General features: G+C 40.9%; 3 protein-coding genes, 1 long non-coding RNA gene, 4 other non-coding genes and 1 pseudogene across 10 annotated transcripts; 2 read left to right on the top strand and 7 right to left on the bottom strand.

Annotated features, from left to right (window-relative positions):
• Positions 1–7480: 7480 nt before the first annotated feature.
• LOC147924383 (uncharacterized) lies at positions 7481–10855 on the bottom strand. Its single transcript, XM_087496749.1, has 5 exons — positions 10166–10855; positions 9316–10105; positions 8636–9144; positions 7733–8377; positions 7481–7666 (listed from the first exon to the last, which is right to left on the bottom strand). Exons 1-5 carry the CDS (start codon positions 10853–10855, stop codon positions 7481–7483), a joined length of 2820 nt encoding a protein of 939 aa, XP_087352875.1.
• A 3885-nt stretch (positions 10856–14740) lies between these two features.
• On the top strand, positions 14741–14847 carry LOC147924384 (small nucleolar RNA R71). The gene has a single exon (XR_015587887.1). It is a non-coding gene; the product is annotated as a small nucleolar RNA R71 (small nucleolar RNA).
• A 3537-nt stretch (positions 14848–18384) lies between these two features.
• On the bottom strand, positions 18385–19851 carry LOC104773187 (uncharacterized). 2 transcript variants are annotated; one of them, XR_015585870.1, is made up of 6 exons: positions 19720–19851; positions 19494–19586; positions 19296–19407; positions 18978–19046; positions 18799–18889; positions 18385–18699 (listed from the first exon to the last, which is right to left on the bottom strand). It is a non-coding gene; the product is annotated as an uncharacterized LOC104773187 (long non-coding RNA). The 2 variants fall into 2 exon arrangements; XR_015585869.1 differs by lacking the exon at positions 19720–19851 and having other exon boundaries at positions 19494–19692.
• Positions 19852–28302: 8451 nt separating this feature from the next.
• On the top strand, positions 28303–30083 carry LOC104773186 (ethylene-responsive transcription factor ERF055 pseudogene; annotated as a pseudogene). Its single transcript, XR_015585751.1, has one exon. The product of XR_015585751.1 is annotated as an ethylene-responsive transcription factor ERF055 pseudogene (transcript).
• A 1159-nt stretch (positions 30084–31242) lies between these two features.
• LOC104773185 (uncharacterized) lies at positions 31243–34461 on the bottom strand. The gene is made up of 13 exons (XM_010497762.3): positions 33906–34461; positions 33738–33811; positions 33577–33660; positions 33398–33478; positions 33095–33175; positions 32760–32852; positions 32384–32563; positions 32230–32297; positions 32101–32152; positions 31958–32011; positions 31781–31873; positions 31630–31696; positions 31243–31521 (listed from the first exon to the last, which is right to left on the bottom strand). Exons 1-13 carry the CDS (start codon positions 34045–34047, stop codon positions 31430–31432), a joined length of 1161 nt encoding a protein of 386 aa, XP_010496064.2. The 5' UTR covers positions 34048–34461; the 3' UTR covers positions 31243–31429.
• Positions 34462–46246: 11785 nt separating this feature from the next.
• Positions 46247–46705, bottom strand: LOC147924385 (uncharacterized). The gene has a single exon (XM_087496750.1). The coding sequence runs from the start codon at positions 46703–46705 to the stop codon at positions 46247–46249; it is 459 nt and encodes a 152-aa protein (XP_087352876.1).
• A 6892-nt stretch (positions 46706–53597) lies between these two features.
• On the bottom strand, positions 53598–53704 carry LOC147924386 (small nucleolar RNA R71). Its single transcript, XR_015587892.1, has one exon. It is a non-coding gene; the product is annotated as a small nucleolar RNA R71 (small nucleolar RNA).
• Positions 53705–61101: 7397 nt separating this feature from the next.
• On the bottom strand, positions 61102–61208 carry LOC147924387 (small nucleolar RNA R71). The gene has a single exon (XR_015587893.1). It is a non-coding gene; the product is annotated as a small nucleolar RNA R71 (small nucleolar RNA).
• Positions 61209–68605: 7397 nt separating this feature from the next.
• Positions 68606–68712, bottom strand: LOC147924388 (small nucleolar RNA R71). The gene has a single exon (XR_015587894.1). It is a non-coding gene; the product is annotated as a small nucleolar RNA R71 (small nucleolar RNA).
• Between the last annotated feature and the right edge of the window lie 2474 nt (positions 68713–71186).

The raw sequence follows: 71186 nt of genomic DNA on the forward strand, positions 1-71186 counted from the left end.
CACTGTCGGGGGTGACGGTCTTGGTGCGCAACAAGGACGTTGCGATCTGTTAGTGGCGGTTAATTGTGACACCCCGGTTTCAGATACTTGCGGAGAGGTTTAAAAGAATTGATTTGGCCACCTATGTCACCAAAGTGCACTTATCTTTTTTGTCAAGGGTCCTGAGAAAACTCCACAGTTAAGCGTGCTTATGCTGGAGTAGTCTCATGATAGGTGACCTTCCGCGAAGTGACTGTCAGAACTGTGCGAGTGAGGACAAAACATAGGGAAAGATCATGTGGTGGTTTGTAGGGACGGTAACAAGTCTTTAAAATCTCTTGGACGTAGCAAACCGGCCGTCGGATATTAATGGGCTCACAGGCTTAGTGAGAGGACGTGAGGCCCATTAAGAAAGGTGGGCCCATGGACTGGGATTGGACATAGGGCCCACTAAGAGGTGGTGGTTGGGGCATTACAATTAGCTGCACACTTCAAGTTGCCATTAGTTCAGAATGACGATGAGTGCGTTGATACAAGTAAAGTAAGGTTCCTTACTCTAGTGCAATTGGTAGTAATACGTATGCTATGGTGAGAACCATGTTTGATGTGGCTCAGGCAGTTGGATTACTGAGTCGGTTTATGAGTAGACTAGGGAAGTTTCATTGGACAGCTGTAAAATGGTTGCTAAGGTATCTAAAGGGTACTAAGGATTTAACAGTGGTTTACACTAAGTCAAAGGAGTTTGATGCTCAGGGTTACAACGATTCTGATTATGCATGAGATCTTGATAGAAGAAGGTCACATCAGATTATGTTTTCACTGTAGGAGTGATAACAGGATTTTCACCCAGGGTATCAATTCGCTATGCAGTTGTAGTACAAAGGGTTATCAATCCAAATAGTTGTTATGCTAGCAGATGAGATATGATCAGAACTATGCAAGTCAAGCCAAGCAAGAAATGGTTTTGATCTAATAATCCTAAAATAAATAAAAGAAATCAAATAAACAAGAACCACACGACCTAAGCACTCGATGCAAGCATTCGAGTACAGGATCGGGTGGGGTGATCAAGTAAACAAAGAAAGTATGAACAACTCGAGGGTGTACATGAAGCTGGTGATCGAGTACCAGTTCGGGTATAGGGTCGAGTGATGTATAAAAATATAAACAATCAAGATGCGAAAGCTCCTAAGGATGGGGTAATCGACTCCTAAGTGTTCCTGACCAGTATGGATGTCCTACATGCCTCAAGCAAATATTCCTTTGACAATGAATCTCTAAAATCTTGTTAAAACACTCTCGTGATAGAAACAATCAACCTTGATGACTTCCCTACCCAACTCTCGTTGGAGAAACATGACCAAGCAGGCAATACAAACATGACCAAGCATTTGGCGAATTCTTGCAAATGGAAGGTGAATCAAGCTCAATCGGTTTCAAGGGTAAGACTTTTTTTGGTAAGGTGGTTTCAAACGATATCTTTGGGTGGTTTTCTCTCAAAAGAAGGAATGCTAGACAGTTGTGAAAACTATCTAAGATTGAGAACAATTAGGGCATACAAAGCTTAACTCTTCATAATCTACCCTTTTCTCATTCATCTCTTTTTTTTTTATCAAACTCCCTAGAATAAAACTACCCACAACCTTGATTTTAACTCTTCTTTTTTTTTTTATAATCTCTAAGGTCTAAACTTTAAACATCTAGCTCTCTCTCTTTTTTTTTTCTTTTTCTTTCTTTGCTAAATTCCTAATAATATTTCTATATATATATATTTTTTTTCTTTTTCTAGGAGACTATAGCAAGATATTTTTCTCTTTTTTTTTTACTAAGAGACTTAGAGCTACTTGATTTGAACCTTAGGGACTTTTTTTTTTTTTTTTAATCTCAACCCAATCCCAAATAAACATGCTAACCACCTATCTTTCAAAACCGATTCTATTAGCTAGTCCAAATGATTCTAACTTAGCTAAATCAAGAGCCAGTTCTTTGTCGTTCTCAATACTCTCAAGGTTTCACAACCTATAGCACAATGAAAAGGCCTTACTCAACAATTCACAACAAGGTTTGAAAGAAAGGTTTGGGTTCATGGGTAGGGAAAAACAAATCGGGTTAAACAAAAAGATTGGCAAAAATAGAGTGCTAATCCGAGTTTAGAATTACCATGAGCAGATATTCAAATTCCATAAGCAAGACAATTTAAGTTCAAGTCAATTCCAATAATATAGAGATGATTCAATGTTCAAACAAGTGGAGGAAGCATTCAAAAGACACAAGGTTTTAAACAAAGATTTTTCATTTTTTTCCAAAGATTGATCTAGCAACAATGAACTGTGATTAAGGGCTATAACTTTAATCCTAAGGTTTGACTTTAAACAAGGTGGTTTTACTCATTGTCCCCTAAGATGCATATACAACAATCCTATATGAAGCAAACTAGACTCAATCCTAATATGTAAATGCAACTACATGAACACTCTTTTTTTTTTTTTTTTTTGATTTTTCAATTTTTTTGGGTTTTTTTCAATGCAAATAGATGCAGACTCAAATGAATAAAACTAGCATGCAAAATTTTGAAATAAGAAAATAAGAAAATAAAACACAATGTTATATACATTCTAGGACCCTCCCCCAAACTTAAATTATACAGTCTTTGTGTAAATAAAAGTCTGCAAAAGAATCCAAGAATCACACAAAAAGAAATAACACTAAATGCAATGTTATTTACAAAGTTTGGATGAAAGTGGTACCTCATGGGTTGGTGAAGAAGGAGGTTGTAGCAGCCTCCATGCTCGTCACCGGCTTCAGCAGGCACCAGGATTCGCTCATCAGAGAGCTCGGTTATGTGCATTGACGACTTGCTCGGACCAACATCCGAGGGGTTGATCGGGTATGGCATCGCGTAGCTCATCGGGTAAGGCATCGGGTAGTACGATGGGTATGGTGGGAGAGGTCCGGAATGATCACCCGTATAGCCGCTCGCAGGGTGCATCGAATATGGCATCGGATAAAGCATCTGATACGTCGGAGGGAATGGACCTGAGTGTTCATCCACATGTGTGCTCGATGGGGCCATCGGATAAGGCATCGTGTACCCCATCGGGTTAGGCGTCGGATAGGCGTCTGAGTGGCTTCTCCGCTATCTGTCGGGTTTGGTGGCATCCTCCTCTGCTTGGGGCTCGTAGGATGATTCTCTGTGAGGCTCTGGAGGTGCTAGTCCTCGAATTCCTCCTAGTGGTCCGCTCCTCCCCATCCATGTGGGTGCATAAGCCGAAGTGGAAGCTGAGGAACAGCTTGCCTTGTCTTGCAGCTCCCTTATCTGACGTCCCATCACCTTCACTGAGCCGGTAAGGTCCCTCACTTTCCTAGCCAGGTACTTGTTCATCCTCTTCAGCCATATGATCCTCTTGTGAGCTTCCCTCACCCCAACAGGTTGCTTTTGAGAGCAAACATACTCCTCAAAATCATAGTCTTCCGAGCTGTCTCCCTGTCCTTGCCCAGTCGGTTCCTTCTCTTTTTCCTTGGACTCTCCCTCCAGGTCGTACAGCTCCTCCAAAGGTGGTGTGAAGTCTATGTTATCCCCTAGCCGGATTTTGGTGCACACGACGTTGGGCAGGATCATCTGGGTGGCTCTAGCAGCTGGATGGACAAACTTGAAGAGCAACATGTCATTTGGCCTCTCATAGGCCAATAATCTGGCCAGTGTCAGATACTCGATGTCTAGCAATCTCGGGTCATGCACCACTCCCTTTAAAGGCACATCACAGGCCACCAAACTTGGTGTGACCAATGCTCCTATGGAGATCTCTCCATCCCCCTCTCTTCTCTCAGTTTTCATTGCCCATGACTTTAGTTAAAGGAAGTGATTGAGCAGCACAAAGACCATACTAGTGTCCGCAGTATCTCCAACTAGCAGTGTACTATCCCTAGCATTGTCTAACACTCCACACAAGGCAATGTCTAACAGCTGGAGCTCATGGTCATTCATATTCCCAGTCTCCTTTCTAGTAAAAAGGGTGCAAGCTAGGGACTTGTGAAAATACCTCAAAACAGGGCTCCTTATTTGAGCAGACTTGGAGCTTGTAGACTTGTAAGGGAGCTTGTCGCCTATTGTCAGCCATAGGGACTTCATCTCCTCCTTGCTCACCTCCATGTTCTCTCCACTCCCAGCCTTGAATGCATACAGCTTCTCCATCTCCTTGAAGGTAAGCCGGTACTCCTTGTTACGCACGGAGAAAGTAATGAACCTGATCCCCCCCATCGGGTAGTAGGGTCGGGTGATCTTTAAAATAGTGTAACCGCAGCATGGATAGGAAGTGAACCGTCTCCTCATCATAAGCCTCGAGGTTGGCTTGCATAATCTGGCCCAGGTGGCACATGTCAAACAGGAACTCGACATCTCTAGCGATGCCCAACTGCTTCATCGTTTCTTGGTGAGGGTAGCGGGTACCAACGAAGTTCATCTTGCGGAGGACCTTGAAGAGCTTGGTCGGAGTCTCCACCTCTTTCTGCTTCAGCCTCGGCGAAACAAGGCGTGTGCGTTCTCTCTGCTCCTCCTCTCGATCACAGCTCTCCTCCTCCATGTCTTGATCTTCTTCTTCAGCTGCCCTCTCAGCCTTTTCAGAAGCTGGTATCTTCCCCCTCGCAACCGCAGCTCTGCCCCTCAATCGTGATGTTTGGATTTCCTCCGGTTATCCTCCATCAGCATCAGAATCGACCTCCATAGGATCGGTAACGGTTCTCTCTGACGTAGACAAGTCCCTACGTCGAGGAGATCGGCGAACAGCACTCGCCACCAGGCTTGGTGAGCGAACTCGGGGGTCTGCACGATCGGTTGCTCGAGCACCAGATCTGGTGACGGATCGGGTTGAGCATCGGGTTGGAGATGCGAAACGTCCATCCAACGGTTGGGAATGCGGAACGTATCTTCTTCCCTGTGATTCGCAAGGTTTGACGGTATCACCTGCGGTTATAGCAGCGGTGGAGGTCGATCTGCTCCCCTTCTTTTGGTAAGTCTTCATCTTCGGAGCCATTGTTGAATCCTTGAAAAGAGAAGAAGCTAAACTTAGAGATTAATAGGGTTACTTTCCAAGAGATTAAAGAGCCTCGATTCCCTTGAGAGAAAAATAGAAAGTAGGAAGGCAAAAAGCTTGTAGGGTTGAGAGACTTATCGATTTGTGCTGCTGAGGGAGAAGGGTTCTAGTCCCTTTAAATAGAAGAGGGTTAGTCACTTGGGCTTCGCTGAGAGTGGGCTTGGGTTTGTGGAATTTGGACTCTACTCGCCACCCGAGTAGGAACACGACCAGGTGTGATGTGACCGTCGGACGCGGTCGTCTACGTTCGCGGTACGGACGCGGCTTAAGCTCTCGGCCAACTTTCAATCGGTGAAACTGTTCACGGCCGAGGTTCTTGGCTTTGGATCTAGGGGAGAATCAAACGATGGAAACGGAGTTTGAAGGAATTCAAACGAGCCATTCGGGAGATACTCCGGGAAGCCACGAACGGTTCAATCAGACAGTACGGATGCGGGACGAGCGGGTGGACGTCTTCGAGGGAAACGATAGCGGGAATAATTTGAGATGGTTCGAGGGGACTCGAGAAAGATGAAAGAGGACAGATGGAAACGAGATGAGGGGAAGTACGGATGGATCGATTGACGACACAAGAGGTTTGGCTCTCCTCTTGATACGGTCGCTAACAAGGGCGAACCCGGTTCGTGTCTTGTTAGGGTTTTCTCAAGGTTCAATCCCGGATTGAAGAAAGAGAAGAGTGAGACAAGTTTCAAGAATCTCTCTTGAGGAAAAGTTTTATTTTCATACAAGTCTAAGGAGGAACAAGGGCTTAAAGAGAGTTTAAATAGCTAGGTCTAGATAGGAGCTTAAGGACACGCGGATTCATCTTGATCCGCACATCGTCCTTTTGACGTGTCCCCTTTACAAAGAGAACACATCGCCACCTTTTGACTAACACGCTTAGCCACAAACACTCTCCAACGTTCACAAACATAGGATCAAAAGAGAATATTCTCAAGTTCAAAATTAAACCAAAAATAAGAGGGAAAGAGAGATAACCGCCTTGGCTTTGCGCATGAAGCAACTTAGCCTTTAGGCGTTTTGCGTTTAGCTCCATGCCTCGTTAAAACCTCCTCCGGTAAACCCATTGGGACAAACCCGGAGTGAGGAAAAAGAGTACACTTCCTCGCTTAACGACTTGACCGTCTTCACTCTTGGGTAAGAGTGAAGACTAAGCGGACTGAGCCCTCGGAGTCTTCGTTGGGTGGCTGGTGTTGGACGTAGGTTCGGACAAATAGGTTGAGCCGTTGTTTGGCCGCCTTTGCTGAGCTCTTGGAACGTGTGGTGGCTCCGCGAAGGATCGTTGGAGCCTTGGCCACGTTTGTAGAGGTTGCCCTGGTCGCGTCTGATGCGTCTTGGTCAGGCGTCTCGGTCGCGTCCGGCGTGTCTTGGTCTTCTTGGCTGAGGTCGCGTCCTGCGATCACATCATTCCCTCCCCCTTGAAAAGGTTTTGTCCCCAAAACATCTTCGTCTTCACCTACATCAAACGGAACGAGGTCAGTGACATTGAATGAGGTGGATGTACCAAACTCACCTGGAAGCTCAAGTCGGTAGGCGTTATCGTTGATCTTCTCGATGACTCGGAATGGGCCATCTCCTCGCGGGCTGAGCTTGTCCTTGTGTTTCTGCTGGAACCTCTCCGGCCTGAAGTGTAACCAGACCCAATCACCAGGTTTGAACAGCATCGGTTTTCGTCCTCGGTTGAGGAAGCGTGCATACTGCTCGTTTCTTCGCTCTATGTTGGCTCGGACCTCCTCGTGCAAAACCTTGACCATTTCTGCTCGTGCGACTCCGTCCTGATTCTCGACTTCATTCGGTGGTATAGGGAGGAGATCCAGGGGCGTCAAAGGCTTGAATCCGTATGCGACCTCGAATGGCGACCTTTTCGTAGTTGAATGCACCGCTTGGTTGTATGCAAACTCGATGATCGGAATGCACTCGAGCCAGGAGCCTTTGTTGCTGGCGATAGCTGTGCGGAGTAAGGCGCCTATTGATCTGTTGACGACCTCCGTTTGGCCGTCGGTCTGAGGGTGAGCCGCGGTGGAGTACAGTAACTTCGTCCCGAGCTTGCGCCAAATAGTTCGCCAGAAATGACCAAGGAACTTGGGATCCCGATCGGATATGATGGTGCGCGGAACGCCATGAAGCCTTACGACCTGACTAAAGAACAAGTTCGCCAATTGCACAGCATCATTGTTCTTATTGCATGGAATGAAGTGAGCCATCTTCGAGAACCTATTAACAACCACCATGATACTATCTTTATGCGCCAAGAGGGGTAGGCCGAGGATGAAATCCATGGAGAGATCGATCCATGGTGCGGTGGACACGGGCAAAGGCATGTAGAGGCCATGCGGGTGAGTTGTCGACTTGGAGGTGCGACAAGCTATGCAACGGCCGACGTGCTTTTCTACCATACTTCGCATCTTTGGCTAGTAAAAATGCTTCTTGAGCACGGCCAAGGTCTTGGTGATGCCAAAATGACCCGCTAAACCTCCACTATGGGCTTCACGAACTAGCAACTCCCGGATAGAACCATTTGGTATACACAGCCTTCGACCTCTGAACAGGAAACCCTCGTGAATGTAGAACTCGGTGTAGATTCCTTTCCCATGGTTCTGGAAGCAATCTCCAAACTCAGCATCTCCAGCATAAGCATCCTTGATGCTTTCAAAACCCAATACGCGCGCGTCCATTGTGGTGATTAGTGCATGCCGTCTTGACAAGGCGTCGGCGACTACGTTCTCCTTGCCCTTCTTGTACTTAATGACGTATGGAAACGACTCAATGAACTCCAACCATTTCGCATGACGTCTCTTGAGGTTGGTCTGGCCGCGGAGATGCTTGAGAGTTTTGTGATCAGTGTGAATCACAAACTCTCTCGCCAGTAGATAATGTTGCCAAACCTCCATGGCACGAACAAGGGCGTATAACTCCTTGTCATACGTAGGGTAATTAAGCGTAGCTCCACTAAGCTTCTCACTAAAGTACGCCACCGGTTTGCCTCCTTGAGTCAGGACAGCTCCGACTCCAACTCCCGACGCATCGCACTCAACCTCAAAAGTTTTGTTGAAGTCGGGCAATGTAAGCAAGGGTGCTTGCGTGAGGCGTTTCTTGAGCTCGGTGAACGCCTTGTTTTGTGCCTCTCCCCATTGAAACTCGCTGTTCTTCTTGATCACGGAGGTGAGAGGCGCGACGATCGTACTGAAATCTCGCACGAAGCTCCGGTAAAAACTGGCTAGGCCGTGGAACGACCGGACTTGAGTGATGCTCGTGGGCGTGGGCCACTCCTCTATTGCGCGTATCTTCTCTCCATCGACCTTGAGGCCCTGCGAACTCACAACAAAGCCTAAAAAGACCAATTCATCAGCAGCAAACACGCACTTTTTCAAGTTTGCGTAGAGTTGCTCTTCGCGGAGGGTAAACAAGACAGCCTCTAAGTGTTTCACATGATCAGTCAAACTAGAGCTATATACCAATATATCATCAAAATAAACCACTACGAATATATTGATAAACGACCTCAAAACATGGTTCATAAGACGCATAAAGGTAGAAGGGGCGTTAGAAAGACCGAATGGCATTACCAGCCATTCGTACAAACCCTGTTTTGTCTTGAAGGCCGTTTTCCACTCGTCAACCTCCTTCATCCGGACTTGATGGTAGCCGCTCTTCAGATCGATCTTTGAGAAGACACTGGCGCCGCTAAGCTCGTCTAGCATGTCATCGAGGCGTGGAATGGGGTGGCGGTATTTGATGGTGATGTTGTTGACGGCTCGACAGTCAACGCACATCCTCCATGATCCGTCTTTCTTCGGGACTAGTAGCACTGGTACGGCACACGGACTCAAACTCTCTCGGACGTAACCTTGCGCCATGAGCTCTTTGACTTGTCGCTCAAGCTCCTTCGCCTCTTCGGGGTTGTCACGGTAGGCCGGCCGGTTGGGAAGCTGCGCTCCTGGAACTAGATCGATCTGATGTTCGATGCCTCTGATTGGTGGTAGACCTTCGGGGAGTTCTTCGGGGAACACATCGGCGAATCGCTTGAGGACGCAGCGTATGACCTCCGGTAAGGCTTCTAGTGAACCATCAAGACCTGAAAGCAATGCATCTCGAAACAACATCAAAATCACTTGGGCTGAGTCCTTAAGGGACTTTCTAACATCACCATATTGAATCAAGAAATTCTTTTTATCGTTCGAGTCTTTAGACAACTTGTCTTGCATTTCATGTACTTGCGTGGGGCTCAAGGGTCTCAAGCAAATACGTTTGTTGTCATGAACGAAAAAGTATTGGTTAGTATGGCCGCAGTGTGTGGTACGCTTATCAAACTGCCATGGGTGCCCCAATAAGAGGTGGCTAGCCTGCATAGGCACCACATCACAAAGAACTTGATCCTTATACGGACCGATACTGAATGGGACCGTGACTTGTTCCTTTACTTGGATCACGGTCTTATCATTTAACCATCTCAAGCGATAAGGGCGAGGGTGGTTTGTGGTTTCAAGAGAAAGTTTCTTGACAAGACTGGAACTTGCCACATTAGTGCAAGAACCTCCGTCTATGATCAAGCCACAAACGCGACCACTTACAGTGCATCTCGTGTGGAAGATGTTGTCACGTTGGTTGGCGTCATCCGTGGCTACACCGGCGTTCAGGATGCAGCGTATCATGAGCAGTTCTCCGTCCTCGGGTTCCGCAACAGCTTCTTCCAGCTCGGTTTCTCCTCGCACCATTTCTTCCTCGGCCTCATCGTCGGTCTCGATCTCGCCAGCCTCGGTCAGTATCATTGTCCGTGCGTTCGGACAATCACGTGCGTAATGGCCTCTCCCTTGACACTTGAAGCATATAATGTCGCGGCTCCGGACGTCGGTGGTGTTGCGTCGCGGATCTTGGCGCTCACTGGTGGCCGGCTCCCTAGGTTTGAACCTTGAGTCCGCGCTGGTCGCCTCTGGTTTTTCCGGCAATCGGTTTGATGGCGACGCGCTAGGAGTCCAATTGGTAGCTCCTTGAGTTCGGCCACGAGGCGCAGAGGCGCTCTTCTTCTTGATTTGAGTCTCAATTTGCACCGAGAGATGCAACAACTCTTCAAAGGTTTGATAGGGTTGGCGCTCGACCTTGCGCGCAATGCGCTCTTGCAATCCATCCAAGAACTGAGCCATGAGTGACTCTTCGGAGTCATCGACTTGCAACCGGTTGCGCAAGTGCTCAAATTCTTCGTAATACTCCTCCACGTTCCGTGCGCCTTGCGTTAGTCGCCGAAACTTCTTCTGGAGCTCGCGGTGGTAGTAGGGAGGCACGTAGCGCCTTCGCATCTCGGCTTTCAAGACCTCCCAAACAGTGATAGGTCGGTCGCGGTTGCGTCGTTGTTCAGCTTCCAGTCGATCCCACCAGGTAAGGGCGTGATCGGTGAATTGCGCCACCGCATATTGGACCTTTCGTAGCTCCGGATAGGCGTGGCATGAGTATAAGTGGTCCATGCGACTCTCCCATTCAAGATAGGCCTCGGGGTCTGACTTGCCTGCGAACGTTGGTGGGACCATCTTGTGGTGCGGTTCATAACGTCTCGGACCTTCGTCGTCTTGATCCTCATAGCGGTGTCGTTGTCTAGGCCTCGGTTCAAAGTCCTCATCGGACTGATCACTCGCCGGCTCGCGTCGTGGTCGCCTCGCGGGTAACGGGTCTTCGCGAGGAGGGTTCATAAGTTCAATCCTCGTGAGGCGATCAGCTAGTTGCTCTAGGCCGGTTCGTAATGCGGCGAGGGTGACACCAATCTCTGGCGGTGCTGGTGGAGTTTCTTCGGCCATCGTATGGACTGGTTGTTGGTGACGTGGCGTGGCTACGCGGTATAGGTTTGAAATTAAACCTCGCAAAAAGAAAACCACACGTGAGTCTCACACGCTCAAGAGGACCACACAAAGATTCGTTCCTCTAACAATGATTGAGGACAGCTATGACACATGCAATCCTATGACTAAAAAATAAAGCAAAAGCAAAAGTAAAAGTGCTACACGACAAGAATTGCTTTATGCCTAAGAGCGGAAACACAAAAACTAATCGCGAAACTAGCTTTATGGATCTAAAAGTGAACTCACAAGAACACAAAGGAACAGAGATATGAACACGAAGAACAAATGCAAATTCTAATAACCTAGGCGGACGAAAAACAATCTTAAGCATGCACCAAATTAAACCAAAGGAACAAGCGAGTCTTATGGAGCTAAAAGATGCAAGCTTTAAACTTAAAGATTGAAACTTTAAAAGGAACAGAGAGTTCTGGAAAGAAACAACCTCGTAGGAGCTTTGAAGCTCTGATACCAAGCTGATGTGACCGCCGGACGCGGTCGTTTACGTTCGCGGTACGGACGCGGCTTAAGCTCTCGGCCAACTTTCAATCGGTGAAACTGTTCACGGCCGAGGTTCTTGGCTTTGGATCTAGGGGAGAATCAAACGATGGAAACGGAGTTTGAAGGAATTCAAACGAGCCATTCGGGAGATACTCCGGGAAGCCACGAACGGTTCAATCAGACAGTACGGATGCGGGACGAGCGGGTGGACGTCTTCGAGGGAAACGATAGCGGGAATGATTTGAGATGGTTCGAGGGGACTCGAGAAAGATGAAAGAGGACAGATGGAAACGAGATGAGGGGAAGTACGGATGGATCGATTGACGACACAAGAGGTTTGGCTCTCCTCTTGATACGGTCGCTAACAAGGGCGAACCCGGTTCGTGTCTTGTTAGGGTTTTCTCAAGGTTCAATCCCGGATTGAAGAAAGAGAAGAGTGAGACAAGTTTCAAGAATCTCTCTTGAGGAAAAGTTTTATTTTCATACAAGTCTAAGGAGGAACAAGGGCTTAAAGAGAGTTTAAATAGCTAGGTCTAGATAGGAGCTTAAGGACACGCGGATTCATCTTGATCCGCACATCGTCCTTTTGACGTGTCCCCTTTACAAAGAGAACACATCGCCACCTTTTGACTAACACGCTTAGCCACAAACACTCTCCAACGTTCACAAACATAGGATCAAAAGAGAATATTCTCAAGTTCAAAATTAAACCAAAAATAAGAGGGAAAGAGAGATAACCGCCTTGGCTTTGCGCATGAAGCAACTTAGCCTTTAGGCGTTTTGCGTTTAGCTCCATGCCTCGTTAAAACCTCCTCCGGTAAACCCATTGGGACAAACCCGGAGTGAGGAAAAAGAGTACACTTCCTCGCTTAACGACTTGACCGTCTTCACTCTTGGGTAAGAGTGAAGACTAAGCGGACTGAGCCCTCGGAGTCTTCGTTGGGTGGCTGGTGTTGGACGTAGGTTCGGACAAATAGGTTGAGCCGTTGTTTGGCCGCCTTTGCTGAGCTCTTGGAACGTGTGGTGGCTCCGCGAAGGATCGTTGGAGCCTTGGCCACGTTTGAAGAGGTTGCCCTGGTCGCGTCCGATGCGTCTTGGTCAGGCGTCTCGGTCGCGTCCGGCGTGTCTTGGTCTTCTTGGCTGAGGTCGCGTCCTGCGATCACATCAAGGTGCGTCGGGTACGGATTCGGGTAGAGCCTCGGGTTCTCCAAAATTTCCTTTTTCCCTTTTTTTTTATAAACAAATGTAAATATGCAAAAGTCGAAAATAAGACAAAATAAATAAATAAAATTAAGAGAAAATAAATGATAGCTTTGGGACTTCCTCCTAAGTGAGCATGTTTTAAGTCACTAAGCTTAACTCTTCATGCTCTTCAAGCATGGGTTTTAGGAGGGAGAGGTTTTGGAACCTTCTCCATTGTAGTAGGCTGATTCAATGGATTTTCCAGGTCTTGTCCAGGTTCCACAACAAATGTAGTGTTAACTTCTTTGAGATGCTTGACTCTTCTTTGCTTTGTCTTGGTGGAAAAGACTTGACCATCAATGGTTGGCCTTTTAATTCCTTTCTTGATGCCAAATTCCATTTTGAAATGCTCCCCATGCTCAATTCTGATCTTGCCTTGTTTCACATCAATCACTGCTCCTACTATTTCCAAGAATGGTCTTCCTAGGATCAGTGGATCGTCTGGTTCCTTATCCATATCAAGGATCATGAAATCAGTAGGAACTTCCACTCTTCCATCCTTGAGAAGCAAGTTTTCCAAGATACCAATGGGATGTCTGATTGTTCTATCAGTTAGAACCAAATACAGACTACTCGGTTTAAAACTGCTGAAACTCATCTTGTTGGCAACTGACAGTGGCATGATGCTGACTGAAGCTCCAAAATCACACAAGCATTTGTCAAAAAATTTGAAGTCCTATCGAACATGGCAAAGTAAAAGAGTCGGGATCCTCCAATTTCTCCTCGATTCGCAGTTCAGGATCTAGGCACACTCCACTCCTCAATATTGCATTTCCAATTTCCTTGATAGTATCCTTAACCTCAGTCTCCAGCTGAGCTGTCTCCTTGATGATTTTCTCTCGAAGTTCGTGTGGTGGCAAGAGCTTAGGAGGTGGAGCTTTTCGCTTGGCCATACGCTCTGCAAGCGCCTCTAATTGGATGTCAAGAGCAGCATTGAACCTTTCCTCTAATCCCCCTTCCTCTGCTACAGGCAGTTGAGGTTGATCTGTCATTTGAACGTCTACTCGATGTATCATCCGATCACCATCATCGGGTGTGTCATCGGGTTCTGCCTCGGGTAGTTCTTTGGTTTGTGATTCTCAAACCAGTGCTCGATCATCAACTTGATCAGTCTCCTCGGGTGAAGGCTCGGGTTCATACTTGGATATGTAGTAATGGGACTCATTCATTCCATAATGATCCATATTCTCTCCATCTTGAACATTGCTGTTCTCAGTGAGGTAGTCCTCATAATCATCATCAAGGAAAATGGCTTGGGCAGTGGCAACCTTTAGGTTCTGAACAGCTTTACCTGGAAGCTGATTGATTTTTTGAGGTGGTTGGTTGTTGTGGTGGCCCTCTAGGTACCTCAGCTTAGTGTTGAGGGAATCATACTTGGCATTCAAGTCATTATATCCAGAATCGATTTTGTTGCTCATCTCCGCGAACCCTTTTGCATTCTCCATAGCAGCCGATGCTTGGTTTTGTATCATCTGCTGAATTAGGCCGCGTAGGTCAGCTTCTTGGGATTGGTTCTGCGATCCTTGCTGTTGTTGGAATCCAGGTGGTGCAATTGGTTGGTTGTAATTGCTAGAATATTGCTGCTTAGGAGCATAACCTTGATTGTATTGGACAAAAGGCTTTTGCTGGACCTGGTTCCCTTGAACTGCTGATGGGTAGATTTGGTCTTGAGGATTTGCAACATTCGGGTTACGGTATGACAGATTTGGGTTCGGTTTGTAGTTGTTATACCCTTTGTTGTAATCTCCTTGGTTGTTGATGTAGTTCACATCCTCTAGCTGAGCATTCTCCCCATCTTGTTGCAGAAACTGCTCTTCCTCTGAGATTGCATGGACATGCTGCTGCTGGTTGAGGAGCCTATCGAGCTTGTCATTGAGGGCATTCATGTCTCTCTTGTACTTGGCATCTTCCTCTCCTGTAGATCGCACAGTGCGATCATATTCCTCATTGTAATGCCCATCAGATTGAGCCAAGTTTTCCACTAGATCCCAACCTTCATCAACATCTTTGTTGAGGAAGTTACCATTGCTTGCGGTGTCCAGCAACATCCGTATCTTAGGGACCACTCCTCGGTATAGTGTACTCAGCAATGATGCATTGCTGAATCCATGATGAGGGCATCTGCTTGTGTATCCCTAGAAACGTTCCCAAGCTTCACTGAACGTCTCATTGTTCTTCTGAACAAAGCTGGAGATGTCATTTCGCAGCCTTGCGGTTCTGGAGTTGGAGAAGAATTTGGCTAGAAACGCCTTCTTGCATGCTTCCCAAGTGGTGATTTCTCCCAGATATGTGCCTTGTCTCCCAAAGAAAATGGGAACAGCCGGAGTTTGAATCCATCTTCACTAACTCCATTAATCTTGGTTAGGCTACAGAGCCTATCAAACTCATCCAGATGGTCCAATGGGTCCTCCATTGGAAATCCATGAAACTTGTTGCTTTGTATCATCTGGATGAGACTACTCTTTATCTCAAAGTTGTTGTTCTGAACAGCAGGTGGCACAATGCCATGTCTTTGAGTGTGAGTAGATGGAGCATCTCTTGCTCCTATGTTGGTCCTCTCTTGAGGAGCTCGTGGACTATTCTGATTGTTCATTGTCTCCTCAATTGGTGTTGGTTGTGATTGCTAGACTTGTTGTTGTCAGAGTAACCTTGGTCTGTCGATGTTATCGATGAAAGGACTCAAGTGTTGGCTACCCTTGGATCGTGTTTGCATGCACAAGCAGGTGACCGAGTGAGTACACGAAGGTCAACCCCATCCAGGTGATCGAGTGACGGGTCGGGTGGGTGCTCGGGTTGTTCCTGAAATGCAAAACAAACAAATACAAAGGTAAAAAAGTCAGTACCGACCCAAATTGTATAATAGAACTTGATCTAGCAAGTGCTGAAATCTTAAAAGTAGCAAATTAAATTCAACCAAATGGCAACAACGCCAAATTGATAACAGGATTTTCACCCAGGGTATCAATTCCCTATGCAGTTGTAGTACAAAAGGTTATCAATCCAAATGGTTGTTATGCTAGCAGATGATATATGATTAGAATATGCAAGCCAAGCCAAGCAAGAAATGTTTTTGATCTAACAATCCTAACATAAATAAAAGAAATCAAATAAACAAGAACCACACGACATAAGCACTCGATGCAAGCATTCGAGTACAGGATCAGGTGGGGTGATCGAGTAAACAAAGAAAGTATGAACAACTCGAGGGTGTACACGAAGCTGGTGATCGAGTACCAGTTCGGAAATAGGGTCGAGTGATGTATAAAAATGTAAACAATCAAGATGCAAAAGCTCCTAAGGATGGGGTAATCGACTCCTAAGTGTTCCTGACCAGTATGGATGTCCTACATGCCTCAAGCAAATATTCCTTAGACAATGAATCTCTAAAATCTTGTTAAAACACTCTCGTGATAGAAACAATCAACCTTGATCACTTTCCTACCCAACTCTCGTTGGAGAAACATGACCAAGCAGGCAATACAAACCGATTCATTATTGTCAATAAACTCCTTACACATCTAATCTCTTAGGCTAAGTGAGTAAATCTCTAGCATTGATTGATTTAAGCATTTCATCTACATCTCTCGATGGTAAAACACCCTAGATCTAATCTCAACCTCTCGGTCTGTTGATTTCATTAAGAACACCAATCTAGAAAGGAATTTATAAAACATAAACAACCAAGCTAAGACATCCTAACCGATCAAGAACACCTATTTGTCTATTCCATCCCTAGAAACTTTATTTCACTACTCAGATTTCATTGCATAAAACACAAAAGCATAGATAAACGAAAATTGCATTGTATTGAAATATAAAAATAGAAGTGAAGAGTACAGAGTAAAAATCTAAAAGAATAGCAAAAAGAAGTAAAATAAATCCTAACAAAATGGAAAAAGAGTTTCAGTCGCTCAAGATCTCTCTCAGAAGCTCTCGCTCTCTGGTTTGAGGGTCTGCGGCGTGCTAGGGCGAGAGGAAGAAGAGGGGGGATTTATATATGGAAACCCCTTTGACCTAGCTTCCCAGTCCTGCCCGAGGGTCTGCTCGATGGGGTGCACAAGGATGAGGTCGGGTTACTCCTCGGGTAGGTCTTCAGGTTGTTCTTCCTTCTCTTGGATCCTCCTCGATCGGGTAGGGGTTCGGACTGTTCTTCCTGCTCAATAGCTCCTTCGGGTACATGCTCGGATTTGTCCTTGTTTCTCCCCATTTTAGGCTCTAAAGCACCTGTTTCATCCAAAGTATGCAAATGCAAGAATGCAACACCCTAAATGGCCTAAATGCGAATTCCTACAGTTAATGGCCTAAAAATGCTAAGGTAAGGATATAAATAATGCTAAATATGGACAAAAAAGGATGCTTAAAACATGTAAATTAGAGAGTTATCAAGGAGAAAACACAATGAGTTGGAGATCGTGTCTCCAGAGTATTGCCACACTGTCTTCAACTGAAGCAGAGTTTGTTGCTCTAACTGAAGCAGTAAAAGAAGCCTTGTGGATTCATGGACTGCTGAAGGAGATGTATTTTGAGCAAGACAAATTTTTAGTGTGGTGTGATTCAAAATCTGCTATCAACTTGTCCAGGAATTATACCTTTCATGGTAGGACTAAACATGTGGCAATCAAGTTCAAATTTATCAGAGATGTGGTAGAGGAAGGTAATGTGGAAGTGCTCAAGATCGACACTTATGAAAATCCTGCGGATTTGCTTACTAAAGGCATACCAATGCAGAAGTTCGAAACAACTTTAGAGTTTCTAAAGTTGCTTGACTGAGGCGATAAGTTCGTCATAGCTGAAAGTTAAATCCATGTAAGTGTAGGTCCATGAAAGGAAAAGATAAATAGAATCAAAGTGGAGTGTTGTGGTTATTGGTTCTGATTTCAATTTCAGTGGTTCAGTTAGTTTGATTAGGTTATAAAGAATTGAAAAGCAAACAGTTATCTCCAGTATGGGATTACTGAATAAACCGAAAATAAGAAGCTAAAGTCAGAGACTCTATCTGCAGTAGAGGCTTTGCTGTTATAACATAAAACAAATCGTTTCTTATTATCATCTTCTTCATTCTTTAATTTTTGCTCAAAGTTTTGTATCATGAGTGAGAGACGAATAGCGAAATCCGCCATTGTTGTAATCTCGGATTTGTGCTGGTTATTGTGTCTCATGTTCTTAGTTTCTTTCATCGTTACGATTATTTCATTCTTGTCGAGTGATTCCGCATATGTTCTGCAGAGATTGATCGAAGTCTGAGATTAATCAAGGCTCGATTCGTAACATTGAGGGATGTTCAGTTTTGGATCAAGAGCTTTGATTTGGTAAAATTCAGTTGGATATCGAAAGAAAGCAATAGATACGCATATACTTTGGCAAAATTTTCTCTTCCGACGAATGTTCCTTTGATTCTTTACAATCATGTTCCCAGCTTTTTAATTTCAGACTTGTAGTGTGATTACATGCATCAATAAAAGTTTTGTGAGTTAGAAAAAAAAAAAAAAAAAAAAGTTTACATCTAAAACTCCACTTAAAAAATTTAACTTCTTAGGTCATCTCCAATGGAAGGTTGTTATTTTTAGCCACGTATAATTTTTTAACAATAAATTTTATACTTTAAACAAAAAAATAAAAACCTTTATAAGGTTAATTACAATTATCCTCCTCCAATGGTAAAAGTGTAAGTGGTTTTATTTTATTTTAATTTAACTTCTTATTGATCAAAAGATTTTATTTTCAAAATATAAATATTGGAACTTAACTTGTTTAAATGTTGTGATCCAAATTTTATGTTAAAGATTTGGTGAAAGTGTTTGATGTTGTATAGAATACAAGAATTGGATAAAGATTTGGATACATAGACATTGAGCTATCACCAAAAGCATTGATCATAGATTCATAGGTTTAGAACCATGCCTCTGACTTGTTTTGCTCTCTTGTTGCCTTGAAGAGTCATTGCAATGTCATTACAGCAACTAGACACGAAGTGATAAAGTATTCAAGAACCAATGGCCACCAGTACACAGATTATCTCCATTCCAGTACACAGGGAAACAATGCCTCCACACCAAGTCCACCTGCAGCATTCCAGTTCCTTCGTCATAATCATGGTAAGTCAAAGACGTCAATACCATTTAATTTTAGCTGGAAACAACTCCTAGCATTGAACAGTTAACTGCATTCGTCTGCTCATCATTCTGGTTTCTTCAGTTTGGATAACTCCACCAATGCATCTTCTAGGGGTTGATTGATCACCTATTTTTTAGCCTGCATTGGATAAAATTTCCCCAAGTCCATTCAGATTTCAAAGAACAACAACACACACATGAGACTCTGGTAGCTCTAAAGGCCTCACCTTCAGCGATGGAATAAAGGCAAGAACTTCATCTACGGTATCTGGAGAAGCATTTGCAATAAGACATATCTGCAGATAACAACACAACATTAGAAAGAATGATTTAGTAGAGCTTGTTATACCTCGCCATCAGAGATATAATATGTTTTCAGAGGTCTACAAATATCTAAGTTTGAAAGCAACACAATAAAGAAAAAACACAGAGAATGATAAAACGAGTCTAATCTTAATGGGGAATATATGGAGATTAAAAACTATAATGTTAGAGAACTAGAGACTCATTCAGCATGGAGAAATGTTGTGAGTAGAGATACTAACACATGAATTATAATGGAAAGGTCTTCAGACAACCCAACCAAGTGTCTCTTAATTCCATCTAATATCTGAAAAGCTTCACAACCCATCATGCATTCAACATTCTCAGGAAGATCTACAAATACCAATCATCACAAATCAAAAGGTGAAATCACAGAACCAGGAAAAATCACAAGCAAAGTGGGAAGAGTTTTTACAAACCTTCGAGGTTCTCAATTCAAAGGATTTCGAAAGTTATGAAAGGAGATGATCCAATCAATCAAATCCTCAATTCGAATTTACAATTGAATCAATCTGTTTCCAAATCAAAAACAGAGGATGAGTATGAATCAATCGACGATCGAAGAAATGTGAGAGAGAGAGAGAGAGAGAACAGAGACGAAGAAAAAATATTTTCTTTTTTTTAATATTAAAATCTACACCTAACCTATTCGTGACACGTGACTAACAAGAGTCGGTTCTTTGGAGCACTAAATAAGAGTTGATTCTAAAAGAAAGAGTTATTTTTTTCATGCTAAATTCTGACAATGGAGATGCCCTTAGTTTTGCGAAAACGAACATACACCAAATAATGTCGTTTGCTCTACCGTAAGGCCGAGTCGCAAATATGAGCACACGGATTAAAATAAAAAAAATTAACAAAAAGAAAAAAAAAATTACGAATAAATCCACATAATGATTGATTTGGGGCAACGTGTGATTTTATTTAAGTAATGGGGAATCTTGTTTTATTATACACCAAATTGTCATGTGACCACCACACTCACGTAATTTTGTTGACCTAATAGTTATATCTTCTCTGCATGTATTCTCGAGAAAGTTAGCTTTGAAGTATTTTGAATATATAAGTAGTAGTTTATATAGCTATGATAACGTTGACGCAAATAAATAATACCGTATTGTAATGTTTAATTAGTTCCTCGACTAAACATCTCGTGCTGTCATGCATTTTCTAACGTAGAAATCTGTGCAGTTGTATAAGGTTCAACGTACCAAACTTATTCTTATTTCCTACAAACTCGACTCGAATTTCATAAATGCAAACCCACTGAATTGATTTTTTTCTTCTTCTAATTGTTATTCTTATTTCTTACAAACTCGACTCGAATTTCATAAATGCATTTATGAATTGATTTTGAATTGAATATATAGATTTAAAATCTTAACCAAAATATAAAATAAATGTCAACAAAACTAATAAAATAAAAATAAATAAATAAAAACAAAGTTGATGGAGTAAAAAATTCAGCGTATATATTACGATCATATTTTTATATAGTAGATATTTTAGGAGAATAATTATTAGGTTAACGTCTTTTCCACAGTATATATACTCTTTTCCATAGTATATACTACTCTCTGTTTCACAAAAAAAAAAATATATATATATATATATATATATATATATTTTAAGTGTTTCTTTGTTATACGAAAAATGTTATGTTGTTTTCATAATTTGAATCATTAATTACTTAATAAAATAAGGATATACATGTCTAATTTAAAGTTTCTTTAATTTATGTGAAACATATTAAAATGACATATTCTGTAAAATGGAGGGAGTTTATATAAACATGAAACATTGCTAGTTCATTGAGCTGACTTAGAATTTGTTACATTTCCTCTAAAAGAAAGAATTATTTTTTTCTGTTTCCTATCTTTTAAATTTTAATTTTGGATAAAAATTGTAAGAACTCAACTAATATTGTAAAGAAAATGATTTACCAATAAAACTTGTAAAAAATGATGAAGTAGTGGCGGATGTTCGCTAGACGGTGAACGAGTATCTGCACCTCCTAACATATGGTTAAAAGTTTAAACTTAGACGGACACGATTTCTAAGTATACATGTTTTATAAGACCAACACAATTTTTAAATTTAGAAAAAACTCGAGTATTAAGTTAATAAGCTCTTAAGTGGGCAAGTAAGAAGATTGGTTTTATATATAAGTAATTCTATTTGATTAAAAAAACAAAATAAAACCTCAAAACAACGTAAAGATGCATAAAATGTTTTGAAGAGATGCCTCGATCAAAAGATAATGAGCAACTTAAACAATACGATACAATCATACAACTACTAAAAAAATTACTAATCAAGTAAAATGATCATGATTTTATTGGATTTGATTGTTAGTGAGCTTGTTGGTAATAATTTTGAGTGAAAGTTAATTGTGTGTTTACTTGTTTTGTAGAAAAAACCCCGTAAAATTCATAAGAAACCACATGGTTCATGAACAGAATATCTTCATGCTCATTACTAATGTGAGTGGTAAAATTTGTGTCGTGTGAATACAGTTGGCTTGTAAATTGAATACCAAAATAACGCGTTTTTGGTCTTCTACAATTTACCACCCAGCCCAAGAAAAAAAAGACAAAGAGTAAAGAGTAAAGAAGATGACAGACAGAAGTGTCGACATTAAAATTCTAAATACTACTATTTAATTACAGACGTATTTCTTTAAATTATAGTACTACTGTCATATTCTTATCAAACGCTATACTCATATTAAAGGAAACTGATGGATTTGCCTCTCGAATATTGAAAGTCAAATAAGCGTAAATTGTTATACTAATTGCAATTAGCAATGAATAGACGTTAGTTATAAGCGTATCTCCATTAATTAGTAAATAATGAAGAATAAGTCCTCTGATCAGTACAATAATAGAAATTGGTGTTGGGGCCTCCCCGTCTACCAGACTACTACGGTCAAGTAAAACGACCCAACCCGTTTTTTTTCTTTTTATAATAATAATAATAATAATAATAATAATAATAATAATAAATACTTTACAACTAGTGGTCCGATACTATTAGCCACCTAGCCATAATTAAACCAAACAGTAGAAAATATCAATATCATTAACCAATAAATATCCAATAATTAAATAACCAATATTTAAAGCATAGCAAATATCCAAAAACCAAACAACAGAAAACATAGAACCAGCAACCTAGCAATGTTCTAATGACCCAACTCTAGCAACCTAGCAATGCCAGACAACAATTAATCGAGTCCCTAGAACATCCTCCTCTTCATTGCCTTGATTCTACGATCACACTTTGTCTTTACCTGCACTACAAACACAAATTAAGATGCATGAGTATTTTATAAACACTCAGTGAGATAATCCTCTCATCTACTGGACTATACACACAAGCAACTGAGATATCAATGTCCAAAACAATCAACAAACAAAGCAAACAAACCAGGAAGCAAACATAGTCTCGCTGGAAGGGAGGTGTCGACCGACACCAGCCAAGTGTCGACCGACACTGGCTCTTGGTGTCGACCGACACTACCCCACAGTGTCGACCGATGCTGCTAACTAGTGTCGATCGATGCTGCTAACTGGTGTCGACTGACACCCACTTGGTGTCGATCAATATTGACTCTGCATTCGCGAACCGCTCAAAGCTGAGAGTCGAATTCCACTTCCCATCACCTCCAATCCGTCCAATACTCAATCCCAAAGCCATATGAATCCGTAGGAACCCTATAGCAACCATAACAAGCAAGAAAACACCACAAACAACACCAAACAAGCAAGACAAATGAAATCTCAGGCTTAGATCAGCCATGGTCATGCACTCACCTCTTTGCAGGAAGTTTCTGACCAACAGCAACAAATCCAACCTTCCTAGCAAGCTTCTAGCACCTTCCTAGCTTCAGATCTCTCAAGAACAGCCAAGAATCTCACCAATCTCTCCCAAAATCTCAAGAACAACTCTTTTCTCTCAAAAACTCTAAACGGAGACAATACAACCTTCCAAAATCCTTTTCTGTCGACAAAACACTTAAATATCACGGTTCAATGGTTTTCCCTAAACCAAACCGATCCAAATCAATAATTAAATCGAACTGGTCGAACCAGAAATTAATGGTGTCGATCGACACTACTCTTGGTGTCGATCGACACCCATCCCCAAAATGCAGAGTTTTGGTTCGCGGATGTTACACCAAGAATCATGTTTATTTCTTCTTCTACTACTACTTTTTTTCTTCTCTTTATAATAACTAACAAGTTCTAGGTCTATATGTGACAACCCATCCCGTGGACCCCACTAGCCTCCAGCTAGCTGCCCCAACGGACCGTCTGTGGACCCCGCTAGCTCCCCACTAGCCGGCCCAACAGACCCCAAGCTGGCCCTACAGGGCATCGATTCTAACCCATCACTGTGGATATCTCAATCCACCAGTAGGTTATTGGTGCGCCAGGCGTTCCTCGAACCCTGGCGTTCCTCGAACCCTGGTCCCCACCCTTTAACAACCTTCCTACAGGACAAGCTGTCACCAATTGATCTGCAGGTCAATTGGTGACAGCTTGTCCTGTGGGAAGGTTGTTAAAGGGTGGGGACAAGGGTTCGAGGAATGTCTGGCGCACCAATAACCTACTAATGGATTTGGATATCCACAGTGAGGGGTTAGGATCGATGCCCTGTAGGACCAGCTTGGGGTCCGTTGGGCTGGCTAGCGGGGGGTAGCAGGGTCTACGGACGGTCCGTTGGGGCAGCTAGCGGAGGGCTAGTGGGATCCACAGGACGGGTTGTCATACTATACATTTTTCTGAATCAGACGCCAATGCATTTTTACATGACTTTTTCTCAAGTACCATTCGGACCAGCAATCTCTACGTTTTTATATAAAATACTTAACCAATTAATTTAATTTATTGCCATTTGGTCGTCTTTATCTTATCATTGCTTGTTTTTTCCGCTTTAAATTATTTTTGCCCCTCTCAGTCAACAAATATCATTATATGTATAAAAACCAATTTATACTAGAAAGGGTTCCTAGATTTTGTGTAGCAATTTAAACTACAAAAGACTTTCTATTCAAAAATTTAGGACAGCGATTATTCTCAAGAACAAAACAGATTTATATTTTATTTTTGTACAATTTAATTTGATTATAGTTACTCGAAACAGGTTTTGGTTTTTATATAATATTTTCGATATCAAACTAAGGATAATGATGGACATGTTAAGCTTGTGGTATGCATGCATTAGATGCTTTATATAAAGAGAAAGAATTTCAATCCCTTCATATACATAATATTATGTAAATCTATATTAACATTTTCACAGCAGTTTTAACAAAGAAGTTTTGGAGTTGAGATATTTTTAAAAATAAAATTATAAAACAAAATATTGATTCAGCTGTTTTCCATTAACAAAAACAAAGATTTCCTAATTTACCTCCCTATTAAATCTGAAATAAAATTTTCCATTTTCATCCTCTTAATAAATCTCTATAAAATCTTTATAATAATCGATTTCAAAATAAAAATTTATGAGGAGCTTATAAATCAGCTACATTCGATTTTCTATCTTCCTAATTAATCACCACATTCAATTCTAAAATATAATTTTGTTCCGAATTTCTATATACAAAATCGTATAAAGAAACAAATTAATGGCTCAAAATTAATCAAAATTAATCTCATAATATAAACTTGGCATATTCCCATATATATATTATGCGAATATGAAATCCTTAATTAGTTGCTAATGCGTTCAATCTGTTGCTTGAAAAGGTGGGGACATATTCAACTTAATTTCTCGCCTATAAATACTATTCTCAAGTTAGCATCACCAACGACATAAAAAAATGCACTTATTTGCTATGCTCATTTGGCAGCTGCACATATACAACTGTGATGAAATATGTAGAGATGTCATGGAGGGATCACCGAATCTGGGGCAGTCCCTGTGCCTCCCATGCGGCCATGCCACAACTGAATGATAATGTTGGGACCTCTATGTTCTTTTGCTGATGGAAAACAGTCTACAGTAGCTGACTTTTTAAAGTTTTTATGCTTTATAAATGTCTCTCCCACTCTTTTTGTTTATTCTTCTCTAGGTTCAATACCTCTTATTTTATTTTTGCTCTATCTTTCAAATTCACGGGTTATAGCTTCATGAGTTTGAATTAGTATTAATATAAATTTGAAATATCATTATTTTGGTGCTGCAAAATTATTCATTAATATACATATCTTGATTAAATTACGATTATGTAATTATTTCTTTGTATATTACGGGTTAAATCCTAATATTAACTATCAAAATACACTTATACAATTTTAAACACTAAATAAAACAAAGAAAAATTAACAAACAAATGCAGCTTGTAATTTTTATATTTTAGTTTAAATGTATTGTCTCGCGGTGTACCACGATTTAAAATCTAGTATTGTTATAAAATTTGAGCAAAATACTTTAACAAAATCTAGTTTCACGTTTTCTTCTCAACATGCACTTTATAACAAGATTGGACTTATTGGTGTGTCTGGCATTTATAGGTTCTATAGAAAAAATTTGTGGGAGTTTCTCGTGCCTTTGTTTAATTATAAACTTATAGGGTTTTAGTTTGGGAAAAATGTCATTAAAATCCCCAAGTCTACATTTTTGTTGATTTAAAGCCCGAACTCTGCTTTTGGAGGAAAAAACACCAATTATTTGTTGACTTCTAAATAAATCGCAAACTCTCGTTGACTTAGCCTTTTGAGGCACAACTTTAAGTGATCAAACGGAGAAATTAAACGGAGTTAATTATCCGTTAACGAGATCCGTTAATAGCAAAACGACGCTGTTTATAACACCCTAAAAATCCCAAATTGAGAAATCGATTTTCAATTTTCCCAATTCACAAACCCTAATCAATCTAACCCTAATCAAACATGATATCTTCGATGACGAGAAGATTCTAGATTTCTTTTTGTTATACACTGGAAGAATGGTCGACCAATGTTCTCTTCAGTTCTCGATGTAAAGATCGTTACACCGGCTCCACAAACAAACTTCAATTGCACTCCACGGTCGAACGAAGCTACCACCGATGTCTCTGAGCTAGAACTCATCTCGTCAACTCGAAGAAGAAGAGAGAAATCGAAGAAGAAAAGAGAAATTGAACAAGAAAAGATAAATTGAGATCGATTAGAGTTTGTGAATTGGGGAAATTGAGAATCGATTTCTTAATTTGGGGGGTTTTAGGATGTTATAAACAGTGTCGTTTTGCTATTAACGGATATCGTTAACGGATAATTAACCCCGTTTAATTTCTCCGTTTGACCACTTAACGTTGTGTCTCAAAAGGCTAAGTCAACGAGAGTTTGCGATTTATTTAGAAGTCAACAAAGAATTGGTGTTTTTTTCCTCCAAAAGCAGAATTCAGGCTTTAAATCAATGAAAATGTAGACTTAGAGATTTTAATGACATTTTTCCTGTTTTAGTTTCTATAACGTTTGTTTCTTTTTAGAATTTTGTTTCTTTTTAGAATTTTGTCTTTTTTTTTAGTTAGTTTCTATGTATTTAGTTAAGAGCTTAATTTGTTTCCCTCTTTTAGGCTATGTCACTGGGAAAGGCTTTGCTTTCCTCTTTTAGGCTATATTTCTGGAAAAATTAGTTAGTTAGCCAACTTATTTAATTTTAACTTGTATTCTTTTTTGGTTTCACAATAAAATTCAGATGACAGGCAAAAAAAATGTGAGAGAATGGGAAAAATAAAACAAACACGCGCCGGGGCAGACGCGTGAGTCTTCTTCATTTCGAGACGACGCCAACGTAAAAAGTACAGTTTTCCCACTTGCAGCAAATTGCGCCTGAGATCACGTGATGCTTTCATTCCCACGTGACTCCTCAACTTAATTATCACTTAAATCATTATTAACTTAAATGATTTAGTATTAACTTAAATGATTTAGTATTACTTCCATTATTAACTTAAATGATCACTTAATTATCACCGTTGTTGTTCCAACGGTATTTGTTGACGGTTGGAGTCTACCAAAAAAAAAATTATGGAATTGGAAGAAGAAAAAAAAAAAATTTTAAAAGTTTAGTGGTATATTGAAAGATCGAAAAACAAAGTAGTATTAGTAATACTGTATTACTAACGATGAAGCCAAATAAAAATACAACAATAAGTTAATAACTACTCTTTCATCTAGCTCATTAATTACATTACATCCATACAAAATGCAAAATGTTTAGTTAGGTGTATATACTGTATCATTCCCAACCTTTTCTTTGAAACGCGCGTTATCTTTAAGGCTAATTAAGACTTCCAAAATGAACCACTAGAAACAAATCAACAATACTATATCAATCGCATCTCACTCACAAACCAAATTTAAGTAAATCTAAAAGAGAGAGTATACTAAATTAAGAACCTCCACGAATTAAGTATGTGAAAAGAGTTGTATATATTTTACTAATCCGAAAATTCTTGCACAAAAACAGTCTTATAGAAGAAGTACTAATCTATCCCACAAGGTAGTACTTTACTGCAAAAGTGGCAGATAAATGAGAATAGATGCCAAATAGAAGAGAATGATGAGGCCAAGTGGCCGCACTAAAGAGATGCGACCTCGTTTTATTGGCTATGTGCTTCCGCTTCTGTTCTGCATGGAATCTTCAATCTCAAGACTCCAAGTTCGGTGAGAATATTAAAACTTTTAGCATACTATATTAATTATCATCAAAAGATTACAAAACTTAGTCACGTTAATATCACGGATTCTTCAATATAGCTAGTCACAACTTAATTGTGGAACTCAAAAACTTTATCATAACTGTCCTTTTAAACATATCAATATTTAAGAATTTTATGATTCTTCAGTTTTATTTATTTCAAATTATTTAAATATTTCAATTTTAAATAGGTAAAAATGTTTTAGAAAGGTTATTAAAATATGCCAAATTTTCTATGGATGCATTAAAACTTTAACTTCTACGGACGATACTAATTTGGTTCAGTTAATAAAAATTAAGAATCAAAATACTTATTTAATATATATTAAAATTTTATGCGTCAATTGAAAATTGTGTTGTTTACCATCTAAAGCTACATTATTCTTGAATTTTTCTCATGTAAATATATATTTGATTATATGTTTCTAATATAGCGTGAGTCAAATACATTATTTTAGGATTGATATATGAAATATTTTAATATATTTTTCACTGGAGGAGGCTCTATATAAACGCTGAGAGTTGGTTGGGTATCACCAAGGTGAGCTTGAGAGCATCTTCCAAAAGAGAGAGAGAGAGAGAAGAGTGAGTGTGAGAAAGAGTGAGAGAAAAAAAAAAAAAAAAAAAAAGATTGAGAGGTTAACTTTTGAGTGAAACTTAGGGTTTATTTCTCATCTTCTTGTTTTCTTTGCTTCGTTTCATCTTCAAAAAAAAAAACTCTTCCCTGGTCTTGTTTTCGTCTTTCATAAATCAGAAATCACGATTTTCTTATGAAGTGTTGCTTTATGAGTTTATATTTTGCCAAAACTCATCTAAACGACAAATTTTTGTAAAAGAAAAAACAGTTCAGGTGTTTTTAAGAAAACGAGATCCATCTTTGTTTTCTAAAAAATTATTATGAACTTCTCTTAATATTCTTTTTATTTTTTCATTCTTTATAGAGTTGATCAAACTTCATGGGCATTTTTTAGTTCCCCTCAAGATTTGATCCTCTTATTATTTATTTTTTGTTCATATATTTCTTTTAGTTTTGATCTATGGAGGTTGCTTATTTCAAACCTCGTTGATCAAAATTTATTTATTTAGAAAAAGAAAAAAAACCAGTCTTTGATTTTTTTTTCTAAAAAGACAAAGGTTTTTTAATCTAATTTTTTATATAATCATTTTTCTTTGTAGTATATTTTTTTTTCTATATTTCAGGAAACTCCAATGGCGGATTTCTTCGGCGGCAGCGGCGGCGAGCTTATGGAAGCACTTCAACCTTTTTACAAAAGTGCTTCCACGTCTGCCTCAGATTCTGCGTTTGGATCTTCAAACGCTGCGTTTGTGTCTGCACCAAACGACCCATATTCTTCTTCCTCCTACTATAACCCTCATGCATCTTTCACAACCCCTTACCCGGATCTTTATGCCGGTTCCATGACCTATCCATCTTCATTCGGGTTGGATCTCCAACAACCCGATTCTCTAGAACAAAACTACCAATCTCAGTTCCATTACCAAAACAATATCACTTACCTTCACCAAGACAACACCTGCATGCTCAACTTCATCGACCCGAGTCAACCGGTTTCTATGACCCAACCGGGTCCGGTTTCAGGTTCGGGTTTGGTTTCAAAGCCTGCCAAGCTCTATCGTGGAGTGAGGCAAAGGCATTGGGGAAAATGGGTCGCAGAGATCCGTTTACCCAGGAACCGAACCCGACTCTGGCTCGGAACATTCGACACGGCTGAAGAAGCCGCGTTGGCTTATGATCGTGCCGCGTTCAAGCTTCGTGGCGACTCGGCTCGGCTTAACTTTCCAGCTCTCCGATACCAAACCGGCTCATCTCCGTCTGACTCGGGCGAATATGGTCCTATTCAAGCTGCCGTAGACGCTAAGCTTGAAGCCATATTAGCTGAGCCCAAAAATCAACCGGGCAAAACGGAGAGGTCATCAAGGAAAAGAGCTAAAGCCACAGCTTCTTCGGCTGAGCAGCCGGCTGCACCACAGCAACATTCCGGGTCGGGTGAAAGTGACGGTTCGGGTTCGCCGACGTCAGATGTTATGGTGCCGGAGATGTGCGAAGAGGCAGAGATGTCGTGGAATGAAAATTTCATGCTTGGAAAGTGTCCCTCTTACGAGATCGATTGGGCTTCAATTTTATCGTAAAATATTAGGATTCTATTCATTTTTGTTCATTATAACTACATGTGTTGTATTTTCTGTTTAAAATTAGGGGTTCGTAGCTGTGCTTAAAATTTGTAATTTGGCATTTTGTATGAATGTAATGCAAGTGTGTAAATTATAAGACTGCTCAAGCTTTTTTTTGTTCATGCCGTACCATGTAGATTATGGACACCTCAAGCTTCGTTTTCTTAATTGAAATGAATTTGGTTAGGTCCCAGTTATTTTTTTACTATTGTCTCATTTAACATCGCTTCACATAAAGATATACACATATACCGTACAGGGAGTACTTAGAAAAGTGAGAAAGGTTATTATGAATACATATTCCAAGTTGGTAACATATCATGATCCTTAAGTTCCGTTCTGCAGTAGGACCATTGTGCTCAGCTTAAAAATGATTAGAAAGTAAACTAGACTAATGGAGAACCATATAGAGTGAAAATTTGAAATTTAAATTGCTACATTTCTAGCTTAATATTGTTAATTTTAGTCAAATTTCGAAGAAGTCAAAAGAGGAACACAAGAGTGGAAGAAAAGGACCCTTCTTAGTGAAACTTTAGGTGGTATCAAAATGATGTACCAATTCCAAAATATAAAGTCTAGCTTAATATTGTTACATTCCCATGCTTTTTCCTTCAGAATAGACTTTTAAAAGAAAAAGAAAAGACTTTTAAAAGAAAACTTCATGATTTATCCACTTGTAGGAATATTATTTTTCCAAAAATGGTTGAATTGAGAAAAAGTTAGTTTTTATTTTTTAACGAGCAAATATACTTTCAATGGAGAGGAAAGACTCCGATGGTAAGATGGTAAAAGAGTGTCCAAATTGAGAAACTCCAGGCCAAGACCAAAGGATGAAACAATGTATTAAGAAGTATTTACTTTTAACAAGTTCAGCAAATCAGAAACAATACTGCATAATATAAAATACTAAAGTAATCTTAAATTGCATAAATTCTTAAAAACATCCTATATTATTGAAACAAAAAACTTCTACCAACTGAAATACGGAGGGAGTATACACTAACCGTCGTCTACCAATTGAAATAAATCATAAATTGCAATGAAAACATTCGCATCAACACTAAAAATATGATATCTGATACTCGCAGCGTTTATTATGTTGAGACTGTTTTGCTTTCTATTTTTTCTCCATTCATTGAATCCATACACTAAATTCAAAGACTGACTCGAGGACTTAACTTTAGATTGAAACCCAAAAGACAAAAAGTCAAAAGACGATAATTGTAACGCACGCATGGGGCTGTCAAACAGCTGGATTGATACAACCCAGGCCTAGAGACATTTATAGAGCGTAACGTATACCAATATATATTTATGGGCATAGTCGTCAGTTTAACAAAAAGAATTAAATAAATGATATCATATTACATTTGACGCGTTTGAGGGGTATGTATGAATCGTATTATCCGCAAAACGAAAAAAGAGAGAGAGAGATCAGCTAAACCCCAAAAAACTAAATGTAAAAAGATCAGCTAAATTTACCGATTTCCATTTTCTTCTTGATAGCTTTTTGACCATGGTATATAAACGCGTCTATTATACCAGATACCGTGAAAACACCTGTGCATTTTTACATGTTTCGTTTCAGATTTTTGATTCAACCAACAACTTATGTTATGGACTAATGGACCTATGGTGTATGTTATAGAGAGAGATAGGTTATCATACCTCCGACTATGGCACAAACATTCGTCAAGAAGTGCAAGAACGATATATGTTCCTCTGCAAATGTTACCTGCCGAAACACCACATTTCTATTAGGAGGAATATGAATATATTTACTTTTTATAGAATTGGAGTTGGAACACAACACACTCACCTTGATTGGTGATAGATCATAGAAGAAGAAAACTCCTGGCAAAGATTGCAGTTGACCTGCTTCTGAGCTCTTTACATGTTCAGTCACCGAGAACTGCACATTTTACCTCAAGTTCAGATCATACGATACTCAAAATAAATAGAGCATAAGGTCAAACAATTAAAAGCCTCGCTCCACCTGATTTGATTGAATTGTGTGTCCTCTGATATCTGTGTATACTGTTGGTACAACCTAATAAAAGCAGACGAAACAGAATGGAGTAAACACGGAATTTTAATGATAAATGTAACTAGCATATCATGCTTGTCTTGGGAACAAACCTTGATAAAGTATTGGTACATAGCATTAGGTGTGTCTTGACTCCACTGGACTCTGCAATTTCAAGTACCTTAGAGAGAGCATGAAAAAATAAATAGAATGTGAATGGAATAGACCAGAATGGTCATTACTTGTCAAGAGGGTTTACGACGCCAGGAAAGTAGTCCCCATAAGTCAGTCTATTGATCTTGTGACTTATCTGCAGGGAGACACAACATATTGAATTATATATAATTAGAAGCATAACAATGAATTGGCGCCAATAGGATAAGTCGTTTTTCTTACGTTAAAACTGTCTTTCTGAAAAGCAAGAAGATCATGAACGTGCACACCCGACTGATGAAAGCTTTTCCCAGGAGCAAAGTGGAAGTTCCCAGCCACCTTATTTACCTCCAAGAACCCATAGATATTACACCCTTCACCTTCTTCATCCTTTACTCTTTGTAGAAAACCTTCTCGTTTACACTGAATCAGAAACATTCAATTGAAACGTGTTTAGAGCCTTACAAGTTACAAGTGCATAACAAATAAACCAACCACACACAAGCTTTTGAGAGTCTAACAGGGAAAGACGAAAGAAGACAAAGAAAGAAAGAAACAAATGAACTAAGCTTGCTACTACCACAATGAAACACAGATGTAAAGAATTCAAAAGGTTCACCTGGTCAATCAAATCTGGATTTGTAACTCCCCAACCTTTCTTTCGGTATGCTTCACGAACATCTTCACATGTATTGCAACAGTCATGCTCTTCCTGTAAGGATAAACAACATAGGTCACATGAAAGCAAAAAAGAGCCAGATTGAAAAAGCACCATCACCTATCCTGCTGACATAATAAGTCTATATATTGTACAGAAAACAAGATCCACTATGACATCTCTTTTCTGTTTAATCCATTCTAGTACTAAACAATCAAGGGTAATCCTAATATGGACTGGAGAAACCATGATCCAAATGCACTAAGCAGAAAGACAGAGAAAGATAACACAATTACCGCTTCAGCCCCATAGCAAGAACCACAGTAAGTCTCGTTATGTTCCAGCCTGCCACCATGTTTCTGCAGTGGCTTTTCAATCTGCACAAGCACAAAAAAGTATGAGACTTTACAAGGGCCCAAAAACAAACCACTTTCAGTTCTTGCCTTTATATAGTAAAATTGCCATTTTCCTGCAACTCTATCCTAGCCGGATGACTATAAAAATCCCAGAGAATATAATGACAAGTATACAAAAACAGTTTCAGTCTTCCATTTACGAAATCACACATTATCCAGTCCAGAAAGAGACAGAGAACAAACCTTAGTAGCGCCTATTCCGTCCTGTCTTGCCTCGATAGTGTTTCCATTAGAATCTAACCTTCTCTTTATAATATCATGTTTCTGCCAATTCACACAATTGACAACCTTACAACATGTTTCAAAGCATAAAAACTAAGAAGAGTCACTGAACTAATACAAATAACAATTTCAAAACATACCACGTCAAGATGAAGCTCTCCACTAATATCCATGGCATCAACACTAAGAATCGAACATGCTAGAGCAGGAAAAGTAATATCAAACTGCATCATAAATGAAACTTATGAGAGAGATCTACTAGACACTAGAAGAAAAAGAAAAACATCAAAAATCACATTACGTTAATTCGTAACGTCTCTCCCCTTGAAGTATCCACTATAAGCTTCGTCTCCGTGACGGTATGAAGATATAAACCTAAAACAAACCAAAATCAAAATTCAATACATACATCATGCAAATCATATATACAAAAATCGGAAAGAGACATCTTAAGAGCTCTCAGACGTACGGAGCTCGGAGAAGAAGAGAAGGAACATAACGACGGAGGAGAGGAGAGTGATTACGCCGCCGGACAATGTCCGGCTGTAAAAATCCTCATTGATCTTAGGATATGCATCTAGATTCCGCAATTTATTCAAGATCCCGGCCATATTAACACCTCGTGGGGGACGAGACTCTCTCAGATTCAGTTCCCCGGATTCAAAATTCAGCACCGGATTATGAAGGCCGGAGCGAAGTCAGAGGAGAGAAACGTCGTCGGAAGCGAAATTCTTCCGACGATGCAGATCTCGGAGAGAGTGACTGATGAGAAGTTTGGGTTTTGGTTCTTTGAGTCCGTCTTCTTCTCCTTCCTTCCCCCGTCGGACGGAGTAGCGCGTACGGTCTGCGTAATCGGGTTTGTCTTTGCCGTCTTTCACTGTTGGAGTAAACGACGTCGGCTCATATTCAACTTTGAAGAATTTAAGAGACCTTTTGAATTGGATCATACATAAATTGCTTGATTATTTGATAGTAGCAGGCTAGGCCCAAAATTGATCCATGATATAAGAAATTTTTTTGAAGATAATAAAATTCTACATGTCTAAATATAATTTTGACCAAGTTATATGATTCTTTCAATTTGGACCAAGAGAATAAAGATCCATAAAGTTATTTAATGCCCCGACCGTCAAGTCTTTTAACGGGCTCTATATCCACTTCCGACATATGGGAGAACCTTTCTTCGTAGGCTTCACATCCACTCTCAACCGTTGATCCAATCATATCTGACGGCTGGTTTAATATATTCGTGAGGCTTTAAATACTTGTTTACCAATTCTATAAATCAGTACATGATCTTTTCCTGTGTTTTTTACTTACTCGCATTTTTCGGACAATCACTACGTGATCTTTCATAGTATTTTGTACTCTCATGACTTTTGACCGAAAATATAAAAACACTTACGTGACATAAGTGGCCAAATCAATTATTTTAAACCTCTCTACAAACTAGAGTATCACAATTCATCCCCACTAACAGATCGCAACGTTTTCGTAGCGCACCAAGACCGTCACCCCTGACAGTGTGAGCCCTCCATCAACTCTCTTTGCGGGTCCCATGTCCACTTCCCGTCCATGGGCTCAACTCTCTTAGTGGGCTCCAAGTCCACTTTTGGTTGTGGGCCCACCCAATCTAACGGCTAGGTTGCTACGTCTGGGAAGCTGTAAATACTAGTTTACTGATCCTACAAATTATGACATGATATTTCTATGTGTTTTGTACTCACTCGCATAGTTACGACAATCACTTTCCGGAAGGTCACCCATCCTCAAACTACTCCAGCATAAGCACGATTAACTGTAGAGTTCTCTCAAGACTTGTGATATCTTGGTTTGCGGAGAGGTTTAAAAGAATTAATTTGACCACCTATATCACCAAAATGCATCTTTTCGTCAAATGTCCTGAGAGAACTCCATATTTAAGTGGGCTCTCCATAAATTTATCTGTTTCGATCGATGCATCTTCATATTGACCAAATCTTCTCCTTGTCTGAGAATCTCTCTGCATAGTCCCGGACTTCTCGCCCTTGCTCACTCCGGCTCCAAGCTCTCCATTCACTTTTTGAGCTCAATGGTCCCGAACTGAGCCACCTCGACGCCGAGCTCATTGACCCTCCCCCCCAAACCGCTAGTGACATGCGCCCTAGAAGGGGACCCAAAGTCAACATTCCTGGCCTTTGACGAGAACTAGAAACCCGGAGGGAGTTCTGGTCCCAACAAATACCTCATCATTTATTGCTATGTGATATATTTTTATTCAAAATATTATTACATATATTTTGTCGTGGGTGATGTACATATATTTTACCCTGTTTAAGCATAGTTTATTCATCTCTTTTGCATAGTTTACTAAATAATTTTGTCATTTTTGTGTACTTTAGCCTCTGTTTGTGCATAGAGTAGAATCTGCATTGCATTTGAATGTCTACATGCATAAACAGGTGAATTTGATCCTTTGGAGCTTGGAAGTGAGCTGAGGAAGAAGAGGATACATCCAATGGAGCAGATCAAGGTTGGAATGGAAGAAAACCAAAGTCTCGAGGCCACGTGACCATCACACTCGACTGTGTTGGGAGAAAGACTCGGCCAAGTGAAGATCAGAAGAAGAAGCCACTCGACCGAGCACATGGTCGAGCATTTACCCAGTCGACCTTCTATTTTGTCTGCTAGCTAATCAGGGTTTCCTTCCCTCACTATATATACCCCTTGTACCCTATGGCAGCCCACAAGTCAGAAATATCCTAGTGGTCCTAGAGAGTTTGGGAAAAACCTAGTTTTATCCCCTTTGGGAAACTTTTACATTATTGCATCATTATCCACTTTTTCTTATCTTTACCCAAATTTTCAGAGTCTTGTAAACCTTATAAATTTTGATCTGTTTGGATTTTGATCTTGCTTCTTTGTATTTAGTTGTAGATCTCTCTTTTATCTATCTAATCATGCTTTTTTAACCTTTTCTGGTTTTGTGTTCATCATCATGATTTATAGATCTGAGTAGTGAGCTAGGATCTTAGAGATGGTTTAGGCTGGTTTAGGGTTATGATTATCTAGACTGATCAAGCTTGTTTGTTTATAAATCCTTTCTAGATTAGGTGTTCTCTATGCTATATTTGTTCTGAGAAGTTAAGGATAGATCTCAGGTTTCCTTTCATTCAACAAATGTTTATGTTGCTAGAATAGACTAATACTGGAGATTATTGTGCCTAGCCTAAGAGATTAGTTGTCTAGGGTGGTTTTTGACAAATAATTATTTGGATCTTTAATGCTTGTTTATTCATGTCTTAGCTAGTGAGAATGGATTACTATTGTCATGAGAGTGGATTAGTAAGTATAAGAGGTCATTGTCTAAGGATAACTTATACTGCTTGAAGTTTGTTGATCAGTTTAGATAGTCATAGCTTAAGACTAGCCAATGAATCCATCTATAGGACCTACTTTGTTTATTGATTGTCTGTTTATTGCATCATAGTTGTTCTCGGTCTTGTTTATTTTGCATTATGGGTTGTTATTTAGTCTATGTTTTACGTTTTAAGTCACTCGACCTAGCCACTCGACCACACTCTTACTGAGCTTGGTCAAGTGCTTGATCGAGCACCATCTGGATTGCTTGCTTTACATTCTGTTTATGCTTTGAATCTCTGTTGTATAGGTCTCTCCTTTAGGTGTATAGGTCTCTCTTTTTGGGGCGCAAGAAAACACATCAAAAACCTAGGTTTACACTTGTATTTGTAGGTTTTGGGATCAATTAGGATTGTTAGGGCTAAATTTGTTTTTTTATAATGTTAAGTGCAGGATAAAGGCTTTAGGAGGCTATGACTAATATATGGTGAATACTTTACTCCGGTCACGTGAGCTGTGACCGCTCCCAAGGACAGCTTCACATTGGTCACACGCCTTGTGACTGGTTTCGGACTTTCTTCTTCAATCTGGTGTAAAATCTATTTGATAGCTCGTATGAAATTAATTATTTAATTTTGACTCTTTTAAGCTATTATAAAATTTATAAATGTATGATTTGTTTTTTTTTTTCTTTTTCTTTTTCATGTCATAATATATATAGAGTGTCTATATAACTCTTATATAAAATAGTCACTGTTTTACTTTACAATTAACTTAAATTTTTAAAAATTTATATCATATTTAAACAAATGTTTAAGAGGGGGTTACTTTACTGTTAGTATATATATATATATATATGTATATTTCTAGTTTTAGTAAATTCCTGTTCATTTCATTCATTTTGGTTCAATTGCTAAATTAGGTTTTTGATCGGTTTTCTTAATATTATTTCATTTGTTTGCAGCAAGGTTCCATTTGTTTTCAATTTAAATAATTTTTGTTGGGTCAATTTTCATAAACCTGATATTCAGTTTAATTTAATTTGTCATAACATTAATATATATACACATTTTGCTAAATCAAAATAGAATTATTCCTAATTAATTTTTCTCTAGAATAAATGTACACATGTTAATTTATGAGAAGGTGACTACCAAGGAGATGTGGAGGGAGACTGCAGGCTGGGATCTCACCCGAGTTCTTCCCTATATCCTTGATTTTATCAAATTACACCTTGCATCCGTTGTTGTGGATACTGTGACGGGGGCTAGTGACATGTTATGTTGGAGTAGATGTGAGGGCAATTTTTCAGTGAAGTCGGCCTATGCTCTCTTAACTCAGAATGGTTCACCTACACAGATTTGTGGGACCTTTTTTGAACGCATACGGAAGGTAGTCGCGCCAGAAAGGATAAGAACTTTCCTATGACTGGTAGGTAATCAAGCTATTATGACAAATGCAGAGCGGTACATAAGATATCTCTCTGATACGAGTCTTTGTTCGGTGTGTAAAGGGGGGAGGAGACTATTCTTCATATTTTACGTGACTGTCCTGCGATGTCGGGGATATGGCAAAAGTTGGTCCCACAAGATATAGGGCTGGTTTCTTTTCTCTTTCAATACTGGAATGGCTTTTTGTTAATCTGCAGAGTAAGGAGGTCATGGGAAATACTGAATGGCCAACTTTGTTTGCTTAATCAGCTCGGTGGAGATGGAAGTGGAGATGCGGGAATGTGTTTGGGGAGAACTGGAAGTGCAGAGATAGACTGTAGTTTGTGAAAGATCAGGCCAGGGATGTCTTAACTGCATTTTCACGACACAGAGGTAAATCAGGGGTAGTGGAACGTATTGAGACTCTCATCTCATGGAAGTTACCATCAGCAGGTTGGGTAAAGCTCAATACAGATGGAGCCTCCCGTGGTAATCCGAGGCCTACGACTGCCGGGGGGGGGGGGGGTGCTGCGAGATGGTTCGGGTAATTGGTGTGTCAGTTTTGTTCTGAATATTGGTATATGTTCAGCGCCTCTTGCTGAGCTATGGGGAGTGTATTATGGTCTGTACATGGCTTGGGAGAGACGGGTGACGTGTGTGGAGGTGGAAATAGATTCAGAGATAGTGGTGGGTTTTTACGGACAGGGATTAGTGATTCACATACGCTGTCCTTCCTAGTACGGTTGTGCTATGACTTCATTTCAAGGGACTGGATAATCCAGTTTTGCATGTGTATAGGGAGGCTACCGTCTTGCCGATGGGTTGGCAAACTATATTTTTCCTTACCTTTGGGTTTTCATAGTTTAGAGTCTTTTCCTAAAACTCTAAATTATATTCTTTTAGTGAATGTGAATGGGACTGCTGTCCCGCGTCGTGTTCGTTCGTAGTTTTCTTTTCTATTTTGAATAAAAGTGGGAGACCGTGTGATGTGACACGGAGACGCGGATGCGGTACGGACGCGGCTTGAGCTCTCGGTCAACTTACAAACGGTGGAACTTTCCTCGACAAAGGCTCTTGGTTTTGGATCTATGTGAGAAACAAACGAGGGAAACGGAGTTTGCAGCGATTCAAACGAGCTGTTTAGGAATACGGACGAGAAGCCACGAACTGGTCGATCAGACAGGACGGCTGCGGAAACGAGCAAACGGACGGTTGCGATGGAAGCGATGGTGGAGACGAGTTGAGATGGTTCGATGGATAAACTCGAGAACTTGTGGAAGAGAACTCGAGGTTGCGAAGGGGAATCGATGGAAGCAAGACGAGGGAAAACGAGAGTGGATCGAAAGACGACACAAGAGGGCTGGTTCTTCTCTTGATACGGTCACTAACAAGATCAAACCCGGTTCGAGTCTTGCTAGGGTTCTCTCACTTAGGTAATCCCGGATTGGACTAATGAGAGGATGGAGACAAGTCAAGAATCTCTCTTGAGAAAAGTTTATTTTCATTCAAGTCTAAGGAGGAACAAATGCTAAGAGAGAGTTTAAATACACTAGGTCAAGTGAGGGCTTTGGGACACGCGGATTCATTAAGATCCGCACAATCATCCTTAGACGTGTTTCCCTTGTAAATGGAACACATCACCTCAATTGACTTTCAAAGCAAAGCTCTCAACGTTCAAAAGCATAAGGATAAAGAGAGGAATATTCCCATTGTTCAAATTTAAACCAAAAATAAGAGGGAAGAGAGATAACCGCCTTGGCCTTGCGCGTGAAGCAACTTAGCCTTTAGGCGTTGCGCACCAAGCTCCATGCCTTGTTAAAACCTCTCCGGTAAACCCATTGGGAAAAATCCGGAGTAGGAAAAAGAGTACACTTCCTTGCTTTGGCAACTTTGGTGTCTTCACTCTTGGGTAAGAGTGAAGACCATTCGAACCGAGTCTTCGAGTTCTTCTTGGGATGTTGTTCGAGGGGCAACGGATCAGACGTGGAGTTGTTCCATGGCTATGGCGTCTTTGTTGAACTCCTTGACCGTGTGGTGACTCCTGGGGGTTGACGGTGTGTTGGCCGCATCGTTAGCTTGTGCCTTGGCTTCCTTTAATGCGTTTTGGCCTCGAGTTTTGGTCAGGGTTGGCGTCTCTAAGTCATCTTGGGCGTCTTGGTCGGGGCTCCTTAGGCTTGCTGTGACTCCGGTGAGTTCCTTTGAAGCTTCGGCCGCGTTTGAAGTTGGCATTTTGTCCGTGGCCGGTGCTCCCTGATCTGGCGTCTCGGGGCCGCTTCGTGCGTCTCGATGGTCTTGGCTAGGCTCCGTTCCCACGATCACATTATTCCCTCCCCCTTGAAGAGGTTTTGTCCTCAAAACTTTGCCGGCTTCACCGTTTTTGCGCGGACTAGTTTGGCCTCCTCTCCTCATTTGGAACCACTCAGGTCTTAAGCGTGACTTAACTCAATAGCTAGACTCAGAGAACAAACTCGCCGCGTATCGCCATGATTCTTGTTGCATGTCGTGGCGTGCGTCATCACCGATAGTCTGTCCAACACAACTCTCGAAATGCCCTTGATACGTCCAACAACTTTGCGGACCAACTCCGACATTGCTCCCATAGTGCCTTTAAACCCTTCAACCCAAACATTTTGAAAACTTGTTTGTAAGACTTGGTTTGAGTCCTTAAGGGACGTTCTAGCAATATAGGGTCGAATTAAGAGGTTTGTTTTACAGCCCGAATCCTTAGATAGTGTTGATTGCATTTCATAGACTTGCGTAGGACTCAAGGGTTTCAAGCAAATGTGCATATTATTATGGACAAAGGAATATTGGTTGGTGTGGCCACAGTGAGTGGTCCTCTTGTCAGACTGCCAAAGACGCCCCAATAGGAGATGGCCAGCCTGCATAGGAATCACATCACATAGGACTTGGTCCTTGTATGGTCCGACACTAAACGGGACTGTGACCTGTTCCTTAACATGGATCACAGTCTTATCATTCAACAATTTCAAGCGATAAGGATGAGGGTGGTTTGTTGTATCTAGAGACAATTTCTTGACAAGACTAGAACTTGCAACATTGGTGCAAGATCCTCCGTCTATAATCAAGCCACACACTTTACCACTTACAGTGCACCTAGTCTGGAAGATGTTAGCGCGCTGGTTGGTGCTCTCGTCGGCCGCCGCGTTGGTGTTGAGGATGCGTCTGATCATCAAAAGTTCCCCAACCTCTGGCTCAGCTACGGTTACTTCCAGTTCAGCTTCGCCTTTAGCTTTCTCCTTGGTCGCCTCATCTTCAGATTCGATCTCACCGGCTTCGGTAAGGATCAATGTACGGGCGTTCGGACATTCGCGCGCGTAGTGTCCTCTCCCTTGACACTTGAAGCAGACTATATCGCGGCTCTAGACGTCATTGATATCGCGCCGCAGATCTTGTCGCTCGATGGTGGATGGCTCCCTGGTTTTGAATCGTGAGTTAGCGCTGTTCCCCTTCGGCTTCTCTGGTAATCGGTTTGAAGGAGATGTATTAGGAGTCCAGGTCGAAGCTCCTTGAGTGCAAACACGAGGCGCGGAGGCACTCTTCTTCTTGATCTGGCTCTCTATCTGCATCACGAGGTGCAACAACTCCTCGAACACTTGGTACGGTTGGCGTTCAACCTTGTGTGCAATAGACTCTTGCAAACTGTCCAAGAATTGAGCCATGAGAGACTCTTCAGATTCGTCGACTTGCAACCGATTGCGCAGGTGCTCGAACTCCTCATAATATTCTTCAACCGATTGGTTGCCTTGTGTGAGTCGCTGGAACTTCTTTTGTTGTTCTCGGTGATAGGACGGTGGCACGAAGCGTCGACGCATCTCGACCTTGAGAACTTCCAAATTGGTGATAGGCCGTTCTCGGTTGCGATGCTGCTTGGCCTCGAGGCGATCCCACCAAGTGAGGGCGTGTTCAGCGAACTGAGCCACGGCATATTGAACCTTGCGCAAATCCGGATAGGCATGACACAAATACAAGTGCTCCATGTGGCTCTCCCAGTCGAGGTAAGCTTCGGGGTCGGATTTGCCCGCGAACGTGGGTGCGGTCATCTTGTGGGCTGGTTCGTAATGCCTCGGAGCATCATCATACTGGTCGTCTCGGTGGTGGCATCGTTTAGGCCTTGGTTCGTAATCCTCCTCGGACTGATCGCTCTCCGTGTCTTGTCGTTGGCGTCTCGCTGGTTGAGGGTCTTCACGGGGAGGGTTTAACAGCTCAATGCGTGTTAAACGTTCAGCAAGTCGTTCGATGCCGGTTTGTAGCGCGGCGAGAGTGATCCTGATCTCCGGTGGTGCTGGTGGTAATTGGTTGGCCATCGTACGGATTGGCCAAATGTGACGTGGCGAGACTTTGCGGTTGATTCGAATTTAAACCTTGTAAAACAAGAAGCACAACCAAAAAGCGTGAGTATCACTCGTTCTAGGACTACACACAAGACAAATATATGAGTCATCAACAAAAGGAACGTTGCTGACAGCTAAGATTAATTCAAACCTATGACTAAATCGAAAAGCAAAAGTAAAAGTGCTACAAGAAAAAATCTGCTTTATGACTAAGACCCAAAACACAAAAATAAAACGCAAGACTAGCTTTAACGATCTAAAAGTGGACTCACAAGAACACAGATGAACAGAGATATGAACAGGATGAACAATAACGAAAACTAACAACCTAAACAAGCAGTCAACATGCGCAAGCATACACCAATTTGAACCAAAAGAACAAACGGATCCTAAGGAACAAAAAGATGCGAGCTTTGCCACTAAATAACCAAAGAAACAAACTTTAAATGAAATGAGAAAGTTCTGGAAAGAAACAACCTCGTAGTAACTTTGAAGCTCTGATACCAAGCTGATGTGACCCAGAGACGCAGATGCGGTACGGACGCGGCTTGAGCTCTCGGTCAACTTACGAACGGTGGAACTTTCCTTGCCAAAGGCTCTTGGCTTCATATCTATGTGAGAAACAAACGAGGGAAACAGAGTTTGAAGCGAATCAAACGAGCCGTTTAGGAATACGAACGAGAAGCCACGAACTGGTCGATCGGACGGAACGGCTGCGGAAACAAGCAGATGGATGGTTGCGATGGAAGTGATGGTGGAGACGAGTTTAGATGGTTCGATGGATAAACTCAAGAACTTGTGGAAGAGAACTCGAGGTTGCGAAGGGGAATCGATGGAAGCGAGACGAGGGAAAACGAGAGTGGATTGAAAGACGACACAAGAGGGCTGATTCTTCTCTTGATACGGTCACTAACAAGATCGAACCCGGTTAGAGTCTTGCTAGGGTTCTCTCAGTTAGGCAATCCCGGATTGGACTAATGAGAGGATGGAGACAAGTCAAGAATCTCTCTTGAGAAAAGTTTTATTTTCATTCAAGTCTAAGGAGCAACAAATGCTAAGATAGAGTTTAAATACACTAGGTCAAGTGAGGGCTTCGGGACACGCGGATTCATTAAGATCCGCACATTCGTCCTTAGACGTGGTTCCATTGTAAATGGAACACGTCACCTCAATTGACTTTCAAAGCAAAGCTCTCAACATTCAAAAGCATAAGGATAAAGAGAGGAATATTCCGATTGTTCAAATTTAAACCAAATATAAGAGGGAAGAGAGATAACCGCATTGGCCTTGCGCGTGAAGCAACTTAGCCTTTAGGCGTTGTGCACCAAGCTCCATGCCTCGTTAAAACCTCCCCAGTAAACCCATTGGAAAAAACCAGGAGTAGTGAAAAGAGTACACTTCCTTGCTTTGGTGACTTTGGTGTCTTCACTCTTGGGTAAGAGTGAAGACCATTCGGACCGAGTCTTCGAGTTCTTCTTGGGACGTTGTTCGAGGGGCGACGGATTGGACGTGGAGTTGTTCCGTGGCTATGGCGTCTTTGTTGAACTCCTTGACCATGTGGTGACTCCCGGGGGTTGACAGTGTGTTGGCCGCATCGTTGGCTTGCGCCTTGGCTTCCTCTAATGCGTCTTGGCCTCGAGTTTTGGTCAGGGTTGGCGTCTCTAAGTCATCTTGGGCGTCTTGGTCGGGGCTCCTTAGGCTCGCTGTGACTCCGGTGAGTTCCTTTGAAGCTTCGGCCGCGTTTGAAGTTGGCGTTTTGTCCGTGGCTGATGCTCCCTGAACCAGCATCTCGGGGCCGCTTCATGCGTCTCGGTGGTCTTGGCTAGGCTTCGTTCCCACGATCACATCACCGTGTCTCCCCTCACTTACCAAAAAAAATAAAAATACTGTTACAATATGAACAAAAGATTCTTGTCCAGTATGGTTTGCTTTTTGCATACTAGATTTTAACCCGCGGTATACCGCGTGCATATAATTTTTATTATTATTTTTATTTTATAATGTATTTGTTTGTTAAATATTAAATATTTTGTAAATAGAGGAATAACTAAAATTTTCGGCAGTTTATACAGCTAAATGTTTAGATTAATTTTTTAACCTTGTACTTTATGACCATTTGTTTAGTGTTTGAGTTTCTATTTTTATTTTAAATTAAAATAATAAAAAGGGAAAAAAGGGATCTAAATACATTTTAAGTCAATTATATGCTATGATTAAGTCACATTGTTCCTAATGATTTAATTATTTTATACAATCTTAGTTAAATTAACTTGATTTTATATGTCAAATATTCTAATATTAATAGTATTGGAAAATAATAAAATGAGGATTTAACCCGTGTTAGCACAAATGATATTTTACTGATTCTAACATGTCCTCTTTATAACTCATCTAATATATAACCATATTATATAGTATTTTAAACTTTTTTAATTTTACATATTAGTAATATTTTAAAATTTTATTAAGTTTATATATATATATATTAATTATAATATTTAAATTAATGTAAATCGAAGTTCTTCTTACGTTAAGAATCAAAGCTCACACATATTGGAAAACAAAATGGAAAACAAATTGTTATATTTTTTTTTTTTTTGCAAATGATTCAGAGATAGAATATCTTCAAAACACAATAGAATGTGTGGTTAAATATGTCATAGTTTCTGTTTCCAATTTTCCATATTGATATTGCTGTAATTTTTTTTGTTGGAATGTAATGTAAAATATTTAGGAAAAAAATCTGAAGTAATGCTATTTTAAAAATATTTTAGGAGTTAATATTGTAAATAAAATTTTAAATAAATAAAACTAAAAGGGCATAACACAAAATGTACTTCAAAAAAGTTAATATAGATATATCATGCACAAGAACAATAAGTAAGATTTGGATATACTCTATTTCATTAATAAAACAATCAATGAAAACATTGGTCACAAACTTATACTTCGTTACAAAAACATTGGTCACAAACTTACACTTCGTTATATAATGAGAACAACGTTTGATTTGGTCTAAATTGAGAACAATGAAAATATTCTCTCTTTTTTGTTTTGGTAAAGTCTCTAAAGCCTAATTTTTCCTTGTCACACTGTAAAAATTCTAAAATTTTATTACAGTGTGTCATATCTTTTCTTTCTTTTTTTGGATCTTGACATCTTATTAACCTTACATTTGTTAAAGTCAAAAATAATTTGAAGTTTATTTTTGATGACAAAATTTTATATAAAAAGAAATGTGTAAAAAAATTGTATCTTCATCCAACGTTTTAAATTAACAATCTGCAGTCACATGCTAAGGTAAACTAATCAGTCTCTTTGTATGCATTATGGTGTATACTTTAGAAAACTATTACATATTTGTGAACCATACTTTAGCTTACATAAAATTCTATAAGCTTACCATATGTACCATAACTTATTAATAATAATATAATTTCATATTTTGAACATAAAACTCTTCAGACAAGATTATCAAGATCTTTTGGACGGTTAACTTTGTTAGTCATGAAGATCGTGTGCTTGGAAATAATCCAGTAATATAGGATAGGTCTGGCCACCAGGAGATAAGCTACAGTACTCGGTGCAATATTCAATAAAATATACGATTTTTTGCTTAGCTCAATTCGATTATTCATTAGCAAGAGCTCTGTTTTTTTTTCTTGACAACAGCGTACAACATTAGCTTAAATGAGCCAATTCGTAGGAAACTCGTTTACATAGGTAATTTGATGCGACTCTACTCTAGCACGGCACGCCAGCTTGTCTGCAATACCATTCTGTGAACGAGGAATCAAGACTAAAGAAAAAGAAAGGAATTCTTCCTTATCCGCTCCAATCTCGTCCAAATACGTCTTAAATACGGGCCACTCGGAAGGCGAAGACACTATCTTCACCAAGTTAGAACAGTCGGTGAGAAAAACAACATTCTCATTATCCGCTCCAATCATACATCTCATTGACCAAATTAAAGCTTCCACTTCTGCATGGAGTGGTGATAGACTACGGCGAAGGTTAAATGCACCTATAGTGGGAGATTCCCCCTCAGGAGAAATGCAATAGCATCCTCTGCTAGAATGTTGGTCCGTCTCTTTCCACGATCCATCCACAAAACATCTATAGCCAGTTACATGACTCCTAACCATCATACTAGCAGTAACCGGAGAACTTAAAGGCGGTCGGGGACCATTCTGCGGAGATATCCCAGGGGGATCACCCTATGCCGAAAACCAGAGTTTAGCTTCCTCCTCCGCTAGCCGTAAAATCGCAAGCGTGTTGGAGTCCAAGTTGCTAAAATTTTTATCATTTCTAGCCTTCCAAATATACCAAAGGATCCACGGAAAGACATCAACCGAAGGGATCTGCTGAAACCTCCAAAATAATGAGTCCATGTTTGCATAAATATATTCTGAGGGGAAAAGACCCGAAGAAACTGGGAAATGGGATAGCGCCCAAACCTGTCTGGCCGGGGGACATATGAATAAGGCATGATTTATTGTCTCCTCAGACCCACCACAAAGGGCACACTCACTATCGCAACCCATACCATGTTGCCGTAGATTAGCTGTGGTTGCTACGCAACCCGGAAGTGCTTGCCACAAAAAATGTCGAATTTTCGGTGGACACCAAAGTTGCCAAACAAAAGCTTGTAGGGGTATAATATTTGGACCAGAAGTAACTGGAGAATCCACTGGACTCTGTCTCAAAGCTTTATACCCAGATTTAACTGTGTACATGCCGGTGTTTGTCAAGTGCCAATCCAGCCTGTCCGATGAATGTAAATTACCAAGAGGTAAAACAGAAATAAGAGCAACATCTTCCGGCTCGAAAGAAGCCGAAAGTAACGCAAAGTCCCAGGAATGCGAGTTCCTGTCAATGAAAGTTTCAACTCGAAGCGTAGGATCGATAGGCGATCCCGAACGCAATGCTAGTCTCGGGAGTTGAGCAGAAATCCAGGGATCAGACCATACTAAAATGGAATCACCAGATCCTACTAGTTTAATCAGTCCTTTGTTTACCACAGAGCGAGCAGACACCATACTACGCCATCCATAAGATGGTGTGTAGGATTTAATCAGATCCAACAGATTGGAATGCCTATAGTAACGACCTTTAAAGACCTTAGCAAATAAGGAGTCTGGAACTGTAATCAACTGCCAGAGTTGTTTAGCCAACAACGCAGTGTTAAAGTCATCCAAACACCGAAACCCCAAACCACCCTCTATCTTATCAGTACACAACTTGTCCCAAGTGACCCAATGTAACCCTCGTGATTCCCCTGATGAGCTCCACCAAAAATTAGAAATCACACTAGTAAGTTTCCGTGTGACCATTTTCAGAAGTCGGAAACATGACATGACAAAAGTAGGAACGACAGTCGCTACTGATTTGATCATGACCTCCTTCCCTCCCTTGGACAATAACCTGGCAGGCCAGCCACCGCATCGTTTTTGTAAACGATCTTGAACAAAATAATTTTTTTTGTCTTTGAACCACCAAGACTTTCCGGAATTCCTAGGTAGGAGCTCATACCACCCACAATGGTGATTCCCAAAATGCCTTGTAGTTCCTCAAGCAAGTTCACTTCTACCTTGTGCCCGAATTGAACCGATGACTTCTAAAAATTTATTCGCTGACCAGAAACTCGTTCATACTGCCGAAGAATCCCTAAAACAGCCTCACACTGCTCCTTTCTGGCCCGACAGAAGAATAAACTATCATCCGCGAACAATATGTGAGAAATCGCGGGACAAGCTGTGGACACCCGAATACCTGTAATAAGCTTAGACCGTTCCGCTTTATGGAGATTGGCAATAAGAACCTCTGTACAAAGAATAAAGAGATATGGCGACAGGGGATCCCCCTGTTGGAGTCCCCTAGAAGGGAGAATGGAACCATGGGGTTGGCCGTTTAATAAAACTTTATACTGAACAGACTTCACGCACCACATGACCCAACTAATCCATTTCTCGCAGAAACCAAATTTCTGTAACAAATGTTCAATGAATGGCCATTCAATCCGATCATAGGCCTTACTCATGTCCGTTTTAATGGCCATAAACTTGTCCTCACAAGAAGGATTGGTGTAGAGGCCATGAAACATCTCTTGAGCAATCAAAATGTTATCCGTAATCAATCGTCCCTCCACAAAAGCCGATTGCGTCTCGGAGATCAGTGCCGACAAGAAGGCATGCAACCGCTGACATAGAATCTTTGAGATAATCTTATATCCCACGTTACAAAGGCTGATAGGCGTCCACTCAGTCATCCGGGTCGGCTTATCCACTTTAGGAATAAGACAAATATTAGTCATATATAACCTTTTGTCAAAAACCCCATCTTGAAAGAAGGAATTTACCATCAATCTCAGATCCGCTTTAACTGTATCCCATGCCCGCTGGTAGAAAAGCGCCGTCATACCATCCGGCCCAGTGGCTTTATCAGGATGTATCATAAACATAGCCTATTTAATTTCTAATTTTGTGACTGATCATGTCAAAGAATCATTCATATCAGTCGTAATGGACATACAAATTTCGCCCAGTGGTTCCTCAAAATCTGTGGGATCCGTGGATGTGAATAACCCTTGGAAATAAGAGGCAGCTATGCGCTGAACTCTAGTTTCCTCTGTAACCCATTGGTCTGTTTCATCATGGAGTCCCACGATGTGATTCTTCGCCCTTCGTTGCTTTGTTTGAGCGTGAAAATAACTAGTATTTTGATCCCCAAATCGCATCCAACGGCTTCTACTTTTCTGATACCAGTATATCTCTTCGTCTCGGTAAGCCTCACGTAGTTTCCAAGTTAGTTCCAAAATAACCTCAACTGAAGCAGTATCATCCTCTTGGGCTGCCGATAAATGGGTCTTCAAATCCTCAATCGTCTCTCGACCATATGGAACCTGTGCTTTTCGCCATTGAGAGATTGCGTGGCAACAATTAATAATCTTATCCATGAAATTGCTAGTGGACGCCGCTACCCCAGAATCCCAACCTGCTGAGATGGTGTCAAATAAACCCTCTTTATCCAGCCACCTTCTATCGAAACGAAAACAACTCCTACCACGTCGGATTTTATCCTCAAGAGAGGCTAAAACCGGTTTATGGTCCGATGCTATCATCGTAAGATACTCCGTGAAAGAATTACTAAAAAGATCATTGAGCTTCTCATTGGCTAGAGCGCGATCAAGAAGACAACGAATTGGCTTCTTGTCTCGCCACCCACGCCTAGATAGGCTATCCCCAACCACAGGAAACTCCAATAAAGCACAATGCCTAATCATTGTATTGAAACCTACAAAGGAGGATGCATGACGGAGTTTCCCTCCACGCTTTTCATGATTACCTTTTAATTCATTAATGTCACCAATAAGAAACCAAGGGGAATTGCGAGATAAGCTTATCCGCGTTAAGCTTTCCCAAACCAAGTCTTGGTTCTTTGGGACCGGATCACCATAAACAAAGGTAAAATAAATAATCTGTCCTTTATAAGTAAGTTCCACATCAATCAATCTATTGGACTCAAATTAAATAGAAACATCATAATTATTATTATAAAATAAGGCTAATCCGCCACTACAACTAACATGTTCAACCGTTTTTAAAAAGGAGTAACCAAAATGACCAACAAAAGGTTCCAAAATAGAAAAATACTGTCTAGTAGTTTCAGATAAAAAAAGAAAGTTCGGCCGACGCTTCCCCCATAAATCCCTGAGATATCCAATAGTTGCTTTGTTTCCAAGCCCTTGACAATTCCAACTTAAAATCTTCATTTATCCTTCATTGGTTTAGGTGGCTTGGACCCACCAGCTGCTCCCTTCTCCTATTCCAGGTTCCTTGGGTTTGCACCCTCTCCAGCTGATTCAGTAGCTTTAGGAGCAGGGCGTTTCCTTGGAGTTGTGCACAGATACACATTCAATTTCTTTGAAGCATTACCTTTGAGAGCCAAGGCTTAGCCTTGCGAGTCTTATCCATTGCTGGGACAACGGTGGACTCATCCCCACCATCAGCATTCATATCCATAGAGGCTTCCCCTGTATCAGTAACCTCCATCTCAATGGTTGTCAAAACCGAACCAGTATCCAAAGCAAGATCAGCTAAAGGTTCTTCTATACCATCATCATGACTATGATCTGGATGGAAAAGCTCCGAACCTGGATTCCCAGACCCAACCTGAATCATCGATTGATCATTAGACACCTCAGAACCGCTCCTTGTCCCACTCGGATCTTCCTGAACCCATGGCGGGCATATCGTATCCGCCAAAGCATCACCAAGGTTCCTTCCTGCTGGATCAGTTTGCATAACATCCGGAGAAGCTGATCTTACACCTGACAAACCATCATCGGAACAGTTGAGACTGGATCAGTCGGAGCCACATTCGTACCTGAGTCGACCGCTTCTCGCTGATCAGACTGAATGGTGATGTTCATATATTTTACTCTGTTTTCTCTTAGTATATTCACATCTTTTGCATCTTTTGCTATCCATTTTGACCATTATTGCATAGGTTTAGGACTGTTCTTGCATTAGAGTATAGTTGCATTGCATTTGCATCTTTTCATGCATAAACAGGTGATTTTGGAGCTTAAGGAGCATGGAAGCAATGCTGAAGAGAAGTGAAGCAAACAAGAGGAGAAAGCAAGAGAGTTAAGGCTGAAGAAACAAGGTCCGAAGTCCAACTCGACTGCCCACTCGACCAGACACTCGACCGTGTACGGAGATGGACTCGACCGAGTGGAAGATGCACGAGAGAAGCCAACTCGACCGGTCACTCGACCGAGCACCAGGTCGAGTTGGCCGAGCCGCCTAGCTATTTTGTCTTTTAGCATTTTTAGGGCTTCCACTACTTTTTCTATATAAGGGCTTGTACCCTGCAGTCACCAAGGATTCCAGCTTTTTAGATACTCAAAAACCTAGTTTTTACCCTTTTTGGGAATTATTCCTTTTGCACTTTTATTTTTAGATCTTGTACCTCCTTGAAGGAGAAAACACTAGATTCTTGGATTTTGTTGGTTCCATAACTCTCAAGATATTAAGAATTCGTGTTTGATTCCTTCTTCAATATTTTAGATCTCTGTTTCATCTATCTATTGATACAAGTTTCAGAATTTTCTGGGTTTATGACTTTGATGTTCATCATGTGTTCTTGTGAGTAGTTGCTTAGGATCTTGAGGATGGGTAGGCTGGCTTGTGTTTGAGGTTTGTTTGATTTGGTTAAGCTTGATTGTTTAGAATCTCTTCTAGGCTAGATGTTCTTAATGCTGATCCTATAACTGAGAGGGTAGGGTTTGATTTCAAGCCTCTTAGCATCACACCAATGTCTAAGGAGCATATATAAGGCTAGATCTAGAGTTTACCATTAGGCTTGCTAAGAGATTAGAGGTCTTGTTTGGTATTTGACATATTGCTTAATGCCTGCTTGTGTAGATTCTTCACTTTGTGAGAACAAGTCTAGATATATATGAGCTTGATTGTTTTTTGCCATGAGAGTGGATTAAACATGTCTTAGAAAATATTGTCTAGAGATTAGCTCAAGTTGTTTGAAATTTGTTGACCAAGTTAGATGACCTCAATCATTAGTCCAGCCCATGAATCCCTCCTCAAGGCCTTCCTTGTTTATTGATTTCTTAGCTTAAATCCTGTTGTTTGATCGTTGTTTGATTCGCTTTCATATTGCTCTGTTTTTTTTGTGTTGCTCTGTTTTCTCGCGTTTGTCCAGCTCGACCCTGCACTCGATCTTCACTCGGTCGAGTGCTTGCTCGAGTTCATCCCCAGATTTCTTGTTTATGCTTTGTAGTTGTCCTGTCTTATCTCTTGTCTCATTCTAGTTGCATTTCTATTGCATTCACTTAGTGTCATGTTCATTACTTGTCTTGCTTTAGTTCAATACTTGCATTACCATAGTTTCTATTTCTGTTCTAGCTTCATAATTGTCATAATCATTCTGTTCCATTTACATTTAGCATCTAGTTCTAGCAGCTTTTACATTCTGCATTTTACACTTCATCAATAGGATTGTTAGTGACAAACATCCTTCATACTTGGCTTGACTTAGACATATATGCACATCCTGATTGCTTGCAAACTCTCAGATTGGATTGACACCTCTTGTACTACAATTGCATAAGGGGAATTGAAACACCCTGCCATCCATTCATTTCATATCTCATCATTCCATACATTCATCATCTCACCCACAAAATAAAATGTGTTTTAGTTTGGCGCCGTTGCCCATTTGAGAGTGTTTTTGTGACATTTAGGATCTTGATTAGTCTAAGATTAAGTTCGTTTATCCACTTGTGAAGTTACTGAACTCGAATCTTCTTTTGCTTGGCTGTCTTGAGTTTCAGGTACCAGCTCGACCACTCACTCGACCACCACTCGACCGAGTAGTGATCGAGCACTTGATCGAGTCAGAAGCCGGATACATATAGACATCACTTCCTAGTCGACTCGACCACCCACTCGAGCCTGCGCTCGACCGTGTACCTGTTCGAGTCTGAACTCCAGTTTGTTGATGCACACAAGGTCAAAAGGCAAAGAAAATCTTCAAAGGCCTCTTGACAACATCGACAGGCTAAAAAAGGGTTTGAGACATAAGCAAAGAAGAGTAGTTCAAGAACAGAAAGAGGATCAAGTCATAATGGAGCAACAAGATCCAGTTCCAAGACCAAGGAACATTGGTGCTGGAGATGCACCAAACATACACAACCAGAGAGCTGGTATTGTGCCTCCCACAGTAGCAAACAACAATTATGAGATCAAAAGTGAACTGATCTCCATGATTCAAGCCAACAAGTTCCATGGGTTGCCAATGGAGGATCCCCTAGACCACCTTGATGAATTTGATAGAATATGTGGTCTCACAAAGATTAATCGAGTGAGTGAGGATGGCTTCAAGCTTAGGCTATTCCCATTTTCACTTGGAGACAAGGCTCACCTCTGGGAGAAGACTCTTCCTACTGGAGCAATAACCACATGGGATGCTTGCAAGAAGGCTTTCTTGGCAAAATTCTTCTCCAATGCAAGGACTGCTAGATTGAGGAATGAAATTTCTGGGTTTGCTCAAAGAAACAATGAGAGCTTTTGTGAAGCTTGGGAGAGGTTTAAAGGATTTCAGACTCAGTGTCCTCACCATGGCTTTAGCAATGAGTCCCTCCTAAGTACTTTGTATAGAGGAGTGCTTCCCAAGATCAGAATGCTTCTTGATACAGCTTCAAATGGCAACTTCCTCAACAAGAATGTGGAAGAAGGATGGGAATTGGTTGAAAATCTCGCTCAGTCAGATGGCAATTACAATGAGGACTATGACAGAACCATAAGGTCAACCTCCACTGACCAAGAGGACAAGTACAAGAAGGATTTGAAGATGGTCAATGAGAAGCTTGATAAAATCCTCCTTAGCCAACAAAAGTCTATTCACTTCATTGGTGAAGAAGAGGTTCAAGTTCAAGAGGGGGAGAGGGAATTTGCTGAGCTGTGTTATATGCAAAACCAGGGTGGATTCAAAGGCTACAACCAAGGAGGAGGATTCAAGAACAACAACCTCTCCTATAGAAGCACCAATGTGGCCAATCCACAAGATCAAGTCTATCCACCTCCACAGCCTCAACAACAGGACAACTATGTCCCCAAACAACAGCAATAAGTGTTCCAGCCCCAATTGTGTCCCCCACCAGGGTTTCAGACTAACCAATGCCATGAACAAGACTTAAGAGCCATGCTGCAACAGTTGTTGATTGGGCAAACCAATGGAAAGATTGAGGCAGCAAACAGATTTGCTGAGTTGAACAGGAGGATAACATATATTTATAGTGAACTCCATGCCAAGTTTGACACACTGACTTCCAGGATTGTGACTATGGAAAATCAACTAGCTTATGCTCCAATGCAAGACAACAACAAAGGCAAGGCTATTATGCACTCTATAGAATCTGCTCATGCTATCAACCTACGCAGTGGAAAGGTTCTACCAACAAGACATGGAGCATTACCAGACACTAAGGACAGTGGTATTCAAGATGGGGAGGGTTTTCAACAAGAAGAGACTCAAAATGAAAACACCGTTGAACTCGACCCACCACTCAACCACACACTCGACCGAGTGTGTGATCGAGTACCCGATCGAGCAGCTTTTCAGGAGAAAATCAAGCCAGTTACTTCCAAAGAAAAAGAAGTCTGGTTCATCCCTCCTCCTTACAAGCCTGCACTACCTTTGCCAGGAAGATTTAAGAAGCAGATGGTTGAAAAATACAAGGCATTGCTTGACAAACAAGTTAGAGAGATTGAGCTTAGGATGCCTCTAATAGATGCCTTTGTGATGATCCCTCCTTACCAAAAATTCTTGAAAGATGTTGTGATGGAAAGGATCAAAGAAGTTCAGGGGATGGTGATTCTTAGCCATGAGTGTAGTGCCATAATCCAAAAGCAAGTGAATCCTCAAAAGCTAAGAGATCCTGGTTTCTTCACTTTGCCTTGCTCTATAGGCACTTTAACCTTCAACAGATGCCTTTGTGATTTAGGAGCCTCAGTAAGCCTAATGCCTCTATCAGTTGCTAAGCGCCTAGGGTTTACAAGGTATAAGTCATGCAATATTTCCCTGATCCTAGCTGATAGATCAATAAGACTACCACATGGTGTTTTGGAAGATCTACCAGTTAGAGTTGGAGCAGTGGAAGTCCCAACAGACTTTGTAGTCTTGGAAATGGATGAAGAACCAAAAGATCCTTTGATATTAGGGAGACCTTTCCTAGCTACAGCATGAGCAATAATTGATGTGAGACAAGGGAAGATTGATCTCAACTTGGGAGAGGACCTCAAAATGACATTTGACATCGTAGAGGCTATGAAAAAACCAACCATTGGAGGGCAAGCCTTTTGGGTTGAAGAGATGGACAAATTATCAAGGGAATTGATGGAAGAACTAGCAGAACAAGATCATCTTAGAACTGCTTTGACCAAAAGTGGGGAGGAAGGATTCATTCATAAAGAAACCAAGGCTTATGAGGAGATATTGGACTCCTGTAGAGAATCAGACCATCCAGAGGTTTTTGAGGGGTTACCTGCACTAAGAGAGGAAGTCTGGTCAGTTCAAATAGCAAATACGGATAACTCGACCACCCACTCGAGCATACACTCGACCGAGCACCAAAACCACTCGAGCGAGTGCAATGCCGAGTCCCCCACAGATGACTGGTCTGAACTAAAAGCACCAAAAGTAAAGTTAAAACCTTTCCCATCTGGGCTAAGGTACGTTTTTCTAGGTGAGAACTCTACTTATCCTGTGATAGTAAATGCTAAGTTGAGTAAGAAAGAACTTGATTTGCTAGTTGTTGAGCTAAGAAAGTATATAAAAGCTATTGGTTATACTTTGGATGACATTCAAGGACTTTCACCTAGCCTCTCATGCATAGGATCCATCTTGAAAATGAATCGTACTCAAGCTTTGAACCCCAAAGAAGGTTAAACCCCAACCTAAAAGAAGTAGTTAAAAAGGAGATTCTTAAGTTGCTTGATGCTGGTGTAATCTATCCTATTTCTGATAGTACTTGGGTTTCACCAGTTCATTGTAAAAGGAATAATTACTGTAGTAAAGAATGATCATGATGAGTTAATTCCCACTAGAACCATTACAGGACATAGAATGTGCATTGATTATAGAAAGCTTAATTCAGCTACTAGGGAAGAACATTTTCCTCTTCCTTTCATTGATCAAATGTTGGAAAGATTAGCTAATCACACTCACTACTGTTTCTTGGATGGATACTCTGGATTTTTCCAAATTCCTATTCATCCTAATGATCAAGAGAAGACAACATTCAAATGTCCATATGGTACCTTTGCCTATAGAAGGATGACATTTGGATTATGTAATGCTCCAGCAACTTTTCAAAGATGCATGATGTCTATCTTCTCTGATCTCATTGAGGATGTTGTTGAAGTTTTTATGGATGACTTCTCTGTCTATGGAGATTTCTTTTCTTCTTGTCTTGCTAATCTATGCAGGGTTTTAAAGAGATGTGAGGAGACAAATCTAGTTTTGAACTGGGAGAAATGTCACTTCATGGTTGAAGAAGGGATAGTTCTTGGACACAAGATTTCAGAAAAGGGTATTGAGGTTGATAAGGCAAAGATTGAAGTCATGGTTCAACTTCAACCACCAAAAACAGTCAAGGACATAAGAAGCTTTCTTGGTCATGTTGGGTTTTATTGAAGATTCATCAAGGACTTCTCAAAGATAGCTAGGCCATTGACAAGGTTGCTTTGTAAGGAGACTGAGTTCAACTTTGATGAAGATTGCTTGAAAGCTTTCAAGGAGATCAAGGCTGCTTTGATTTCAGCTCCAATAGTCCAAGCTCCAAACTGGGATTTTCCAATTGAGATTATGTGTGATGCTTCAGACTTTGCAGTAGGAGCAGTCCTAGGACAGAAAAAATATAAGAAGCTGCATGTGATTCACTATGCAAGTAGAACCTTGGATGAAACTCAAGGAAAATATTCAACAACAGAGAAAGAGCTCCTAGCAGTGGTATTTGCCTTTGAAAAATTCAGAAGCTACTTAGTAGGGTCCAAGGTAATTGTGTACACTGATCATGCTGCTTTAAGGCACATCTACTCAAAGAAAGACACAAAACCAAGGTTGTTGAGATGGATTTTGCTTCTCCAAGAGTTTGACATGGAAATAGTGGACAAAAAGGGGATAGAGAATGGAGTAGCTGATCATTTGTCCAGGATGAGGATAGAGGAGGAGATTCCAATCGATGATTCAATGCATGAGGAGAAACTGATGCTAATTGGAACAACTCGGCCTCCAACTCGACCGACCACTCGAGTAGACACTCGATCGAGTGGGTTTGGCCTCGCGGTCGAGCAGGACCAGATGGAGGAGTGGATGGCACTCGAAAGTGAGGATCTGCCTTGGTATGCTGATATAGTCAATTACAAGGTGTGTTAAGAAATCCCAACAGACATGGACCCCTATAAGAAGAAGAAGCTCCTCAAGGACATCAATGGATACTATTGGGATGAACCTTACTTATACAAGAAGAGATCAGATGGACTGTTTAAAAGGTGCATAGCAGAGAATGAAGTTGAAGGAGTGTTAGGACATTGCCATGGTTCTACTTATGGAGGCCATTTTGCAACCTTCAAGACAGCCCAGAAAGTCTTACAAGCTGGTTCATGGTGGCCTACATTATTCAAGGACACTCACAAGTTCATCACAAAGTGTGATGCTTGCCAAAGGATGGGGAATGTCACAAGAAGGAATGAGATGCCCCAAAATCCAATTCTTGAGGTTGAGATATTTGATGTGTGGGGAATTGATTTCATGGGACCTTTTAATCCTCCTTCAAATGGGAATGTCTACATACTAGTAGCAGTAGACTATGTCTCCAAGTGGGTGGAAGCCATAGCTAGCCCCACTAATGATCACAAAGTGGTTCTTAAACTCTTCAAGACCATAATCTTCCCAAGGTATGGAATCCCAAGGGCTGTGATAAGTGATGGAGGAACACACTTCATCAACAAGATCTTTGAAGGAATGCTAAGGAAGTATGGAGTTAAGTACAAGGTGTCTACAGCCTATCACCCTCAAACAAGTGGGCAAGTTGAAGTATCAAACAAACAGATCAAGGCCATTCTGTCAAGAATAGTAGGAACAACAAGAAAGGATTGGTCTAGCAAGCTTGATGAAACACTTTGGGCCTATAGAACAACTTTCAAAACACCTATAGGAAGAACCCCATTCCAGCTTGTCTATGGAAAGTCTTGCCACCTCCCAGTTGAAGTTGAGTACAAAGCTCTATGGGCAATCAAGCTTTTAAACTTGGATCTAGAGACAGCACAAGCTAAGAGAAGCCTTGATTTGCATGAGCTTGAGGAGATCAGATTGGAAGCTTAAGAAAACTCCAAAATCTACAAGGAAAGAACTAAAGCCTTCCATGATATTTTACTCTGTTTTCTCTTAGTATATTCACATCTTTTGCATCTTTTGCTATCCATTTTGACCATTATTGCATAGGTTTAGGACTGTTCTTGCATTAGAGTATAGTTGCATTGCATTTGCATCTTTTCATGCATAAACAGGTGATTTTGGAGCTTAAGGAGCATGGAAGCAATGCTGAAGAGAAGTGAAGCAAACAAGAGGAGAAAGCAAGAGAGTTAAGGCTGAAGAAACAAGGTCCGAAGTCCAACTCGACTGCCCACTCGACCAGACACTCGACCGTGTACGGAGATGGACTCGACCGAGTGGAAGATGCACGAGAGAAGCCAACTCGACCGGTCACTCGACCGAGCACCAGGTCGAGTTGGCCGAGCCGCCTAGCTATTTTGTCTTTTAGCATTTTTAGGGCTTCCACTACTTTTTCTATATAAGGGCTTGTACCCTGCAGTCACCAAGGATTCCAGCTTTTTAGATACTCAAAAACCTAGTTTTTACCCTTTTTGGGAATTATTCCTTTTGCACTTTTATTTTTAGATCTTGTACCTCCTTGAAGGAGAAAACACTAGATTCTTGGATTTTGTTGGTTCCATAACTCTCAAGATATTAAGAATTCGTGTTTGATTCCTTCTTCAATATTTTAGATCTCTGTTTCATCTATCTATTGATACAAGTTTCAGAATTTTCTGGGTTTATGACTTTGATGTTCATCATGTGTTCTTGTGAGTAGTTGCTTAGGATCTTGAGGATGGGTAGGCTGGCTTGTGTTTGAGGTTTGTTTGATTTGGTTAAGCTTGATTGTTTAGAATCTCTTCTAGGCTAGATGTTCTTAATGCTGATCCTATAACTGAGAGGGTAGGGTTTGATTTCAAGCCTCTTAGCATCACACCAATGTCTAAGGAGCATATATAAGGCTAGATCTAGAGTTTACCATTAGGCTTGCTAAGAGATTAGAGGTCTTGTTTGGTATTTGACATATTGCTTAATGCCTGCTTGTGTAGATTCTTCACTTTGTGAGAACAAGTCTAGATATATATGAGCTTGATTGTTTTTTGCCATGAGAGTGGATTAAACATGTCTTAGAAAATATTGTCTAGAGATTAGCTCAAGTTGTTTGAAATTTGTTGACCAAGTTAGATGACCTCAATCATTAGTCCAGCCCATGAATCCCTCCTCAAGGCCTTCCTTGTTTATTGATTTCTTAGCTTAAATCCTGTTGTTTGATTCGCTTTCATATTGCTCTGTTTTTCTTGTGTTGCTCTGTTTTCTCGCGTTTGTCCAGCTCGACCCTGCACTCGATCTTCACTCGGTCGAGTGCTTGCTCGAGTTCATCCCCAGATTTCTTGTTTATGCTTTGTAGTTGTCCTGTCTTATCTCTTGTCTCATTCTAGTTGCATTTCTATTGCATTCACTTAGTGTCATGTTCATTACTTGTCTTGCTTTAGTTCAATACTTGCATTACCATAGTTTCTATTTCTGTTCTAGCTTCATAATTGTCATAATCATTCTGTTCCATTTACATTTAGCATCTAGTTCTAGCAGCTTTTACATTCTGCATTTTACACTTCATCAATAGGATTGTTAGTGACAAACATCCTTCATACTTGGCTTGACTTAGACATATATGCACATCCTGATTGCTTGCAAACTCTCAGATTGGATTGACACCTCTTGTACTACAATTGCATAAGGGGAATTGAAACACCCTGCCATCCATTCATTTCATATCTCATCATTCCATACATTCATCATCTCACCCACAAAATAAAATGTGTTTTAGTTTGGCGCCGTTGCCCATTTGAGAGTGTTTTTGTGACATTTAGGATCTTGATTAGTCTAAGATTAAGTTCGTTTATCCACTTGTGAAGTTACTGAACTCGAATCTTCTTTTGCTTGGCTGTCTTGAGTTTCAGGTACCAGCTCGACCACTCACTCGACCACCACTCGACCGAGTAGTGATCGAGCACTTGATCGAGTCAGAAGCCGGATACATATAGACATCACTTCCTAGTCGACTCGACCACCCACTCGAGCCTGCGCTCGACCGTGTACATGTTCGAGTCTGAACTCCAGTTTGTTGATGCACACAAGGTCAAAAGGCAAAGAAAATCTTCAAAGGCCTCTTGACAACATCGACAGGCTAAAAAAGGGTTTGAGACATAAGCAAAAAAGAGTAGTTCAAGAACAGAAAGAGGATCAAGTCATAATGGAGCAACAAGATCCAGTTCCAAGACCAAGGAACATTGGTGCTGGAGATGCACCAAACATACACAACCAGAGAGCTGGTATTGTGCCTCCCACAGTAGCAAACAACAATTATGAGATCAAAAGTGAACTGATCTCCATGATTCAAGCCAACAAGTTCCATGGGTTGCCAATGGAGGATCCCCTAGACCACCTTGATGAATTTGATAGAATATGTGGTCTCACAAAGATTAATCGAGTGAGTGAGGATGGCTTCAAGCTTAGGCTATTCCCATTTTCACTTGGAGACAAGGCTCACCTCTGGGAGAAGACTCTTCCTACTGGAGCAATAACCACATGGGATGCTTGCAAGAAGGCTTTCTTGGCAAAATTCTTCTCCAATGCAAGGACTGCTAGATTGAGGAATGAAATTTCTGGGTTTGCTCAAAGAAACAATGAGAGCTTTTGTGAAGCTTGGGAGAGGTTTAAAGGATTTCAGACTCAGTGTCCTCACCATGGCTTTAGCAATGAGTCCCTCCTAAGTACTTTGTATAGAGGAGTGCTTCCCAAGATCAGAATGCTTCTTGATACAGCTTCAAATGGCAACTTCCTCAACAAGAATGTGGAAGAAGGATGGGAATTGGTTGAAAATCTCGCTCAGTCAGATGGCAATTACAATGAGGACTATGACAGAACCATAAGGTCAACCTCCACTGACCAAGAGGACAAGTACAAGAAGGATTTGAAGATGGTCAATGAGAAGCTTGATAAAATCCTCCTTAGCCAACAAAAGTCTATTCACTTCATTGGTGAAGAAGAGGTTCAAGTTCAAGAGGGGGAGAGGGAATTTGCTGAGCTGTGTTATATGCAAAACCAGGGTGGATTCAAAGGCTACAACCAAGGAGGAGGATTCAAGAACAACAACCTCTCCTATAGAAGCACCAATGTGGCCAATCCACAAGATCAAGTCTATCCACCTCCACAGCCTCAACAACAGGACAACTATGTCCCCAAACAACAGCAATAAGTGTTCCAGCCCCAATTGTGTCCCCCACCAGGGTTTCAGACTAACCAATGCCATGAACAAGACTTAAGAGCCATGCTGCAACAGTTGTTGATTGGGCAAACCAATGGAAAGATTGAGGCAGCAAACAGATTTGCTGAGTTGAACAGGAGGATAACATATATTTACAGTGAACTCCATGCCAAGTTTGACACACTGACTTCCAGGATTGTGACTATGGAAAATCAACTAGCTTATGCTCCAATGCAAGACAACAACAAAGGCAAGGCTATTATGCACTCTATAGAATCTGCTCATGCTATCAACCTACGCAGTGGAAAGGTTCTACCAACAAGACATGGAGCATTACCAGACACTAAGGACAGTGGTATTCAAGATGGGGAGGGTTTTCAACAAGAAGAGACTCAAAATGAAAACACCGTTGAACTCAACCCACCACTCAACCACACACTCGACCGAGTGTGTGATCGAGTACCCGATCGAGCAGCTTTTCAGGAGAAAATCAAGCCAGTTACTTCCAAAGAAAAAGAAGTCTGGTTCATCCCTCCTCCTTACAAGCCTGCACTACCTTTGCCAGGAAGATTTAAGAAGCAGATGGTTGAAAAATACAAGGCATTGCTTGACAAACAAGTTAGAGAGATTGAGCTTAGGATGCCTCTAATAGATGCCTTTGTGATGATCCCTCCTTACCAAAAATTCTTGAAAGATGTTGTGATGGAAAGGATCAAAGAAGTTCAGGGGATGGTGATTCTTAGCCATGAGTGTAGTGCCATAATCCAAAAACAAGTGAATCCTCAAAAGCTAAGAGATCCTGGTTTCTTCACTTTGCCTTGCTCTATAGGCCCTTTAACCTTCAACAGATGCCTTTGTGATTTGGGAGCCTCAGTAAGCCTAATGCCTCTATCAGTTGCTAAGCGCCTAGGGTTTACAAGGTATAAGTCATGCAATATTTCCCTGATCCTAGCTGATAGATCAATAAGACTACCACATGGTGTTTTGGAAGATCTACCAGTTAGAGTTGGAGCAGTGGAAGTCCCAACAGACTTTGTAGTCTTGGAAATGGATGAAGAACCAAAAGATCCTTTGATATTAGGGAGACCTTTCCTAGCTACAGCAGGAGCAATAATTGATGTGAGACAAGGGAAGATTGATCTCAACTTGGGAGAGGACCTCAAAATGACATTTGACATCGTAGAGGCTATGAAGAAACCAACCATTGGAGGGCAAGCCTTTTGGGTTGAAGAGATGGACAAATTATCAAGGGAATTGATGGAAGAACTAGCAGAACAAGATCACCTTAGAACTGCTTTGACCAAAAGTGGGGAGGAAGGATTCATTCATAAAGAAACCAAGGCTTATGAGGAGATATTGGACTCCTGTAGAGAATCAGACCATCCAGAGGTTTTTGAGGGGTTACCTGCACTAAGAGAGGAAGTCTGGTCAGTTCAAATAGCAAATACGGATAACTCGACCACCCACTCGAGCATACACTCGACCGAGCACCAAAACCACTCGAGCGAGTGCAATGCCGAGTCCCCCACAGATGACTGGTCTGAACTAAAAGCACCAAAAGTAAAGTTAAAACCTTTCCCATCTGGGCTAAGGTACGTTTTTCTAGGTGAGAACTCTACTTATCCTGTGATAGTAAATGCTAAGTTGAGTAAGAAAGAACTTGATTTGCTAGTTGTTGAGCTAAGAAAGTATATAAAAGCTATTGGTTATACTTTGGATGACATTCAAGGACTTTCACCTAGCCTCTCATGCATAGGATCCATCTTGAAAATGAATCGTACTCAAGCTTTGAACCCCAAAGAAGGTTAAACCCCAACCTAAAAGAAGTAGTTAAAAAGGAGATTCTTAAGTTGCTTGATGCTGGTGTAATCTATCCTATTTCTGATAGTACTTGGGTTTCACCAGTTCATTGTAAAAGGAATAATTACTGTAGTAAAGAATGATCATGATGAGTTAATTCCCACTAGAACCATTACAGGACATAGAATGTGCATTGATTATAGAAAGCTTAATTCAGCTACTAGGGAAGAACATTTTCCTCTTCCTTTCATTGATCAAATGTTGGAAAGATTAGCTAATCACACTCACTACTGTTTCTTGGATGGATACTCTGGATTTTTCCAAATTCCTATTCATCCTAATGATCAAGAGAAGACAACATTCACATGTCCATATGGTACCTTTGCCTATAGAAGGATGACATTTGGATTATGTAATGCTCCAGCAACTTTTCAAAGATGCATGATGTCTATCTTCTCTGATCTCATTGAGGATGTTGTTGAAGTTTTTATGGATGACTTCTCTGTCTATGGAGATTTCTTTTCTTCTTGTCTTGCTAATCTATGCAGGGTTTTAAAGAGATGTGAGGAGACAAATCTAGTTTTGAACTGGGAGAAATGTCACTTCATGGTTGAAGAAGGGATAGTTCTTGGACACAAGATTTCAGAAAAGGGTATTGAGGTTGATAAGGCAAAGATTGAAGTCATGGTTCAACTTCAACCACCAAAAACAGTCAAGGACATAAGAAGCTTTCTTGGTCATGTTGGGTTTTATTGAAGATTCATCAAGGACTTCTCAAAGATAGCTAGGCCATTGACAAGGTTGCTTTGTAAGGAGACTGAGTTCAACTTTGATGAAGATTGCTTGAAAGCTTTCAAGGAGATCAAGGCTGCTTTGATTTCAGCTCCAATAGTCCAAGCTCCAAACTGGGATTTTCCAATTGAGATTATGTGTGATGCTTCAGACTTTGCAGTAGGAGCAGTCCTAGGACAGAAAAAATATAAGAAGCTGCATGTGATTCACTATGCAAGTAGAACCTTGGATGAAACTCAAGGAAAATATTCAACAACAGAGAAAGAGCTCCTAGCAGTGGTATTTGCCTTTGAAAAATTCAGAAGCTACTTAGTAGGGTCCAAGGTAATTGTGTACACTGATCATGCTGCTTTAAGGCACATCTACTCAAAGAAAGACACAAAACCAAGGTTGTTGAGATGGATTTTGCTTCTCCAAGAGTTTGACATGGAAATAGTGGACAAAAAGGGGATAGAGAATGGAGTAGCTGATCATTTGTCCAGGATGAGGATAGAGGAGGAGATTCCAATCGATGATTCAATGCATGAGGAGAAACTGATGCTAATTGGAACAACTCGGCCTCCAACTCGACCGACCACTCGAGTAGACACTCGATCGAGTGGGTTTGGCCTCGCGGTCGAGCAGGACCAGATGGAGGAGTGGATGGCACTCGAAAGTGAGGATCTGCCTTGGTATGCTGATATAGTCAATTACAAGGTGTGTTAAGAAATCCCAACAGACATGGACCCCTATAAGAAGAAGAAGCTCCTCAAGGACATCAATGGATACTATTGGGATGAACCTTACTTATACAAGAAGAGATCAGATGGACTGTTTAAAAGGTGCATAGCAGAGAATGAAGTTGAAGGAGTGTTAGGACATTGCCATGGTTCTACTTATGGAGGCCATTTTGCAACCTTCAAGACAGCCCAGAAAGTCTTACAAGCTGGTTCATGGTGGCCTACATTATTCAAGGACACTCACAAGTTCATCACAAAGTGTGATGCTTGCCAAAGGATGGGGAATGTCACAAGAAGGAATGAGATGCCCCAAAATCCAATTCTTGAGGTTGAGATATTTGATGTGTGGGGAATTGATTTCATGGGACCTTTTAATCCTCCTTCAAATGGGAATGTCTACATACTAGTAGCAGTAGACTATGTCTCCAAGTGGGTGGAAGCCATAGCTAGCCCCACTAATGATCACAAAGTGGTTCTTAAACTCTTCAAGACCATAATCTTCCCAAGGTATGGAATCCCAAGGGCTGTGATAAGTGATGGAGGAACACACTTCATCAACAAGATCTTTGAAGGAATGCTAAGGAAGTATGGAGTTAAGTACAAGGTGTCTACAGCCTATCACCCTCAAACAAGTGGGCAAGTTGAAGTATCAAACAAACAGATCAAGGCCATTCTGTCAAGAATAGTAGGAACAACAAGAAAGGATTGGTCTAGCAAGCTTGATGAAACACTTTGGGCCTATAGAACAGCTTTCAAAACACCTATAGGAAGAACCCCATTCCAGCTTGTCTATGGAAAGTCTTGCCACCTCCCAGTTGAAGTTGAGTACAAAGCTCTATGGGCAATCAAGCTTTTAAACTTGGATCTAGAGACAGCACAAGCTAAGAGAAGCCTTGATTTGCATGAGCTTGAGGAGATCAGATTGGAAGCTTAAGAAAACTCCAAAATCTACAAGGAAAGAACTAAAGCCTTCCATGATATTTTACTCTGTTTTCTCTTAGTATATTCACATCTTTTGCATCTTTTGCTATCCATTTTGACCATTATTGCATAGGTTTAGGACTGTTCTTGCATTAGAGTATAGTTGCATTGCATTTGCATCTTTTCATGCATAAACAGGTGATTTTGGAGCTTAAGGAGCATGGAAGCAATGCTGAAGAGAAGTGAAGCAAACAAGAGGAGAAAGCAAGAGAGTTAAGGCTGAAGAAACAAGGTCCGAAGTCCAACTCGACTGCCCACTCGACCAGACACTCGACCGTGTACGGAGATGGACTCGACCGAGTGGAAGATGCACGAGAGAAGCCAACTCGACCGGTCACTCGACCGAGCACCAGGTCGAGTTGGCCGAGCCGCCTAGCTATTTTGTCTTTTAGCATTTTTAGGGCTTCCACTACTTTTTCTATATAAGGGCTTGTACCCTGCAGTCACCAAGGATTCCAGCTTTTTAGATACTCAAAAACCTAGTTTTTACCCTTTTTGGGAATTATTCCTTTTGCACTTTTATTTTTAGATCTTGTACCTCCTTGAAGGAGAAAACACTAGATTCTTGGATTTTGTTGGTTCCATAACTCTCAAGATATTAAGAATTCGTGTTTGATTCCTTCTTCAATATTTTAGATCTCTGTTTCATCTATCTATTGATACAAGTTTCAGAATTTTCTGGGTTTATGACTTTGATGTTCATCATGTGTTCTTGTGAGTAGTTGCTTAGGATCTTGAGGATGGGTAGGCTGGCTTGTGTTTGAGGTTTGTTTGATTTGGTTAAGCTTGATTGTTTAGAATCTCTTCTAGGCTAGATGTTCTTAATGCTGATCCTATAACTGAGAGGGTAGGGTTTGATTTCAAGCCTCTTAGCATCACACCAATGTCTAAGGAGCATATATAAGGCTAGATCTAGAGTTTACCATTAGGCTTGCTAAGAGATTAGAGGTCTTGTTTGGTATTTGACATATTGCTTAATGCCTGCTTGTGTAGATTCTTCACTTTGTGAGAACAAGTCTAGATATATATGAGCTTGATTGTTTTTTGCCATGAGAGTGGATTAAACATGTCTTAGAAAATATTGTCTAGAGATTAGCTCAAGTTGTTTGAAATTTGTTGACCAAGTTAGATGACCTCAATCATTAGTCCAGCCCATGAATCCCTCCTCAAGGCCTTCCTTGTTTATTGATTTCTTAGCTTAAATCCTGTTGTTTGATTCGCTTTCATATTGCTCTGTTTTTCTTGTGTTGCTCTGTTTTCTCGCGTTTGTCCAGCTCGACCCTGCACTCGATCTTCACTCGGTCGAGTGCTTGCTCGAGTTCATCCCCAGATTTCTTGTTTATGCTTTGTAGTTGTCCTGTCTTATCTCTTGTCTCATTCTAGTTGCATTTCTATTGCATTCACTTAGTGTCATGTTCATTACTTGTCTTGCTTTAGTTCAATACTTGCATTACCATAGTTTCTATTTCTGTTCTAGCTTCATAATTGTCATAATCATTCTGTTCCATTTACATTTAGCATCTAGTTCTAGCAGCTTTTACATTCTGCATTTTACACTTCATCAATAGGATTGTTAGTGACAAACATCCTTCATACTTGGCTTGACTTAGACATATATGCACATCCTGATTGCTTGCAAACTCTCAGATTGGATTGACACCTCTTGTACTACAATTGCATAAGGGGAATTGAAACACCCTGCCATCCATTCATTTCATATCTCATCATTCCATACATTCATCATCTCACCCACAAAATAAAATGTGTTTTAGTTTGGCGCCGTTGCCCATTTGAGAGTGTTTTTGTGACATTTAGGATCTTGATTAGTCTAAGATTAAGTTCGTTTATCCACTTGTGAAGTTACTGAACTCGAATCTTCTTTTGCTTGGCTGTCTTGAGTTTCAGGTACCAGCTCGACCACTCACTCGACCACCACTCGACCGAGTAGTGATCGAGCACTTGATCGAGTCAGAAGCCGGATACATATAGACATCACTTCCTAGTCGACTCGACCACCCACTCGAGCCTGCGCTCGACCGTGTACATGTTCGAGTCTGAACTCCAGTTTGTTGATGCACACAAGGTCAAAAGGCAAAGAAAATCTTCAAAGGCCTCTTGACAACATCGACAGGCTAAAAAAGGGTTTGAGACATAAGCAAAAAAGAGTAGTTCAAGAACAGAAAGAGGATCAAGTCATAATGGAGCAACAAGATCCAGTTCCAAGACCAAGGAACATTGGTGCTGGAGATGCACCAAACATACACAACCAGAGAGCTGGTATTGTGCCTCCCACAGTAGCAAACAACAATTATGAGATCAAAAGTGAACTGATCTCCATGATTCAAGCCAACAAGTTCCATGGGTTGCCAATGGAGGATCCCCTAGACCACCTTGATGAATTTGATAGAATATGTGGTCTCACAAAGATTAATCGAGTGAGTGAGGATGGCTTCAAGCTTAGGCTATTCCCATTTTCACTTGGAGACAAGGCTCACCTCTGGGAGAAGACTCTTCCTACTGGAGCAATAACCACATGGGATGCTTGCAAGAAGGCTTTCTTGGCAAAATTCTTCTCCAATGCAAGGACTGCTAGATTGAGGAATGAAATTTCTGGGTTTGCTCAAAGAAACAATGAGAGCTTTTGTGAAGCTTGGGAGAGGTTTAAAGGATTTCAGACTCAGTGTCCTCACCATGGCTTTAGCAATGAGTCCCTCCTAAGTACTTTGTATAGAGGAGTGCTTCCCAAGATCAGAATGCTTCTTGATACAGCTTCAAATGGCAACTTCCTCAACAAGAATGTGGAAGAAGGATGGGAATTGGTTGAAAATCTCGCTCAGTCAGATGGCAATTACAATGAGGACTATGACAGAACCATAAGGTCAACCTCCACTGACCAAGAGGACAAGTACAAGAAGGATTTGAAGATGGTCAATGAGAAGCTTGATAAAATCCTCCTTAGCCAACAAAAGTCTATTCACTTCATTGGTGAAGAAGAGGTTCAAGTTCAAGAGGGGGAGAGGGAATTTGCTGAGCTGTGTTATATGCAAAACCAGGGTGGATTCAAAGGCTACAACCAAGGAGGAGGATTCAAGAACAACAACCTCTCCTATAGAAGCACCAATGTGGCCAATCCACAAGATCAAGTCTATCCACCTCCACAGCCTCAACAACAGGACAACTATGTCCCCAAACAACAGCAATAAGTGTTCCAGCCCCAATTGTGTCCCCCACCAGGGTTTCAGACTAACCAATGCCATGAACAAGACTTAAGAGCCATGCTGCAACAGTTGTTGATTGGGCAAACCAATGGAAAGATTGAGGCAGCAAACAGATTTGCTGAGTTGAACAGGAGGATAACATATATTTACAGTGAACTCCATGCCAAGTTTGACACACTGACTTCCAGGATTGTGACTATGGAAAATCAACTAGCTTATGCTCCAATGCAAGACAACAACAAAGGCAAGGCTATTATGCACTCTATAGAATCTGCTCATGCTATCAACCTACGCAGTGGAAAGGTTCTACCAACAAGACATGGAGCATTACCAGACACTAAGGACAGTGGTATTCAAGATGGGGAGGGTTTTCAACAAGAAGAGACTCAAAATGAAAACACCGTTGAACTCAACCCACCACTCAACCACACACTCGACCGAGTGTGTGATCGAGTACCCGATCGAGCAGCTTTTCAGGAGAAAATCAAGCCAGTTACTTCCAAAGAAAAAGAAGTCTGGTTCATCCCTCCTCCTTACAAGCCTGCACTACCTTTGCCAGGAAGATTTAAGAAGCAGATGGTTGAAAAATACAAGGCATTGCTTGACAAACAAGTTAGAGAGATTGAGCTTAGGATGCCTCTAATAGATGCCTTTGTGATGATCCCTCCTTACCAAAAATTCTTGAAAGATGTTGTGATGGAAAGGATCAAAGAAGTTCAGGGGATGGTGATTCTTAGCCATGAGTGTAGTGCCATAATCCAAAAACAAGTGAATCCTCAAAAGCTAAGAGATCCTGGTTTCTTCACTTTGCCTTGCTCTATAGGCCCTTTAACCTTCAACAGATGCCTTTGTGATTTGGGAGCCTCAGTAAGCCTAATGCCTCTATCAGTTGCTAAGCGCCTAGGGTTTACAAGGTATAAGTCATGCAATATTTCCCTGATCCTAGCTGATAGATCAATAAGACTACCACATGGTGTTTTGGAAGATCTACCAGTTAGAGTTGGAGCAGTGGAAGTCCCAACAGACTTTGTAGTCTTGGAAATGGATGAAGAACCAAAAGATCCTTTGATATTAGGGAGACCTTTCCTAGCTACAGCAGGAGCAATAATTGATGTGAGACAAGGGAAGATTGATCTCAACTTGGGAGAGGACCTCAAAATGACATTTGACATCGTAGAGGCTATGAAGAAACCAACCATTGGAGGGCAAGCCTTTTGGGTTGAAGAGATGGACAAATTATCAAGGGAATTGATGGAAGAACTAGCAGAACAAGATCACCTTAGAACTGCTTTGACCAAAAGTGGGGAGGAAGGATTCATTCATAAAGAAACCAAGGCTTATGAGGAGATATTGGACTCCTGTAGAGAATCAGACCATCCAGAGGTTTTTGAGGGGTTACCTGCACTAAGAGAGGAAGTCTGGTCAGTTCAAATAGCAAATACGGATAACTCGACCACCCACTCGAGCATACACTCGACCGAGCACCAAAACCACTCGAGCGAGTGCAATGCCGAGTCCCCCACAGATGACTGGTCTGAACTAAAAGCACCAAAAGTAAAGTTAAAACCTTTCCCATCTGGGCTAAGGTACGTTTTTCTAGGTGAGAACTCTACTTATCCTGTGATAGTAAATGCTAAGTTGAGTAAGAAAGAACTTGATTTGCTAGTTGTTGAGCTAAGAAAGTATATAAAAGCTATTGGTTATACTTTGGATGACATTCAAGGACTTTCACCTAGCCTCTCATGCATAGGATCCATCTTGAAAATGAATCGTACTCAAGCTTTGAACCCCAAAGAAGGTTAAACCCCAACCTAAAAGAAGTAGTTAAAAAGGAGATTCTTAAGTTGCTTGATGCTGGTGTAATCTATCCTATTTCTGATAGTACTTGGGTTTCACCAGTTCATTGTAAAAGGAATAATTACTGTAGTAAAGAATGATCATGATGAGTTAATTC

Source organism: Camelina sativa, chromosome 17 (genome assembly GCF_030686135.1).
Source record: "Camelina sativa cultivar CO46 ecotype springtype chromosome 17, ASM3068613v1".
Lineage (NCBI taxonomy): Eukaryota > Viridiplantae > Streptophyta > Magnoliopsida > Brassicales > Brassicaceae > Camelina > Camelina sativa.

Excerpts from the sequence above, each read along its gene's own strand:
- LOC147924383 (XM_087496749.1), bottom strand. The coding sequence starts at position 10,855 with ATGGCCGAAGAAACTCCACCAGCACCGCCAGAGATTGGTGTCACCCTC. Across the intron at positions 10,106-10,165 it reads AAGAGCGCATTGCGCGCAAG|ACTCAAATCAAGAAGAAGAG; the intron begins GTCGAGCGCCAA and ends GTGCAAATTGAG. Across the intron at positions 8,378-8,635 it reads AGGGTTTGTACGAATGGCTG|GGCCTCAAGGTCGATGGAGA; the intron begins GTAATGCCATTC and ends GTGAGTTCGCAG.
- LOC104773185 (XM_010497762.3), bottom strand. The coding sequence starts at position 34,047 with ATGGCCGGGATCTTGAATAAATTGCGGAATCTAGATGCATATCCTAAG. Across the intron at positions 33,812-33,905 it reads TCTCTTCTTCTCCGAGCTCC|GTTTATATCTTCATACCGTC; the intron begins GTACGTCTGAGA and ends GGTTTGTTTTAG. Across the intron at positions 31,697-31,780 it reads ATGATCTATCACCAATCAAG|GTAACATTTGCAGAGGAACA; the intron begins GTGAGTGTGTTG and ends GTGTTTCGGCAG.
- LOC147924385 (XM_087496750.1), bottom strand. The coding sequence starts at position 46,705 with ATGGTTAGGAGTCATGTAACTGGCTATAGATGTTTTGTGGATGGATCG.